Genomic DNA, 72,089 nt, shown 5'->3' on the forward strand with positions numbered 1-72,089 from the left:
GGGCTTCAATTTTCTAAATTTTAAACCTGACCCCTTATCGATATATTCGGTGTTATAGCTCATTTTGAGCATATTTCCTGATGCTTTTAGAGAGAGAGGGGGTCTTAGAGAGGGAAGTGCTTCCCATCAAATTACTCCATAAAACCTTGCCAAATCTTTGAAGATAATCAAGTGAGGGCACCTAAATCTTCATCCCAAGAGGTAAGACTTCATTACCTCAGCTCTTATTCCTATGCTTAGCAATAAGGGATCACTAGTGAAGTAATTTATGGGTATAAGAATGAATTTCTTGTATACATACCACACCATAGAATATTGGGAGGTAGTGAACTAAAAAGAAAGCAATTGGGGTATAAAATGATAGAAATTTCTCTCAAAAGGGCCTAAGATCACAATGTACCTTTAATGTTTGATAGTAGCTCAGAACAAGCTAGAATCTTAATCTCATCTCTAATTCTCGGTTTAATTTGTAGTTCTTACATAATAGATCGAAGTGCTAAAAGTTTCGGAATTTTGTAAGGAATAAGGAAAGCTTTATTGAGGTATGTATTGCTAAAACCCTGTCTTTTAGAAATTGAACTTCATCGTTGGTTATGTGAGTACGGTAAGATTAAATTGAATTGTTGTATTGATTGCTATTTCGCTTGACTTGGTGTTGCAACCTTATATGCGTGGAAATTATGTCTCAAATTGATCAACGTGCTATTCTTGATAATTTGAAAAGGTGCAAGAACTATGAATCATGTATCAAAATGCTTAGACCTTAGATTGAAATTGAAGTGCGTTGTTGTGCCATTTACATGAAGTCTCATCTACGCCTACAACCTTATTTGCTCTTGTGTGCCATACTCTCTTGAATTACAAACCTAATGCTGAAAATGGGAACAATGTGAAACGTGAATTGTGGAATGTGAAAATTGTGGCCCCAAGTGACGGTAAACTAATCCATGTGTAACCAAAGATTGGAGTGAGATGAATAATGGAAAATGGTAACGCTTTGGTAAGGTGGCTTAGCCGATCGGTCCGTGATGGGACGCCATGAGATATACACATGGCGGTTATGCATTAATGATTGAAATTGGAAAGTGTGAATAGAATATTAGTAACGTCTTTGGGAGACGGCCTAGCCGATCAGGTCGAGATTGGACTCCGCTCAAGATAGCGGTGGTAATGTGATTGATGTGGAAAAATATGAAATGCCCAACTAAAGGCTATGGAAACATGATGTGAAGGTTGTGTAATTCTTTCATGTTGATAATATTGTGATCGTTTAAAGCTTTGGGGTGATACCTGTGATTTCCTTATTTGTGTATGAAAGTTCTTTATAATTTGATGGTGTTTAGTTTTACATATTAGTACTATTCCATGGTACTAACGTCCCTTTTGCCGGGGGCGCAACATTTTTTTAAATGAATGCAGGTGGCTCCATAGCGGATAGTGCCGATCGTGTGTAGCGAAGCATCCCTCTTCTCAAGATCTTGGTGAGTCCCTTTCTCCTTGAAGGGGCTATACTGCATATCTTTGTATTGTGGACTTTCAATTTTGAGGTAAAGTCGGGGCCTTGTTGTCGGCGTTGTCAAACTCATCTTTTGTATCCTAGAGGCTCCGTAGACATATGTGTGGGTTATGTATGGGGGTTGGATGGGTGTACGAACCATGTTGTTATTCTAAACTTATGTTGCCTATAAATTGTAACTATATGGGGATCTAGGAAACTAACTCATCTACAGTTTAATGTGGTGTTTAAAATGAACTATCAATGTAGAATGTGTTGTCTTTCCCCGTCTAAATGGATAAACAAAAGTATGGTTTCTTTATTCATATCAAGGTGGATGGGAAGTGTATGATAAGGCTTGCTCAGTTGGGTTCATTCGATTGAGCGCCGGTCGCGCCTCCCGAGATTGGGGTTTGACAAAAGTCCATCATACAAAGTAATAGTTGGTCCACTCGGGTATCCCAACCCTCAATAGTCACTACACAAAACCGATACACGCGGTCCACAGCAAGAGCATCACTCACCGGAGTAGATACACGAATAGATGGAACAAGAGACTCACGAGGCATATCCAAATAACAAACAAAGTATGATGACACATATGAAAAAGTGGAACCAGGATCAAATAATACAGAGGCATCTCCGTGGCAGACTAAGATAATACTTGTAATCACAACATCTGAAGCAATAACATTTTGTATGGTTGGGAGGGCATAGAAATGGGCCTGACCACCACCTGATCAACCTCCCCCTCTAGGGCGGCCCCTAGCTGACTGACCTCCACCCCGAGATGACTGTGCGGGTGGGGAAGTAACTCGGGCTAAAGTCAAAGATTAACTCCTCTGCTGGGATGAACCTCCCGTAAGACGGGGATAGAACCTCTTGATATGACCCAAATCTCCACACTTGAAGCAACCTCTATCGGCAAATGGCAGTGGGGACTGAAGTGAGCCCCGTGTACCTGGATAACCACTAGAAGAACTAGGCATATATGAGCCTTGAAATGATAGTGCATGAGTCAAACTTTGAGCTAGAAGGGCACTAAGAGATGGGTGACCCTGATGTGAACTGTGAGAACCGTGGCCAGAAGATCCACCACAGTGGCCCAAACATGCTAGCTGAGCATGTCTAAATGGATGACCTTTCCCGTGCTGAAACTGACATGCCGAAGGAACACCGCCAAAACTACCAGATCCTTGAGGCCTCTTAGCCTCCCTCTCAACTCTCTCTTGGCGGCAAACCGAATCTATCTCTCGAGTAATGTAAACCACCTCCTTATAAGAAGCGCCATACACCCTCTCTCTAGTTATAAGAATCTGTAGCTGATAAGCGAGCCCATCTACGAATCTCCTGATCCTCTCCCTATCTATAGGAACCAACCAAACAACATAACTAGCTAACTACAAAAAACCTCATCTCATACTGCATCACAATCATATCATCCTAACGTAACTACTCGAACTGCCTGCACAGCTCCTCTCTGCGGGACTGCGGCGCATACTTCTCCAGAAAGAGAGCAGAGAACTGCTACCAGGTAAGGATCGCTACATCAACAGGCCTACACCTCTCATAAGCCTCCCATCAAGTAAAGGCAACTCCAAAAATCTGAAAAGTAGTAAATGAGACCCCACTAATCTTCAGAATACCTGTTGTACGTAAAATCCTCTAACACTTGTCCAAGAAACCTTGGGCATCTTCGCCTTCTATACCACTAAAAGTCAAAGATTGAAGTCTACCAAATCTCTCCAATCGACGCTGCTCGTCATCAGGCATAATTGGAACCATAAAATCCTGAGCAAGTTTAACCGGCTGGGCTGGTGGTGCCTCCGGTGTCTATAGTCCCTGAACAACCTGCTAGGCTATACGGGCGGCGGGAGTCTGAGTGCCTACCTTGACATGAGAAGTAGTTGTTGTGGTAGAAACTGCGATCGCCTGAGCACGTCTAGTGCACATCGTCAAGATCAGAGCCAAGGTCTCCTCAAGACCTGGAATAATAATAGACACAACTGGTGCCTGAGCTGGTACTGCTGGAGCATCCCCCACTGGAGCCTGATCATGAATTGGGGCAGCTGGTAGATTTGTAGGTGCTGCCCTAGCTACTGTACGGGCTACATCCCTGTCCTTATAACGGCCTCGACCACATCCTCGACCTCTAGTGGCCCCAGCTAGTGATACTGGTGGTTGTCCATCCTAAGCGGTAGCACGTGTCCTCACCATCTATGAGAGAATAAAATAACAAAAGTTTAGTTACCAAAATCAATAGATTCGCACGACAGGAATTCAAGAATGTGAAGTTTTTCCTAAAGGTTCTGCAGCCTCATGAGGATAAGTAAGACGTCTCCGTACCGATCCACGAGACTCTACTAAACCTGCTCATGACCCGTGAAACCTATGTAACCTAGGATCTGACCAACTTGTCACGATCCCAAACCGACCCGGTCGTGATGGAGCCTATCATGAAACTAGGCTAGCCAGCACCTTTCTAATTAAATCCACGTTTCATTTAAAAACTTAAGTAAACCTTTTTTCAGCTGAAATCCGATAAAGATATAAAGTTTAAACGAACAAAGCTGAAAAAATACAAGCCCAACCTCGGGTGTCACTAAGTCATGAGCAACGCTACAATAGGTCTAAAACAAGACAAGACCAAAACAGTATGGAAATAACAACAAGGTATTAATAGGAATATAGAGAAGGTGAAAGAGGAACTGCGTTCTCTAGGCAGCTACCTCACCATCTCCGTGAAGTCTGCGACTGGAATAGTCAACAACCGCTATCGTGCCCTGAGATACGTTGATCTGCACACAAGATGCATGGGGTAACATGAGTATACCAACTCAGTAAGTAACAAGTCCAAACTGTGGACTGACAGGTAGTGACGAACCAAACCTCAACAGGTATTATAATTAAACTGTACAAAAAAGTAGACATGCTTGCAGTTCAAGTAAAAACTCAACAGTAAATAAATACAGTATAAACAGGACAAAATATAAAGCTCAGGAAATCTCTATGTACCAATGCACAGATAGCATGATCAATGTTCCGTGTACCTCCTCTCACAAGTGCTCAACCACTTGGTACTGTATATGGCTATCCAGTCCTGGGAAGATCCAACCCGAAATATATACACATCGCTGACCGCAGTTAACCAATACCGAGGAAGGCCATTCCAGCCATATGGAGAAGATCTATCTCTGGGTATAAATACTTTGGATAATATCCATGTCCAAGGAAGATCCATCCCTCAATATCATCAATTGTGCTCCCTGGGGGTATGTTACAAACCTGGAGGGGCTCCTATAGCCCAAACGCTATAATAAGCAAACAAAGGCATAATCAATATCTCGTTGCGGCGTGCTGCCCGATCCCATACTATCACTCAATATCAGGCTCTCGGCCTCATTCAGTTGTCACTCTCCAGTCTCACACAGATGGGCTCCAATGTCATGATACTAGCCCAAACAATGATATGATGTGTCACATAATAATAATAATTGAGACGAAGGCATGATATAATATGCATGAACATGACTGAGTACAGAATATCAATGAAGCTAATGATATGACAACAAGAAATGATCTCTCGGGTCTCAATATTATTGGCGTGAAGCCTTAACATGATAATTTTCATGATTTACAGCTCATTAGCTTAATCACATAATTACAACACATATATCACTAAGCGGTGCCATGGAATGATCCATGCCGCAATTCTCACGGTGCATGCCTACACGCCTGTCAATTGTCATTTTCGTCACCTCAATAGCAATCATAGAACACATAGTCCGGGGTTTCGAACCCTCTGAACCAAGTTTGGAAGTGTTACATACCTCAAATCAAGTCGAACTCTAGCCCACGACGCCTTTGCCTCTCGATTGGGCCTCCAAATTCCCCAAATCTAACCAAAATCAGATTCATGCCATCAATAAATGCTAAAGGAACAAAGCCCACGTGAAAATAATCAAATTACATCAAAAATTACGAAATTGGCCAAACCCAACCCCCGGTCCCACATTTTGAAATTTGATAAAAATTACGTCACTAGAATCCTTATCCTCCCACAAGTCTATACATACCAAGACATCAAAATCAGACCTCAAATGGCCCCTCAAATCCACAATGGAATCTATCCAATACCAAGCCCTAATACTCCAATTTTAACCCTTAATTTCCAATAATTTCAAGCCTAATCAGTAAGATAATGCCGTAGAATCAAGTATTGGGTTCAAAAATCTTACCTCCAAGTGTTATCCCTTGAATCCCTCTTCAAATCCTCTCAAAAAGCTCTCAACCTGTCTCAAAAATGGTGGAAAAAGGCTGAAAATCACGAAGGAAAGCATATATAGTTTCTGCCCAGGTATTTCCACACCTGCGGACCAATTATTGCATCAGCGGTCCGCACATGTGGACAAATCTCCGCTTATACGGATTTTCACTTAAAAGCCCTTATCTGGAGATACGGTCAATCCACCGCAACTGCGCTTTAGATTCTGCTTCTGCGATGCCCAACTAAATCTATAGCCTTTCCTTGCTTCTGCGATCATCACACCTGTGGTCCCCTAACCGCAGGTGCGTTTATGATAGAACTAGCAGCTTCAGCTGCATTTCCAATTTCCAAACATTCCGATAACCATCCGAAATCATCCCAAAGCCCGTGGGACCTCATCCAAAAACACGAACAAGTCACATATCACTATTCAAACTTATTCCAACCTCCGGAACACTCAAAACAATATCGAAACACCAAATCACCCTCGGGTTCAAGCCTAAGAATTCTAAAACGTCCGAATTCCGCAACCGATCCAAAAACCTATCAAACCTCATCTGAATGACCTGAAATTTTGCACACATGCCAAAAATGACACAACAGACCTACTCCAATTCCGAGAATTCCATTCTAACCCCGATATCAAAATTTCCACTACCAATTGAAAAATGCCAAAACTCCAATTTTGCCAATTCAAGCCTAAATCTACCACAGACCTCCAAAATACATTCCGATCATGATCCTAAGTCCCAAATCACCGGACAAAGCTATCCAAACCATCAGAATTCACATCTAAGACCTTTTACACATAAGTCAATATCCGATTGACTTTTCCAACTTAAGCTTACTCAAACGAGACTAGTTGTCTCATTCCTCTATACACCTACTCCGAACCCAAACCAAACAATGCGATATGATGAAATATAGCTGAATAACACATAAAGAAGCATAAATTGGGGAAACAAAGAGGTCACTCATGAAACGACCGGCCGAGTCGTTACATCAAAATTTGGTCATAGTCATGTGGGATGGTAATAATTTATCTTTAAATAATTTCAGGGGGGTTATAAGACTCCCGCAATCTTAAGGTGTGTAGTTGAAAAAATGGGACAAGTTAAAAGGGATAATTATGTATTCTCCCTAAAGAATAAAGTTGAATCTCTTGAACCTTTGTCACGACCCAAAAATCACTGCTCGTGATGGCACCTAACTCGATCCATTAGGTAAGCCAATTAATAGAAAATATAATCCAACTGAGATTATAGGAAAATAATAGAGAAGAATTATCTGAACATTTACAAATTGACCCAAGAACTGGTAGTACGAACCATAAGCTTCTAATACTTGAAATTTACAAAGCTGGTAAAAATAATTACATGATCTGTTTGAAATTTACATAGCATATTAGCAAAACCTAAGCTACCAAAGACAAGTGGCAGCTATATCCGGAATACACGAACATCTTCAGAGTCAGCACCCGACTTCACCAGCAGCTCCACTCTAAATATCTGCACGCAATGTGCAGAAGTGTAGTATCAGTACAACCGACCCTATGTACTGGTAAGAATTTTGTCCAACCTCGTCTAAGTAGTGACGATGCTTTTTAGCTAAACGATACTTTTTGATAAAACCTGCACCATAAATCAGCAATAGAACTATACCACGATATAATAGAGAAGAATACATAAAATGGATATGCAAAACAATAACCTAGTGTTAGAAAAGATCACAATTGGCATATTCAAATACCTCGACCAATCCTTTCCTTAGAATGAAACCAATAAACCACAACAGTCACTTTATAACTTTCATAGCATGAGGAATGTACTGAGACATCAAGTCAATTACACGACAACACCCTTCGTGCTTTTATCTCATCCTCACCCAATATATGTATAATCGTACCAACCCATAACATGAATTAAAAATTAGGAAATATGCAAGTAGCAATAATGAATGTGGATATACATGTGGGCAATAGAAATAGACTAGGTAGAAGACATACAAGTAATGACAGCAATTAGGAAAATACAGAATATCAACTTTAGCTAACTAGTATGGTGGAGGCATAGGTACAAACATAACAAATAAGAAAGGAACACATTATAAGTTAACAAATAGAGTCATGAATGACTAGCATAGTGGAAGGCTTGTACTAAAGTACAACATAATAGATATGACATGAGTGTAATTATAAAGCAGGAAATAGGCATGATATTTGCAAGTTAAACAAGTAGAAGAAATGAGCAATTCAACAACAATTGAGATAGAAATAAATGACAGAACAATAGCAACAAGCCACATCAGATCTGTGATTACGACCATAACACCTCAAGGTAAAGACATGAACATATACACAGGAAAACAGATATCACAGCATAATGCATGTCCCTCATCCTAGCCTGTACGAAAACACTTATCATGCCATGATCTCATGATAATATAAAAGCATAATAGTATAAATAAAATGGCATGACATCACCCTTCATGTTTTACATTCTCATGACATGACACTGCATCACCCATCGTGCTTTAAACTCACATAACATGGCACGACATCACCCTTCGTGCTTTTACTCTCAATTATATGGCACGACATCACCCTTCATGTTTTTACTCTTAATAATATGGCACGATATCACTCTTCGTGCGTTTACTCTCAAATGATATGGCATGGCATCACCCTTCGTGCTTTATACTCTCCCTCATATGATAATGTATAAACAGTGGCACAGCATCACCCTTTGTGCTTTTACACTCTTCCTTACCAAGCACATGTGTATCAATGACAAACAGGGCAGGAAGCATAAATAATATCAAGGAGAGTGTTTAAACGAATATTCCAAACATATCTCAATCACAACTTTCCAATCCAACAATGATTCAATAAACCCTCAAGAACTGTACTATTCAAGTATTTCTAAAAATCTCATAAATGATCAACAACACAAGTATAGAATCTAGAATATCAAGAAGATCGGTTGTAGAAATGTATTAATGATTACGCATACAGATGACCAAATTAGACACATTAATGTATTCTCAGGATTCCATCAAATTTGATCAAGTTATATTAGGCTAAGTCTTGATTTCTAACATTTAATACTATGTTCTTAATATCCAGAAGTCAAGTGAGGCATGAAGCAAAAAGGTCACGTTATTCTACAAGACACAATTATAACACAATCTACACCCGAGCATGATTAACCCTGACACATACATATACGCTCGTCACCTCATATATGTATCACCCCTGCATATAGCAAACAATGCCAAATAGGAGGAAATATTCTCTCAACAAAGATAGACAAGACGCTTACCTTAATTCGGCTAACTCAACACTCAATTTAGCCTTTTTCCTTTAAGATTTTGCCTTCGCTCGGCTCAATCTCGCCAACGACGACTTGAATACATCACACAATGCAAGAAAAAATAATTTAAATTAATAAAACTGTGATTTTTATTAGATTTCTAAAAATTCAATAAAAGTCAAACCCCGGGCTCATACGTTCAAAATCTAGGTCCAAGGGTAGGTCTTGACTAACCATAGCCTCACGAGTCCAAATATATATTTTTTTTTAATTCGAGTCCTATTCGACTCTCAAATTCCAAATTTTTATTATTCAGAATTTTGACAAAATCCCCAAATTTTCCCTAGATGTTTCATGAATTTGATGTTAAATCTTATAAAAATCATGAAATATACTTGAGAATTGATTAGAGGTACTTACGTAATGATTTGGTATAAAAACCCCTTCACAAAATCGTCTCTCATCGAAGCAAGGGTTCAAAATATGTCAAAATAAAGCTAAGTCTTAGAATTCTCAGCATTTAACAGGATGTAGATGTCGCATTTGTGAAATGCGAACCCCACAAATGCGAACATCCTATCGCAAATGCGAACCAGAAGATTTCCTGTCAAGGTCGCATTTGCGATCCAATACTTCGCAAATGTGAAGACCAACATTTTGCAAAAGCGGCAGCGTTCTTCGCAAATGCGAATCTTCCCCAGCAGCCCATTTTTGCAATTGCGATGGCTGCTTCGCAATTGCGACTGTCGCATCTGCGACAAAAATGCACCAGTACCAGCAATCAAAGTTTATGAAAAAATATTCCGAAATCAATTCGAAACTCACCCGAGCCCCCGAGGTTCCAAACCAACCATACACCCAGGTCCAGAAACACAACACGAACTCACTCACGCGATCAAATAATCAAAATAACCTTTAAAACCACGAATCAGATGACAAAACGCATGAAGATCAAACTAAACATCAAGAACTTCTAGAATTGCAACCAAGTGTCCGAACCATAGCAAATTAACTCCAAATGGCGCCAAATTTTGCAGAAAAGTTCTATATGACAAAAAAATCTACGAGAATCTTCAAATCATGCATAACAACCTCGAAACTACTAATCACACCTCAAGTCAAAATCGATGAACTTTGAAACTTTAACTTCTATAATCGATGCCGAAACCTATTAAATAACGTCCAATTGACCTTAAATTTGGAACACAAGTTACATTTGTCATTACGGACCTACTCTAACTTTTGGAGTTGGAATCCGACCCTGATATCAAAAATTTCACTCCTGGTCAAACTTCCCAAAAATTCAACTTTTGCTATTTCAAGACTAATTCGACTACAGACCTCCAAATTACAATCTGAACGCGCTCCTAAGTCCAAAATCATCCAACGGAGCTAACATAACTCTATTCCAAGTTCAAAGGCTAAAAAGTCAATCTTGGTGAACTCTTCCAACTTATAGCTTAAATCTTGAAGGTCATTCTTCAATATCGTATGGATAAATTGAAAACCAACACCCACAATTTACGCAAGTCATAATACATGATGCGGAGATACTCGAGCCCTTAAAACATCAAGAAAAGTGCAAATACTCAAAACGACTAGTCGGATCGTTACCACCTTCTTTATATAATCATGAATTAGAGAATGTAATTGTTGGGAAATTGATTTTTCTTTTATGCAATTTTATTTTGTCTAATCTTTTTTATGTAATATAAGATGACTTTTAAGAAATACAACATTATATGCCTTTATTTATATTTTAATTGCGCTACAAAGTGAATCTAAATAAGGATTTATCAATTGGAGTCTAGCATAAAACACAGTCACAATTAAACCTAAAATTAACATAGTATATTAGATATTATTTTGGCCAAAACTCCTAGAATTAATCAGTCATTCGAGAGTAATACATCATGAGTAAACTACATAAAAACTTTGTATAAACCATAAGTTAATATAGGTAGACAGACGTACCTTTAAAGGTAAAACATGGGGTTTTCATATATAGGAAAATACAGTTCAACGGGTTTTTAGGAACACCAGATAGTTTAAGTAGGTAACTGACAAAAAAATGATAGTTAGGCGGGTTTTAGGCTGAGTTAAATAGCCACGTGTAGTGCCACATGACACATTTTTAAGGCAATTTGAAGCGTGTATTAGACGTACCTCTAAGAATGCAATGAGGGGGTTTAATATGAAGAAAAATATGGCTAAGGGGATTTTGGGGACACTGAATAGTTTAAATTGGAAACTGACAAAAATATGATAGTTTAGGGGGATTTTAAGGTATTAACTTTTTTTAATGCTAAAACTACACTTTGCAAGTGTGCTCTTAATTTTTCCAATAAAATTTTAAAATTTTCACCAAAACTTTCCCCCTTTATGAAAAGTGTACCCGGGAAATCAATTTCGAATTGCCTTTCTTCATTCATCTTCCGCTAAATGTCCATCAATTAGGTTATAAAAATAAAAGGAATATCCATCAATTAGGTAATAGGCTAGCCCTATTGAAAAGTATTTTGATACTTTCATCTTCCTTTCATTTTTCATTAGTGTTTCAATTTCTTTAATTCCTTGCTTTAGTTTTGTGGAAACCTCAAGAAATTTAGCTCCCAAAATTCTTACACACAGGGGCAGATTTTTACATTATGTTGCGGAGAAATCTGTCAAAGCAGGTCCCTATACTATACTGAAATGGGTCTTTGTATGTGCTTGTATCTATTTACTACTCTACTAAATTTCATCCCATTTTTGTGTTTTCCTTTCACTAGTCAATAAGCATTTAAGTAGTACATCAAATTATCGTATCTACTAGGGCACAATTAAAAATCTCCATTGTCGAATAACCCTAACTCTGACAATTATTCTACTTAAACCATTTTTGCTTCATTTATTGTGGCTCAAATGAATGGTGCAACTCAAAAATGATGAAAGCTCCAAGAGGTGATTACATTTACAGGGATGACTTGAGCGTGACCCAGCTAGCTATTTTCACAACCTTCGTGATTAAACTAAGGGATTCGTATAAATGACTTAGCTTCGTTCTTGGTAGTCTTCCTTTTCTTTATCACCGAGTTTAGATCTTATCGATGCTTTGTTTCTTTTGATGTTGATTCTCGCATACAATTTTAGTCTAATTCATGTTTTGTTCTATCTATATTATCGCTTACAATTTTAATCTATTATTTAGCCAAAAAATATTCTTAAGTATACTTCCAAAGCTATAACATTACTCTAACTATGTAGAGAAATTAATATGAAGCTTAGTCGCACGACAAGTGAATCCAATTCTTGCTAGCCGTGGATTTGACTAATTTCAACATTCTTTAAGTAAATTATTTTAGTTGAAATATCTCCTTTTGTAATGATTCGACCGGTCGTTTTGCCAGTTGTAGCACCATTCTCCCATTTACTGATTATTTTGTACTTTTTAGTTGTTATGTGACTTGTGGAGATAGTGAGTTCGTGTCCGGAGGGATTTCAGAATGAGTTGAGACATTTAGACTCAAGGTTGGTAGCTTAAGTTGAAAAAGTTGACCGGATATTGATTTATGTATAAACGACTCCGGATTGGAGTTTTGATGGTTCTATTAGCTCCGTTGGGCGATTTTGGACTTAGGAGCGTGTTCGGATTGTACTTTAGAGGTCCATATTGGAATTAGGCTTGAGATGACTAAAGTTGGAAATTTAAACTGAAAGTGGACATTGGGGTTACCGGGCCCAAAATTTAGGGAGTTGGAGTAGGTATGTGATGTCATTTGTAACTTGTGTGCAAAATTTGGAGTCAATCAGACGTGATTTGATAGATTTCGGCATCGCTTGTAGAAGTTGGAATTTATTAGTTTCAATACGCTTGAATTGGGGTGTGATTCACGTTTTTGCTGTTGTTTGAGGTGGTTTGAGGGATCGGCTAAGTTTTTATGATGTTTTGGGTCTTAATTGTATGTTTGGTTAAGGTCTCGGGGGCCTCAAGTGAGCTTTGGATGGTTAATGGATCGATTTTGGACTTGGAAGACTGCTGAAGAATTTTTGGCGTCATGTTCTAGTTTCCTTCGTCGCGTTCGTGAGGGGAGTTTCGCGTTTGCTAAGGGTAGCTGGTGGTAGGTGAGGATTTGTGCTTCGTATTTGCGAAGACGTAGCCGCATTCGCGAAGGTCTGGGTAGTGGGGCATCACGAACACCTGAAAGGAGTCGCGTTCATGAAGAGGAAGAAGAGGCAGCTGGGACCCCAAGCTTTTGGTCTACGTGATCGCGAAGTAGGGATTGCATTTGCGAAGCTATGGGTTAGTTACGAATCATGTCACGTGTTCACGTTATGCGTTTGCGCTGTAGATTTAACTGTGCAACATGAACGCGAGATGAAGGTCGCATTTGCAATGAAGAAGGTCATTGGGAGGATTTAAATGTTCAAAAATGAGGGTTTGAGTTCATAGCATAAAAATTTATTTGGGAGCTCGGTGGGAGGCGATTTTTTGAGAGATTTTCATGTGGGTGATTGGGGTAAGTGATTTCTACCTAGTTTTTTGTTAATTTTCATGATTATGCCTTTGATTTCATCATTAAATTTGTGATTTGGTGTGACAAATTGGGAAAAATGGAAAAAGGGTTTTAGGCTAAAATTTGAGGTTTTGATCGAGATTTTGGTATCAGGTTTGAGTAATTTTGGTATGGGTGGACTCGTGGTCAAGTGAGTATTTGGATTTTATGACTTTTACCCGATTCCGAGACGTCGTCCCGGGGGACAACTTTTGAGTTGACTTTTTACTGTTGATTTAGAGCTTAGTATTTTCGCATGGAATTGATTCCTTTAGCTCGTATTGATTGTATCGAATTATTTGTGTCTAGATTCGAGGAATTCAGAGGCCATTTTGCAAGGCAAGGGCGTGTTGGAGTAGAGATTTGCACGATCTGAGGTAAGTAACAATTTTAAACTTGGCCCCGAGAGTTCGAAACCCCGAATTATGTGTTATATGATTGGGTTAAGGTGACGCACATGGCAATTGCCGGGCGTGTGGGAGTGCACCATAAGAACTATGACATGGTAGATTCTGTGGAATTGTATAGTGGATTTATTATTGATATCCGTGTTTTCATCATGCGTTAAAGTAATGGAGCTACCAATCATACTAGAAATCATGTTTAGGCTATATGCTTATACTGTTGGGACTCATAGTGGTTGTTTCTTGTTGTTGATTACATTGAAATTTCATAATCAGTCATATTTAATCATTGCATATCATATCTCATTTTTGTTTCTATTTATTGATATATCATATCATTATTTTTGGGCTAGTTTCACGATATTTGTAAGCCCGAGAGAGTCACTGGAGAGATTTATTACTGAGTGAGACTAAGGGCCTGATTATAAGTGACATTTATAAGATCAGGTTGCATGCCGCAGTATGTTTTATTGATTTATGCCTGGATCTGGCTTATGATAGCACTTGGGATGAAGGATCCCCTCCGTAGTCTGTACACACGCCAGTGAGGATAGTTGATTTATATTGAGGGATGAATCTTCCCTGGACATGGATCTTGTCCGAATGATTTATACCTAGGGATGGATCTTCCCCATGGGCTAGATTGGCCCTAACCAGTTCTGAGTGACTGACTGTCAGTTGATGCATATATATTCGGGATGGATCTTCCTTGGGCTCGAATGGCCATATACTGTACTAAGTGATCGAGTATTGTAAAATTGTAAGTACACAAGGCTTTCAGCATGGTGGATCATATTCACCATGTACATTGGAATGTAGATGTAGAGAAGTTATATTTCCCATATCATTCAGAATTTATCTATCTCACTTGTATTGAGTTTATCTGTTGAACTTGAAAGCATGCCTACATATCTATACTGTTATTTCTATATTAAATTGTACATGCTAGGTTCGTCATTGCTTTCAGTCCAAAGGTTAGATTTGTTACATATTGAGTTGGTTGTACTCACACTATACCCTACCCTTTATGTGCATATACAGGTGCTTCTGGTCACGACGGTTGTTGAGTTGTGGAGTCCAAATTTTCGGAGATCATCGAGGTAGCTGCTTGGTGTCCACAAACCTTTACTCTCCCACCTTATCTTCATTTTATGTTTCAGCTTTATTTTCTAGACGTTGTAGTAGACTATATCCCTATGTAGATGCTCATGTACTCGGTGACGCCCCGGTTTTGGGAGAGATTTGTATTGAGTTGTATTTTCTTATTCTGTTTTTAAAAGTTTTGTTTCCTTAAATTTAACTACTTTCATATCTTTCAAAGCTTTAGAGTGTTGGGAATGTCTGAGTAGTCGGCTTACCTAGTTCTATGATAGGCGCCATCACGAAGGGTTAATTTTGGGTTATGACGTCTTTTTACAATTATGTTATTAGAAAATCCTTTTATAGCCTAAGTCTGAATCCAAGTGTAATTTTGGCACCTTTAATTTTAGTGGAGTCAAAACAGTTAGAACTTTTATTCAGTCTCTTTTTGGTAGAGATTTGCGTGTTATTGATGAATATGATTTTCTCTGAATGGCGAATAAATGAAAAAAATGATTATTGCCGAAGGATTGTCTTTCACTCAAGTGAAATTTTATTCATTTAGTAAAAATATAATTGGCAACATTTAATTGACTCCATCTCAGGAGCAGGGACCAGATATAGTTGAGTCATTGGGTCCAGCTCAGGCACCAGCTGTGCCAATCATGATTCTAGACTATCAGGAGGCTTTCGCTCAGATTTGGATTGTGTGCACCAGCCTTGCTCAGGCAATTTCTATTCTAGCTACAGCAGTCACTTCTCTGGCCGGGAGAGGTACTCAGTCTCCCGCCGCCCCTACTCCATAGCAGGTGATGCAAGGACTTCAGACACCAGGGGTACTACACGCCCAACCTATTGCAGCTGCTCAGGTCCAGGTGGTTCCCGTTATGACTGATGATGAGCAGAGGAGGCTAGAGAAATTTGGGAGGCTTTAGCCTTCATCATTTAGCTGGGATGAGTCAAAGGATTCCCAGGGCTTCTTGGATAAGTGCCAGCGGATTCTTCTCACGACAAGTATTTTGGTGACTAGTGAGGTCTCGTTCACTATTGTTCAGTTTTTTAGGGCTATCTTCAAATGGTGGGAGGCTTATGAGAGGCGCAGGCCATTCAGTGCAACACCACTTATGTAACGATCCAAATGATTATTTTGAGCATTTGCACTTCGATCGCCAGTTCTCGGGCATGAGTAGCCCCGTATGATGTATTATGACTTATGTAGATCGTCAGTTTTTATTTTCAGGATAATCGGAACAGATATGCAAGAATGAGTCCCAGCTTGAAGTTTTAAATTTGAAAGGTTTGACCAAGTCTTGACTTCTTGGTATTCGATATCCTATTTGGACTTTTATGAATTGGTTAGCTCTGTCGGGTGATTTTGGACTTAGGAGCACGTTCGGAATGTAATTTGGATGTCCGTGGTAGATTTAGGCTTGAATTGGCGAAATTGTAAATTTGGCATTTTTTGGTCGGCAGTGAAAATATTGATATCTGGATCGGAATGTGATTCCGAAAATTGAAGTAGGTCTATTATGTCATTTTTGATGTGTGTGCAAAATTTCAGGTCATTCGGATGAGATTTAATAGGTTTTTGGATCGGTTGTAGAATTTGAATGTTTTTGAAATCCTTAGGCTTGAATCCGAGTGTGATTTGGTGTTATGATTTCATTTTGAGTGTTCCGAGGATTGGTATGAGTTTGGATGATGAAATGTGAATTGTTCGTATTTTTGGTTGAGGTCCCGAAGGCCTCGGGATGAATTTGGAAGGTTTTCGAAATGATGGGAATTGGAATTGAGCAGCTTCAACTGTTGTTATCTGTCATAACCGCAATTTGGATTGGAGACAGCAGGTGTGAGCCGCATGAGCGTAAAGATGACCGCAGAAGCAGTGTTTGTCGCATAAGCGAAGATCTTGACCGCATCTGTGAGAACGCAGGTGCGAGATCTGGGATGCAGGTGCGGTGTCTGAATGGATAAGTGGATTCCGCAGGTGCTGAGTTTTGGGCGCAAAAGTGGCCCGCAGGTGCGAACTTTTGTCCGTAGATGCGAAAATCGCTGGGCAAAAAGTATATAAGTCTCCTTCGCTAAATTTAGCCCATTCCACCATTTTTCAAGTCGGGATTGAAGCTTTTGGACAGTTTAGAAGAGGAAATCAAGGGGATTCCTATTGTGGTTAGATTTTTGAACTTAAAACTCATATCTATGGTGAAGTTCAGTTGATTAAACATGGGAATTGAAGATATTAGGGGTGAAAAATTGGGAAATTTGGGCTTGAAATTGGAGAGTTAAAATTGGGGATTTGAGGGGCCATTTGAGGTCCGATTTTGATGTTTCTGGTAGGTATAACCTCGTGAGAGGATAGGGATTCTAGTGTTGTAATTTTTATCGGATTCCGTGATGTGGGCCCGGGGGCCAGGTTTCACCAATTTCAGGATTTTGAGTTTAATTTGATGACTTTCGTGTGGGCTTTGTCCCTTGGCTTGTATTGATATTATGATTTTGATTTTGGATAGATTTGGGACGATTTGTGGCCGAGTCGAGAGGCAAGGACATTACGGAGTAGATTTTCGTCCGGTTTGAGGTAAGTAATGATTGTAAATCTTATCCTAAGGGTATGAAATGCCGGATGTCACTTCGTTTCACTATATTGAGGTGATGCACACGCTAGATGACGAGCGTGGGAGCGTACACAATTGGGGATTGTGACACGGTTCGCCCCGTAGCGACTCTTAAGTTACGTATTTGACTGAAAACTATTTTGTACACTTGTGTTTTAGAAAATATCACGATGTTTCGGGCTGAATGCCATATTTGGGCCTCGTGCCGAGTTGTTTGGACCCTTAGGGGCTTTTCCTTTCTATTTCCTCACTGTTTTGACTTAAGATTTGTACTCGGTCCTGTTATGTTTTTATTTATTTCATAACTCAGTATTTATTACTCCTTAGATGCATAAAAATGACATTTTAAGGCTGAGCACCATGTTTTACTGATAGCCCGAGTGGCTTGTGAGATTGATGACTGAGAGAGGCTGAGGGCCTGATTGTGAGGTTGATGACTAAGAGAGGCCGAGGGCCTGGTTGTGAAGATTATATATTTATGGATCCGGAGCGATATATATATAAAGGATCGAGCTACATGCCGCATCGATCTATGGATCGAGTTGCACGCCACTGTGATATTAGGTCGGGCTGCACGCTGCAGAGATATAGCGTTTGGGCTGTAGGAGCCCCCTGGAGTCTGAACACCCCCAGTGAGTGTGGTTAACCATATATTTATGGATCGGGCTGCACGCCGCAATGGGCATTATAAGGTACCTATTGAGCGTGAGTGCTGAGTGTGAGCATTGATTGATGATTTACTATAAAACTGCATTGAACCTCTATTGGAACTGTTGGAAAGCATCTTCAAATGTTTTTTATCAAAACTGGATTTTTAAATGAGACAATTCGACTCATATTCTGATTAAAAGCATGGTGTGCTTACTGAGTTTTATCATGATGTGGATCTTATTTGTTTCTTACCGCTCAGTCTCTATTTACTTTTATTACTTACTGAGCTGACGTACTCACATTACTCCTTGCACCTTGTGTGCGGGTTCATGTATTTCTGAGCTCGGTGGCAGGTTCATCGGAGTTAGCAAGGTAGCTGCCTAGCGATAACAACCCTGCTTTTCTCCCTTAGTGTATTCTGTGATTTTTCCGACCATGTTGGTCTTGTGGTTGTCAGACAGTTATAGTAGATGTTCATGACTAGTGATACCCCGATGTTGGGCTTTTCTTTCAACATTATTGTTTTTGTTTTAAACATTTTATAAAGGTTATTTGTTAAATAGATTTGACCTTATTCTAAGAGTGATAATATTGATTAGTTTGGGGTTTGTGTCAGTTGGCCTAGTTCCTTGATAGGCGCCATCATGACTGGGTTGATTTTGGGTCGTGACAACTTACAAAGCAGGAGTTCTCTATTCTCTTCTTGGAGAAATTCATAGTGCAGTCTCGCAAAGAGGAGTTGCGCAGATAGTTTGAGCAGCTACATCGGGAGGGCATGCCTATGGCTCGGTATGAAATGAGGTTTTTAGAGTTGGCTCATCATGCAGTTTAGTTGGTTTCCACTGATAGAGAGAGGATTAGAAGGTTTATTGATGGACTCACGTATCAGATGTGGTTGCTTATGTCTAAGTAGAGGGTATCTGGGGCTACTTTCAACGAGTTGGTCGATATTGTTTGGCAGATAGAGACGGTCCGTAGTTAGTAACACAAAGAGAGGGAGGCCAAGGGGCCTCGTAGATCCAGTGGTTTCAGCGGTGTTGCTTTTGTGGGTCATTTCTCCCATAGTTGGGGACGTCTTTATAGGCATGCCCAAATGGCTCGTTTAGTTCACCATGGTGCATCATCCAGCCATGGTTCATATAGTGCTCATCAGGGTCAGTTATCCTTAGTGCCCTTCCAGCTCAAAGTTCGTCTTGTGCACCATCAGTTCAGGGTTCATTTGTACCAGGTCCTTCTGATAGTTATTGTGGTTCTCGGGGTCCGCCTTAATACTTAACACCATTCATAGGTAGGGTTTGTTTTGAGTGTGGAGATTTGGGTCACATAAAGAGACATTGTCCCCGCCTTTCGGGAGGTCCAGCTCAGTAGATGAGTCAGAATATGACTTCAGCACCAGTTACTTCACCACTCACCCATCTAGCTCAAGATGGGGCTTAGGTAGAGAGGGGTCACCCTAGAGGGGGAGGCCGATTAGGTGGCGGCCAGATATGCTCTCCCTGCTAGACTAGATGGCATTACTTCAGATAGGGTGATTACATGTATTGTCTCAGTATGTCATAGAGATGCTTATGTATTATTCGACCCTGGTTCCATTTATTCGTATGTATCACCGTATTTTGCTCGTTATCTGGATATGCCCCGTTATTTGAGTCCTTAGTTTCATCTATTCATGTTTCTACACTAGTGGGCAATACTATTGTTGTGGACCATGTGTAGTGACTATTGGAGGATTTGAGGCTAGAGTTGATCTCTTATTTCTTTGTATGGTTGATTTTGACGTGATCTTTGGTATGGATTGGTTGTCTCCTTGTCATGCTATTCTAGATTGTCATGCTAAGACTATGACATTGGTGATGTTGGGGTTGCCAAGCATTGAGTGGAGAGGTTTCCTAGACGATGTTCCCAGTAGAGTGATCTCATATATGAAGGCCAACAGATGGTTGGGAAGAGATGTCTTGTCTTATTTGGCCTTTGTGACGGATGTTGGTGTTGATACCCTACTATTGATTCTGTTCCGGTGGAATAAGAATTTCCGGATGTCTTTCCAACAGACCTGCTGAGCATGCCGTCCGATAAGGATAATGACTTTGGTATTGACTTGGTGCTAGGCACTCAACCCATTTCTATTCCTCCATATCGTATGGCACCAACTGAGTTGAAGGACTTGAAAGAGAAGTTTCAGGAACTTTTTGATTAGGGGTTTATTAGGCCTAGTGTGTCACCTTGCAGCACACCGGTGCCGTTTGTGAAGAAGAATGATGGTGCTTTTCGGATGTGCATCGATTATAGGCAGTTGAACAAAGTTACAATCAAGAACAAGTATCCTTTGCCGCGCATTGATGATCTATTTGACCAGCTTCTGGGAGCCAGAGTGTTTTCCAAGATTGACTTGCGTTCAGGCTATCATCAGTTGAACATTCGGGAGCCAAATATCCCGAAGACTACTTTCAGGGCTCGGTATGGTCATTATGATTTCCTTGTGATATCTTTTAGGCTTACCAATGCCCCATCAGCCTTCATGCATCTGATAAATAGTGTATTAAGCCTTATCTCAACTCATTCATCATAGTAGTCATTGATGATGTTATGCTCTACTCTCATAGCCAGGAGGAGCATGCCCATCATCTGAAGATTGTGTTGCAACGGTGGAGGGAAGAGAATCTTTATGCCAAGTTCTCCAAATGTGAGTTTTGGCTTATTTCAGTCGTGTTCTTGGGGCACATGGTGTCCAGTGAGGTGATTCAGGTGGATCACTGTTTGATAGAGACGGTTTAGAGTTGGCCTAGACTGTCCTCAACTATGGTGATTCGAAGCTTGCTTGGTTTGGCCAGATATTATCGTCACTTTGTGGATGGTTTCTCGTCTATTACATCTCCCTTGACCAAATTGACCCAGAAGCGTGTGCCTTTCAGGTGGTCAGATGAGTGTGAGGAGAGCTTTCAAAAGCTCAAGACTGCCTTGACCACAACTTATGTTCTAGTTTTGTCTTCATCTTCAAGCTCTTATACAGTATATTGTGATGCTTCTCGGATCGAAATTGGGTGTGTCTTGATGTAGGAGGGTAGAGTGATTGCTTATGCTACATGACAGTTGAAGCCTCATGAGAAGAACCACCCTGTTCATGATTTAGAGTTGGCTGCCATCGTTCATGCATTGAAGATTTGGAGGCACTATCTATACGGTGTGTCTTGTGAGGTATTTACAGATCATCAGAGTGTCCAATATTTTTTCAAACAGAAGGATCTAAATTTGAGGCAGCAGATATTGTTGGAGCTTCTAAATGACTATGATATTACTATTTTATATCATCCCGATAAGGCTAATGTAGTGGCCAATGCCTTGAGTAGGAAGGCAATGACTATGGGTAGCCTTGCGTTCATTATTGTTGGTGAGAGACCGCTTGCAATTGATGTTCAGGACTTGGCCAAAAAGTTCGTAAGATTAGATGTTTTGGAATTCAGTCGGGTTCTGACATGTGTGGTTTCTAGGTATTCCTTATTTGATCGCATCAGAGAGCGCCCGTATGACTATCCTCATTTGCTTGTCCTCAAGGACAAGGTTGAGCATGGTGATGCCAGATATATTATTATTGGGGATGATTGGGGTATTGAGGATCCAGGGCCGCATATGTGTGCCTAATGTAGATGGGTTACGTAAGTTGATTCTTGAGGAGGCCCACAGTTCGCGGTATTCCATTCATCCCAGTGCCGTAAAGATGTACCAAGACTTGAGGCAACGCTATTGGTGGAGGAGGATGAAGAAGGATATAGTGGAGTTTGTAGCTCGGTGCCTTAACTATCAGCAGGTAAAGAATGAGCATCAGAGACCGGGTGGATTGCTTCAGAGGCTAGAGATTCCAAAGTTGAAATAGAAACAGATCACCATGGTTTTTGTAGTTGGGCTCCCATAGGCTTCGAGGAAGTTTTATTCTATTTGGTTGACTGTGGATTGACTGACCAAGACCACGTACTTTATTCCAGTTAGTACTACTTATTCTTCAGAGCGGTAGAATGAGATTTACATCCTCACGATTGTTCGCCTTCACGGGGTGCCAGTGTCTATCATTCCATATCAGGGCATGCAGTTTACATCACAGTTTTAGAGAGTCGTGCAGCGAGAGTTGGACACCCATGTTTAGTTGAGTATGACATTTCATCCTCAAACGACCGGATAGTTCGAACACACCATTTAGATATTGGAGGATATGATACGTGCTTATGTCATTAATTTCGGGGGTTCTTGGGATCAGTTTGGGCCGCGCGCATAGTTTGCCCACAACAACAGCTACTAGTTAAGCATTCAGATAGCTCCGTATGAGGCTTTATTTGGGAGACAGTGTCGATCTACTATGGGTTGGTTTGAGCCGGGTGAGGCGAGGCTATTGGGTATTGACATGATTCAGGATGATTTGCAAAAGGTTAAATTGATTCAGGATTGGCTTCGCATGGCTCAGTCTAGACAAAAACGTTACGACGATAGGAAGGTTCGTGATGTTACTTTCATGTTTGAGGAAAAGGTACTGCTCAATGTTTCGCCCATGAAGGGTGTTATGAGTTTCGGGAAGAAGGGTAAGTTGAGCCCTCAGTATGTTGGGCCATTTGAGGTACTTCAGATGATTGGAGAGGTGGCTTACAAGCTTGCCTTGCCACCTAGTTTGTCGAGTGTGCATCCAGTATTTTATATTTCTATACTCTAGAAGTATGTCGGCGCTTCGTCTCATCTTTTAGATTTCGTCACGGTTTAGTTGGATGGTGATCTGACTTATGATGTGGATACAGTGGCCATTTTGGATTGACACGTTCGAAAGTTGAGGTCAAAGAACATAACTTCAGTGAAGGTGAAGTGGAAGGTCAACCATATAAGGAGGCTACTTGGAAGACCAAGCAGGAGATGCATAGCAAATATCCACACCTATTTGAGACTCCAGGTATGTTTCTAGACCCGTTCGAGGATGAACGTTTGTTTATGAGGGGGAGGATGTAATGACCCGGTCGATTGTTTTGAGAGTTATAGCCCGGTTCCTCTATTTCATAATGAATTGAGACAATTAGTCTCAAGGTTGGTAGCTTAAGTTGAAAAGGTTGGACCGATATTAAATTATGTGTAAATGACTTCGGATTAGAGTTTTGATGGTTCTGTTAGCTTCGTTTGATGATTTTGGACTTAGGAGCATGTACGGATTGTGATTTGGAGATCCGCAGTGGAATTAGGCTTGAGATGGCAAAAGTTAGAAATTTTTAAGCTTGACCGAGAGTGGACTTTGTGGTTACCGAGCTCGGATTGGAGTTATGGGAGTTGGAGCAGATACATGGTATTATTTGTGACTTGTGTGCAACATTTGGGGTCAATCGGACGTGATTTGATAGGTTTCAACATTGTTTATAGATGTTGGAATTTTTTAGTTTCAATAGGTTTGAATTGGGGTGTGATTCATGTTATTGTTGTTGTTTCAAGTGGTTTGAGGTCTTGACTATGTTCGTATTATGTTTTGGGGGCTTGATGGTATGTTTGATTGAGGTCCCGGGGGGCCTCAGGTGAGTTTCAGATGGTTAACCAATTAATTTTGGACTTGGAAGACTGCTGAAGAATTTCTGATGTCCAGTTCTGGTTTCCTTCTTTGCGTTCGCGAGGTGAGTTCCGTGTTCGAAAAGGCTAGATAGTTGCAGGTGAGGATTTGTTCTTCACATTCGCGAAGAAGGAGCTGCATTCGTGAAGGTCTGGGCAGTGGGTGCATTGGAAACGCGTGAAAGGGGTCGCGTACGCGTAGAGTTTTAAGAAGCATTTGGGACCCCAAACGTTTGGTTTACACGTTCGCAAAATAGGAATCGCATTCGCGAATGTTATGGGTAAAGTTAGGCACCACGTTTGCGAGTGGAGCATCACATTCGTGTAGAAGGCTTTGGGCTGCACACATTATTGTGCTACATGAACGTGAGATGAAGGTCGCGTTCGCGATGAAAAAGGTCACTGAGCAGATTTAAATGTTCAAAAATGAGGGTTTGAGTTCATAACATAAAAATTGATTTGGGATCTCAGAGAGAGGTAATTTTTGGAGAGATTTTCAAGTGGGTGATTGGGGTAAATGATTCCTACCTAGTTTTGGTTAAGTTCCATGATTATGCCTTTGATTGTTTCATTAAATTTTGGATTTGGGGTGTTGGAAAAAATGGAGAAGAGTTGTTAGGCTAAATTCAGAGGTTTTGATCGAGATTTTTGTACCGGATTAGACTAATTTTGGTGTAGGTAGACTCGTGGTCGAATGGGTGTTTGGATTTTGGTATCGAATTTGAGTAATTTTGGTATCGGATTTGAGTAATTTTAGTGATTGAGTATTCTAAGAGGTGAGTACATTCGGAGATCATCGAGGTAGGTGCTTGGCATCATAAGACCTTGACTCTCCTCCTTTATCTTCATTTTCTTTTTCAGTTTTGATTTTCTAGACATTGTATTAGACTATATCCCTATGTAGATGCTCATGTACTCCAGTGACGCCCTTGTTTCGGGAGAGATTTCGGGAGGGTTTTTTACTTATATTTAACTGCTTCCGTATCTTTTAAATCTTTAGAGTGTTGGGAATGTCTGAGTAGTCGGCTTGCCTAGTTTTATGATAGGCACCATCACGACGGGTTAGTTTTGGGTTGTGACACCTTTTTACAATTATGTTATTAGAAAATCCTTTTATAGCCTAAATCTAAATCTAAATCTTATTCTTGCACCTTTAATTTTAGTGGAGTCAAAATTGTTAGAAGTTTAATTTAGTCTCTTTTTTGGTAGAGTTTTGCGGTGTTGTTGCTGAATAAGTTTTTCTTTGAATAGCGTATCGATGAACAAAAGGATTATTGTTCAAGGATTATCTTTCATACAAGTGAAATATCATTCATTTAGTGAAAATATAAGGTAGAATGGCCTAAACGCCACCTATACTTATGCCACTTTATCAGGTCGGTCCCCAAACTTAACAATTTACCAATTGAACACTTACACTCCTTCAAATTGTGTATAATAAACACTTATGATAGGAGGCTACCGGTGTGTATAATACGATCTCCTTCACGTTGGCTGCCATGTCAAAAAATAACAATGTGGAGATTTCATATCACATGGTAGATTAAAAATAAAATTCAAACATCAATCCCTTAATCCCCTATCATATTGATATCTCTCTCTACACTATCGTTCTTCATCATGCCCATCTCGCTTCTCTATCTTCATGTTCTACCTCCTCTCCCCTTCCAATTCATCCCTTTTTATATCATAGAAATAAAATTAAAATGAATAAAGAAAATAAATTGAGTAAAATTATTTTTTTTCCAAATCGAGAAGTGGGAGAATAAGTTCGGTGGTCAATTTCCATGGCTGAAGGCATTAGGTGGTAGAGAAGAAGTTCAGTGGTCCATTTTTGTCCAGCTCAAAAATGGGGAAATAATTCATTGTTTTTCTTCTTCTTTTTTTACTGATTTAGAAAAAAATGTCTTGTTTGATTTTTGAAATTGGTGGTTAAATTTTCTCAAAAAGATCTAATCTTTGTAAAGTATTAATTGGTAAAAGTTGTTTAATTTGTGCTTCAAAATCCTTTATGGGTTAATTTTGAGGTGTGGTAAATTTTGACGATTTTTCGGTTGACCCCTTTTTTTTGGTTTGTTGGTATTTTTGATAGTTTGATGGGTTTCTCTTCTACAAAAAGGACATATAATTGAATTAAAAGTGGTCTGAATTGTTGGCGAGATGATTTTAAATTCATGACATAGTTTCAGATTCAAGGGAAGAAACAAACAATGAATATAGGGGAGGGGAGAAAGAATTGGATAGAAAATATTGAAGAGAGAGAGAGAGAGAAAAAGAATTGGACAGTAAATATTGAGGGGAGAGAGAGAAAAGTAATGAAGAAAAGCTCACTTTTGTTCAATAATGGAGGATGAACAATCGGGAAGAAGATGACAGCCAAAAAATAGTTGTTGGTGCCTTTTTAATAGGCCTCACGCTCCTTAAACGAGTGTAGCACACACACTTCAGTAAAAAATGCCACATAGGATGAGCGGGTATTAAAATACTCAGTGTTTAAGGGTAGGGGATTTGGTTGACAAACGTGTAAGTACGAAGGCATTAAAAAACTGGACAAGTACAGGGTCCTCCTAGGCTATTCTGCCAAAATATAATTGACATCATTTATGAATATACTTGTTATGTTCCCTTCCAATGCATGAGCTATATTATCACAACCCCAAAACGAACCCGATCGTGATGGCGCCTATTGTGAAACTAGGCCAGCCGACACAAACCCCCAAACTAACTAAACAGTTATAATAAGTCATTTAAAGTCATTAATAAGCTAAAATCCCAAAAATAGAGTAGAATAGAACAATGCGGAAACAAACACAGACCGACAGGGGTGTCACTAGTCATGATTATCTACAATATGTCTATGAGTATGAAAGACTATGTAGTCGGATACAAAGCTAATACAAAGTGAAATAAGGATAGGAAGGAGAGGCACTAGGCTGCGAACGTCGTGCACCTACCTAGTCAACTCTGAACAAGCCTGCTGGAAGGCAAATCAGCACTCGCTAGCGTGACCCAAGACTCCTGGATCTGGACACAGGGTGAAGGGACTAATGTGAGTACGCCAACTCAGTAAGTAATAAAATTAAGGCAACTTAGCGATAAGAAAACATGTAAAACACAGCATAATGCTACAACAAACAATATAAAACTAGAACAATGCAGTAAATCAGTAGAACTCATGAAAACTGGGAGGAAAAAAAGGATAGAAACATAAATCAGCCGCTCGGGTAAATTATCAACAGAACCAGCCCCTCGGGCTACCTCACAATCACTCGTATCATCCCCTCGATCAATAACATGAAACAACAACAACCCTCGGGCTATATCACATCTCACACTGGGCACCCGCACTCACTGGGGTGTGCAGACTCTGGAGGGGCTCCTACAGCCCAAGCGTTATATCAAGCCATCTTGCGGCATAATCAAGCTGGCCCTCGGCCTCATAACAAGCCACCTTGTGGCGTAAAAAATCAGGCCTTCGGCCTCATAATCATGAATCAGTACAACACTGTTGCGGCGTGCAGCCCGATTCCATAATATCCTCACCATACAGGCCCTCGGCCTCACTCAGTTAGAAATCTCTCAAGCCAGTCGGGCAACAGTAAAACATGATGCTCAACCCAAAATATCATTGAAAATGCCAAAGCGAAGTAAATATTGCTGAGCTGTGAAAAACAGTAGAATACAACATGACTGAGTACAAATATGAAGTCAAAATAGTGAGAAATAGTAGTAAAAATCCACATAAGGTCTATTGTAGACATGTGATTTTTGACCCTCCCCAAGATTTTTCATATTTTAGCGCGTAAATATTTAATTTAGGCATAATATAGATATTTTAAGTAATTTTGACTCTTTTTTACTTTATTTTATTACAAGAAAACAAAACAAAATCACAAAAATAGGTTCATTAATGTTTTGTAGTCATTTAAATCTTAAAAAAAATCCTAAAAAGTATATAAAAATAGTATCGTATTTTTATTTTAATATGGTATTTGAAAATTCCAAAATAGGTTTGTTTTAATGGTTAGCTTTATTTTACTAATTATTTGAATAGCAGGATTAATTAATAAATGAGCCCATATTTTTAATCTCGTTCGCAACGAAAGAATAGAACTTGGGCTCGAGCAACCCATTTTTAGGCCTAATTTTGGCCCTAGCCCATAATTGCAAAGCTTATAATTCCTAGGCTCATACCCCTTAACCTAAAACCCTACCAAAAACCTAGACTATAAAATAAAAAAGGAACGAAAAGAACGGGAAAGGCTGAAAAACAATAGAGCTGACGAGCAGCTGCGCAGGGAACGAACCCCACCCCCCTGTGTCGTATTCTTCACGACCCCCCACCCCCCTCGCGTCTATCTTCTTCAAACCACCCCCGTTCTGCCCCTTGTTCAACCTAACAAAAGAATTCTAACGCCCAACAGCTGAAAGAGAGAACGTTGATGACGCAGAACCATACAGACTCCCCGCTGCGCGTTATTGTCTTCAACCTTGCCTCCCCCCACCCATTTCAGATATGGTTTGCTTTCAACAGCAGTACAAAATGACCCCCACCCTGGACGTCATCGTCTTCAGCACAACCTTCAGCCCCCTCTAAAATCGGCAGCCACATACACGCACACCCAGATTAACAGAGAGCAAACAATGAGAGAGCGAGAAATTTCGTTTCAAAACAGGGAGTTCGATCGAGTTCGAGGTGTCGTTCACAGTGCGGTTCTTGATCCTGTTTGAGTCTGATTGGTTGTCTCGAGTTTTGGGTTGTAATATTCACTCGATTTCTGTCCTTGTATCACTGAAAATTTCATCAATTGAAAGTTTAAATTTTAGTTTCTATAGTTGTTGATGTTCTATTAATTGGAAAACAATTTTCGGCTCTTAAGCCTCATTTTGCTGCTGAAGTTTCATTAATTCGAGCCCATTTCGGAGCTCGTGGGCGAGATTTGTTTGGAGCTGATGAGTGCGAGATGCCGGTCGAGGTTTAAGTTCGTGATTCCCGACCGGACTTGCTGCTGCTTCTTAGGACAGATTTTGTGGATTGGAAATTCTATAGTCGGACATCTTGCCGTTGATTGTAGAGCAGTTGACGAGCTAAATTCGGTCGCAATGCATTCAGTGAGGAAGCTGTTGCTGCTTACGTCGGAACCAACAGGGACTCTTTGAAAGAATTGCCTTTCAGTCTTGCCAATAAGGTATTAGACTGCATAATGACTATAAATTCTTGGTTTGGCCTTTCAGTCCTGTCCTATTTCACTTATCTCCTTCCATCTCATGCTTGATTTTTAAATAATATGAATTGGTGATTATGTTTCTGGTACATTTCTTGATTATTAATGTTTGAATTATATGAGCAGAAACAAGTGAGATTCGGTATTTTAAGTTAGATTACCCACATAATTGGGCCCTGAGATTTGATTGTCGAAATTTGGTTTGAATTTTTGTTGCATTTGGGTTACTGTGGTAGTCATTTAAGATTGGGCTTTGGATTAATGTTGGGCCACTGGAATAAGCTTTGGAAGGTTTGTTTAATTTCAAGCAATAAGACCTTCTGTTAAGTATTAGAATATGACCAAGGCTTCAACGATGAATGATCTATTACTCTTCTAGTTTGTTTTAGGTGCGTTAATTAAATATATTATCATGGCTACGGGTTCGGTTCCCGTGGCGTAGCTGTGATTTGTAATTTTCAAACTCAGGTGCGCATTTATGTGATCCAAATCCAAATCTCAATGATGTTCAAATATGTCAAAGACCACGTGTGCATTTATGTGACGTGGTTTGAGACGTGTTTTAATAACGTCGAAATTTTCTCTAAAAATGAATAAAGTGGTTAAGGCTAAAATTGCACCATAGGCTAAACATGTATTAAAATCAAGTAAATAGGCCAATTATAACAGTTAAGCGATCGTGCTAGAACCACGGAACTCGGGAATTCCTAACACCTTCTCCCGGGTTAACAAAATTCCTTACCCGGATTTCTGGTTCGCGGACTGTTAAACAGAGTCAACCTTTTCTTCGATTCGGGATTTGAACCGGTGACTTGGGACACCATAAATCTACCAAGTGGCGACTCTGAATCTTTTGATAAATAAATCACGTTTCGATTGTCCTTTAATTGGAAAAACTCTCCTTATACTCTTTTCCGGGGGTGTAGGTGTAAAAAGGAGGTGTGACAGCTCTGGCGACTCTACTGGGGGATAGGTGAACCCAGAATCTCTGGTTCAGGGTTTAAAATTCGAGCTTAGATGAATTGTTGTATTTGGCTTTATTTGTTATCTGATTTTATTACATGTTTGGGCCTAATTTGCTAAGTGATATTTTTTACTGCTTTGATATTATCTGAACTGTACATAAACTGCTACGAAACCCTTATCTTCTCATCTTCGGGGATGTGCTCGTTGGTCGAGACTCCTTATTCTGTCAGTGTCATACCTTGAAATAGAATGAGGTTCGGACAAGTTGCAAAGCCGGATGATCTTTTGGTTACCGGTACGCAGCCCCCCCTCCCCCTGGCTCGAGTTGTCCGCTCGGGTAAGCCAGACCTAGAACAAATAAACCCAGGTTTTAAACCTAGTATAACAAAGCCTCATGCCGGATCCCTAGTAGGAGCGCTAATCTGCATCATGTGCATTTGACTTTGGAGACTCAACACAGGGGTTGGGTCTGTCTAGTATAGGTGTACCCGAAATAAAAGACCATCCTGATGCATCTTATGTGCTACATGTTGCATTTATTCAAGGGTAAAAGGGTCATTTGGCGGACCAATATTAGTTGAGGGCAAATGAAAAAAAATGAAAAAAGAGGAGAAAAAGAGAGGGTGAAGCGTGAAGATGAAATAAGTGGGGCCCAGTTATAATTTTCTTTTACACTTTTTCAAGCAAAAAAAAATTGAAAATGAAAAAGTTCAAAACAAAAAAGAGATTTTACACTTTTTCATCATTTTCCGTAAATCGGAAAATCAAAAAAAAGAAAAAGAAAAATCCAAAAAAAGTTACATGTCTCATCATTTTTTTTAAAAAAAAGACAAAAAATATGTTTTCTCTAAATTACTTGTTTTTTTAATTCTCACCTGTATCCAATCTGCCCGAACTACGCGAACCTGATTCTCGTCTCTCGGGGCGGGATACGTAGGCAACCCACATAGGGTCCGGTCTTCCTAGTAAATCTTAGGTTCTTGGCTTTGCGGGGTCTTAGCCAAATTTTGCACTTCTAGCCACCTTTTGGCCAAATAAGCCATTTTGCAAAAATAGCCTCAATCATGTCTTGCATGTGTCCAATAGGGAATGTTATGGTCTCACATAGTGTTGGTTTAAGTTTTCTCATACAGGTGTGGATCCATTCACCTGAGTTTGAGCATGACAGATACCCCAGGACCACTGCATTCAGAAGTTGCTCGAGGAGTCATTTTATATTTTTGAGTCAATTGTTCATGTTTTACTTTCTAGTCATGTATAGTAGTATTCGGTCTTTTAGGTGATGTTAGAGTTTGTAATAGTCTAGTTAAGTTTGCCTAGTCTTTTTTTATTGTATTCCTTATTTGGTATTTGGAAATGTGTTACAAGTAAAAAAAAAATTACGTTTTTATATTTTCGTTATAAGTTTTCTTTAGAATACTAATTCTATAAATGAAAAAAATTCCTTTGAGGTTGTTTTTCCTTTAGGCAATTAATAATAAAAATTGCTTTTATATTTCCTTTAGTATAAGAAAAATAAAACAACATACTTTATCTTTGGTTTATTTTCAGAGTTTCTCTTTTAGGCAATCAAAAAGGAAATCAAATTTTTTTTTTTATCTTTTTCATTGCATGTTTTGGAATCTTGCGTCAGGATATCAATTGAAAATTCAAAATAGTTTTCTGTGATTTATTCTTTAGATTTTCTTCATAAAAAATGAATAAATAAAGGGGTTTTCTCTTCTAGGATTTTCCTTAATAGAGTATTTGTTTCAAAAAAAAAGAAAGAAAAAAAAAACATGCTCATTAAGCTTGAGTTTAGAATAGGTTACAGAGCATACAGTCTAGAAAATTCAAAAAAAAAATTGCTTCTTCTATTTCTCTTTTCTCATCGGATTAGTAATCAAAGTAAAAAGGAAAAAAAAAGAAGAAAAAATGAAAAAGAAAACGTTAGTTTATGTGCTTTACTCTCGATCTTCCCAGAACTACGCAAAGATCTAATTCATGCGGGGTCATGATATGCAGGCAACCTACATAGGGTTCGATCGAATTATTTTTTTAATGTTAAAAGAAAGAAAAAAAAAAGAAAAAGGAAAAAAAAGAAGGAAAAAAAAGGTGAAATTGTGGGATGTGAGATATAAGAGAAAGAAAAGAGTGATGATGAAAAAAAAGAGAAATGAAGGAAAATGAGCGAGCTAAGAAGTGCGAGGAAAGAAAAGAAAAGAGATGATTCAAATGGACAAATTGGGATGATGCCAAGTGACCTTATGACCCTCGAAGTCATTCTAGAACCGATAACTATGACTTGGTGCATTGCACGCAATGTGATATTTTAGCTGTTTATGCTCTAACGCTAACGTGATGGCTTTATTTTGTTATATTCATAGCAGAAGGGTGGTTGGTTTGTGGTTTTAAAGTGGTAACTCTTCTCTACAACATAAAGTCAAAGGCAATGGCAGACAACAACAGAACTGAGTTGGTTGATACCGGCGCTCGAAAGCAGTTGGTTGAACAGGACAATGGGTTGGTTGAAGAGGTAAAGATGTTAAAACAACACATGGCTGACATGTATCAGGCTTGGATGACTAGGAAGGCTCCACCCCCGCCACCACCTAGCTTCCTAAATGCTACCCTTACCCAAACACCGGTCATAGTGCCAGATGATCCCCCATACTCTCTAGATCCACCCGCTTATCATGGCTTTCCCAACCACCCTAGTAGCTCCGTCACTCATCTTCCAATTACCTTTCCCAAAAATTGCCCTCCTGTCTTATCCACCATCCCCAACAATGAATATCCACTCAAAGTTCACGATGCCCAATATTAACCCTCAGAGGTTGCCCACAAGGTTCCTAACTCATACAAGTAGGGCCCGCGGGATGACCTTATGTTGAAAATGAAACGTTCACAGGAAGAAAAGGGCGAGATGGGATACCCAAGAGGCTGAAAGGTATAGAACAGTCTTTAAAGAACAAGTAAGGAACGGGAGACCAGGGTAGCATGTCTTACAAAGAATTATATATGTCCCCCGACGTTCATCTGCATGCGGGGTTTAAAGTGCCAAAGTTTAACTTGTATGATGGGTGTGGGGATCCGGTAGCCATTTGAGCGATTATTGCAATAAAATGAGAAGTGTTGGCGAGAAAGATGATTTGTTGATGGCGTACTTCAGTGAGAGCCTGACTGGGGTAGCTTTGGAATGGCATAATCATCAAGATATTGGTAAGTGGCCTACATTGGGTGACATGGATCGAGATTTTGTTCGATACTTTCAATACAGATCAGGTGTTACCCCAGACCGCTCCTCCCTATCTAAAATGGAAAAGAAGCCGGAGGAAAGCTTTAGGGAGTTTCGGCTCAGATGGATGGAGCAAGCTGCTCGAGTCAATACCCCGATCGGTGAAGAAGAAATGGTTGAGCTTTTCCTACAAGCCCAGGGGCCCACCTATTTCAGTCATTTGATCCCAGCCTTGGGAAAGCCTTTCAAAGATGTGTTAAAAATAGGGGAGCTAGTGGAAGAGGGAATCAAGTCAGGCAAAATTATGAGTTGTTCGAAAGACATTCAGAACACCCCAGTAAGCTTGGGTGAAAGAAAGAGAAACAGAAAAGATGATCCGATGGGCTTTCCCGATCAACACTTCCAGCCTCGACAGCGTCCCGGTGGATATCCTTGTGCACCAGATGATCCTCCCCAATGCCACTTCTCTCCACAAAACTCCCAAAATCGTACATCACTTTCCCAGTACCCAGCTCCACAAAATGCCTATCCACCCCCACGAGCCTACCGAAAACCCCCTGGATCAAGTTTCCGGCCCAATCAAGCACTTAAGAATAAGAGGTTACTGAAAAAAGAAAAGGCTTTCACCCTTATTGGAGAATCATATGCCAGTTTGTTCCCAAATTTGAAGCAATTGGACATGCTGAAGCCGATTCATATAAAAATGCCAAACCCTCTGTCAAAGAAGTTTGATTTTTGTCAAAGGTGCACATATTGCTCAGATGCCCTGGGCCATGACATAGAGAAGTGTTGGAATCTGAAGAAAGCAATTCAGAAGCTTATTGATACAGGTGACATTGTCGTGCAAAATCCAGATGCAGTAGACACTAGCCAAAGTCCATCGCCTGTTCGTAATGAGATGCATATGGTGAGTATGATTTGTTTTGAAAAGAAATATGAAAATTCTTCTAAGATCCTTGAAGGTCCACGCGCTGTAAAGTTTTTAGTGCTATTAGAGGTTGATCTTAAGAACGAGCCAGCAAAGGGAAAACAAAAGCAATTTGTTAAGAACAATGTGATGGAAGTTTGTGAAGGTCCTAGTAATGTTGATGCAGAATTCAGTGGCTAAGATGCCGATATTGGCAATTGGAAAGACGCTCCTGTCTTGGTTAGCTAGGGAGGAGTTTTGGTGGTTTATTTTGTTGTCATTTCTGTTGTCCGGGTTATTTCAGGGTTGTAATCCAGATATTGTCTTGTGACTCAAACCCTCCTATCCTTTTATTTTGCCTAGTTTGTTTAGTCATAGTAGCCCGTCTAGTGTTGTCTAGGTTTGTAACCCCAGTTTAGTTTGTTTGTTTTGTTTTCCAAACCCTTTCACCATCTGTCTAATGCAATTTTCCGTTTTCTATAATTTCTAGTCATTTTCATTTAGTTCTCTTTTCTTTTTATAGTTCTTTTCCTGATTGACTCTAGTGACATGACATGCATGCGCAATCTCAGCCTGGTTTTAAAAGTTAGTTTAGTCACGAAGCAATGAAAATAATGTTGAAGATGTAGGGACATTTGAGGGAAATAAGTGAAGGCATTTTGGGATCACTTCAAGCCCGAGTTGTGTGAAACTGGGGCAGATAGAACATAAAAATACACCATTAAAATGCATCATGCTGCATCGGGTGAAGATAACGGCAAGTTTGCCCCAAATTTGTAGGGGGTCGTTCGTGGTAATGAGAGTGAGAGTGTTGTCCAATGGGGCTTGGTAATTAACAGATGTAGAAGGCGAATGTGTGGATATGGTTATCAAATCTAGTGCAATCAAAAGATGTTACAAATGTTTTCCTTGGTTTGTTTAAATTGTGTAGTTTGCACTTAGCATGTTTTGGAGATTGGAATGACGAAGGCATTTTGTTCTGCTATCTAAACACTTTATCCTTTGTTACCCCTTTGAGCCTCATTTATTTTCTTTCATACCCCTCTTTCGGAATCAGTAGCAGAGAGTAGAAACACAAACGTGAAAGATAAGTAAAGGAAAAGGAGAAAAGAAAAGAACGAAAAGGGAGAGAAGAAAAAATGAAAGAGAAGAAAAAATGAAAGAGAAGAAAAAAAAAGAAGAAAAGAAAAAAAGAAGAAAAAACGTGGAAAAGAAGAAAGGAAAAAAAACAACAAATCAACAAAATGAGAAAAAGGAAGAAAGAAAAGAAAAGAAGAGAGAAAGAGAAAAGAAAAATCACAACAACAGAGCAATTCCTATGTCATGAACTACGTTCGACTTGATTCCTTTTAAGGATACGTATGCAGCCTCACGGTTCGGTCTCATCAAAATAAAAATCCAAAAGTCCCCAAGCAAGAAACTAGGGCAGAAATTGTGGTTGTTGTAAGGAATCTGGTTCTGAAAGTTGTAATTTTGAACCCATGATGAGTTGTTTTGAGCCTTTTGATACCCTTTCTTTCTAACCCCATCCAAAAGCCCACGTTACGGTCCAAAGAAAGACCTTCCGATCAGTCTTCGAGAGATGCCAAGTCAAGCAAGGAGAGGTAATTCATATCAGGGGCAACACTCTGGTCCAAGCAGAAAAACAATGAAAATGAGAGAGTCTTATTGGTGAAAACCCTCGCGGGCACCATAAGGCAACGGTAAGTGGAGAGAAAGAATAAAAAATGAGAGAGGCTTGATAGTGAAAACCCTTCGGGCACCACAGGTCGAATAAGGATTGTGAATCAGATTGGATAATCGGAGCATTGAAGCCTAGTTTCACGGTTTAGGGGTGTAACAAGAGTTTAACATCAGACTTGCTCAACAAAATAGGCCACAACTGCATGTCATGGTCATTAGAGTTGGTATCCACATCTGATAGGTTTCTACTTTGTAGTTTTCTTGTTAGGAATCATTTCTTTCCTTTGTCCTTTACTCTAATCCTTTTGTCTTGTTTACTTCCTCTTTCTGAGTCGGTTTGGTCAAAACAAGTAAGAAATGACTTCAAAATTTGCCGCCAGCTTTCCAATTGCACAAAACGGGATCTGGCCAACACATCAAAGTGTCATAAGTTAGGAAAGAACAACAAACCCACTGAGTTGGTAGCAATCAACATGTTTTGGGTTCCATAAGAAATACAAAGGTTTGGTATATTTCAACTCGTGAACAGTACAACAGATAGAGGATGTTGGGTGAACGGGTCAAAAGTATTCTCTGTGATGAGATCAACAAAAAAAGTTTTTAACGAGTGACAAACGAGGTCTTCAAAGTAGAAATCAAAGTTGTCATGGCAAGTGAAGGAGCAATAGACCTCAAGGCCAATGCCAGTGGGTTAAGTCAGGTAAGAACAACATGCACATTGAGTGGACGGTAATTGACGTGCTTTGGGATTCATGTGAAATACAAAGGTTTGGTACATATAAATTCAGGAACAATGCAACAAGATGGAAGGTGTTAGGTGAACGAATCAAAGGTATTTTCGGTGAAACACAAAGGTTAGTAAATGTCATTTCATTAGCAGTGCAACAGATAAAGGGAATTGGGTCTGAACGAAGAAGGGGTATTTTCTGTGATAAGGATGACAGAGAAAGTGGTTAGTCCATAAGCAAGCAAGGTCCTCGAGTGGAAATCAGTAATTATGGGAAGTGAAGGAGCAATCGCCCTCAAAGTCAAAGCCACAAACCAACCACCACATTTTAAACTGACAAATTTTTTCTTTGATTAAAACAGGGGCAGGAAATTTCAGTTGTTTTAGAGAAACCCTCCGTGGAGAAAGGCAGTCACCAAACAGGTTTGATTTTTGATTTTTATGACCCTCCTGGAAAATGGGACCTATTTTAAAGTTCAGAAATAACATAATCTAGCATAAATGTATCCCAAACGAATATAAGTTAGCTTAGAAGTTTACATGTTCGAGATAGGATTCAATTAGGAGTTTCCAGGACCCTCCTAAATAATGGGACTTAGCTCTAAGATTTCGATTAGATAACAACATTTAGAGTAAGCTCTGATGTAGGGTAGTATAATTCAGACATGAAAGTTGTCACCCTTAAGATAAAATTTGACCTTTGATTTTCAGGACCCTCCTGGATAATGGGGAGTAGTTTAAAGATTCTCTTAGATAGCAAGATTTAGCAGAAGTCACACCTGTAGAAGATATAACTTAGATTTAAAATTGTCGTTCAGTTAAGAGTTGTTAGGACCCCCTCTGCATAATGGGACATAGCTTTCAAATTCTTAGTAATATTTGGTAAAATGATTCAGTTTAACACTTACATATGTGCCCAGTTACCAAACTAGGGTAGAAAATTTTTCTTTGTTCTTGTCTATTTTGTTGAAATAAGGTACCCGCTTGGAGAACAGGGAGAAAACATTCAAGTTCAGCAGTCAGGACCCGCCTGGAGAGCAGGGAATACATTTCAAGTTGAAGTCAGGAGCCCGCCTAGAGAACAAGGGAGTATAATTTAAGTTTTAGCTTTCAAATTCTTTGTTTTGTCTATTTGAAGTCAGGAGCCCGCCTGGAGAGAAGGAAATACATTTCAAGTTGAAGTCAGGAGCCCGCCTGAAGAGCAGGGAATACTTTCAAGCGCAGCAGTCAGGAGCCCGCCTGGAGAACAAAGGAGTACAATTTAAGTTTTAGCTTTCAAACTCTTTGTTTTGTCTATGTTGAAGTCAGGAGCCCGTCTGGAGAGCAAGGAATACATTTCAAGTTGAAGTCAGGAGCCCGCCTAGAGAGCAGGGAATACTTTCAAGCGCAGCAGTTAGGAGCCCGCCTGGAGAACAAAGGAGTACAATTTAAGTTTAAGCTTTCAAACTCTTTGTTTTGTCTATGTTGAAGTCAGGAGCCCGCCTGAAGAGCAGGGAATACATTTCAAGTTGAAGTCAGGAGCCCGCCTGGAGAGCAGGGAATACTTTCAAGCGCAGCAGTCAGGAGCCCGCCTGGAGAACAAGGGAGTACAATTTAAATTTTAGCTTTCAAATTCTTTGTTTTGTCTATCTTGAAGTCAGGAGCCCGCCTGGAGAGCAGGGAATACATTTCAAGTTAGAAGTCAGGAGCCCGCCTGGAGAGCAGGGAATACATTTCAAGTCAGCAGTCAGGAGCCCGCCTGGAGAGCAGGTAATACATTTCAAGTTAGCAGTCAGGGAGCCCTGCCTGGAGAATAGGATTAGTTTTTACTTTAGACAAGCTTAGTTTATAGTTTTCCTAGTCTATTATTTAGTTTAATTTCATTACTGCATCAATAGTACAAGTGGTTTACAATTTTGCTAACAACCCACAAATCTTCCTAGTGCAAATTGGGGTAGAAAATTTCTTTGTTTTGCCTATTTTGTTGTAATCAGGCGCCCAACTGGAGAACAAGGGGAAACAACTCAAGTTTCTAGGGAAAGCAGGTTCGAAGGAAGACAACTCGAGTTTCAAGGGAAAGCAGTTTCGAAGGAAGACAGTTCAAGTTTCAGGGGAAAATGGTTCAAGGTGCAAAGGAAAACAGTGTCAAGTAATAAGAGAAGACGGTTCGAGTTCAACAGTCAAGCGTCCACCTGAAGAAAAGGAAAAACATCTCAGATTGCAATTCAAGCCAGCAACCAAAGAATCTCGCGGCAAGAATGCGAGTCAACAGTCCGAGGTGATCAATAAAAGTTAGTCACAATAAAGAAAAGAGTGAAAGGCAAGAAGTGAATCCAAATGCAGAAGTTGATGAAAGATGTGAACTGCTTAAGACGTGGTGGAAGTCACAAGCACTACATGTCCGGTCCTGACCCAAAAGCTGTAGAAGAACGAGCTAGCACCTGCAGCTAACAAGCGCCAAGGTTCAAATCTAAAGTCTGCATGAAGAACCATTCAAGACTCAAGATCAAGCTTCAGAAGACTTATAGATAGGAATCTTGTAACTCGTAGTTGATAGGCTTAGCTAGTCTTTTTCATGTTTTAATTTTGATGTAATAGTAGGGCTGTGGACTGGAACCTCGACGGAATGGCACCTCGACCGGCTCTCCACCTCGGTATACTCCATCATCTTACTCATCTCTGAACTACACGTGGCCTGATTCCTTTATAGCCAAGGATATGTAGGCAGCCCAGATACCAGGGCTCGGTCACATTCCCTTTCTCTCTCAGTTTTAGTCTCTCCAAATAAGGGTCGGGTCAAAAAACCTGTCTAGTCAGTCTTTGTCTGAAAACTCTATACGTTTCCAGTCAAAGAGGGGCAACTGTAGACATGTGATTTTTGACCCTCCCCAAGATTTTTCATATTTTAGCGCGTAAATATTTAATTTAGGCATAATATAGATATTTTAAGTAATTTTAACTCTTTTACTTTATTTTATTACAAGAAAACAAAAAAAAATACAAAGATAGGTTCACTAATGTTTTGTAGTCATTTTAATCTTAAAAACAAATCCTAATAAATAAATAAAAATAGTATCGTATTTTTATTTTAATATGATATTTGAAAATGGAAAAAATAAGTTTGTTTTAATGGTTAGTTTTATTTTAGTAATTATTTGAACAGCAAGATTAATTAATAAATGAGCCCGTATTTTTAATCTCGTTCGCAGCGAAAGAATAGAATTTGGGCTCGAGCAACCCATTTTTAGGCCTAATTTTGGATCTAGCCCATAATTACCAAGCCCATAATTCCAAGGCCCATACCCCTTAACCTAAAACCCTACCAAAAACCTAGACTATAAAATAAAAAAGGAACGAAAAGAACGGGGAAGGCTGAAAAATAAAAAAGCTGACGAGCAGCTGCGCAGGGAATGAACCCCACCCCCCTGTGTCGTCTTCTTCACGACCCCCACCCCCTCGCGTATATCTTTTTCAAACCACCCCCGTTCTGCCCCTTCTTAAACCTAACAAAAGAATTCTAACGCCCAAAAGCTGAAAGAGAGAACGTTGAAGACGCAGCACCATACAGACCCCCCCTGTGCGTCATCGTCTTCAACCTTGCCTCCCCCCACCCGTTTCTGATCTGGTTTTCTTTTAACAAAAGTACAAAGCGACCACCCACCCTGGCGTCATCGTCTTCAGCACAACCTTCAGCCCCCTCTAAAATCGGCAGCCACACACACGCACACCTAGATGAACAGAGAGCAAACGATGACAGAGCGAGAAATTTCGTTTCAAAATAGGGAGTTCGATCGAGTTCGAGGTGTCGTTCACAGTGCAGTTATTGATCCTGTTTGAGCCTGATTGTTTGTCTCGAGTTTTGGGTTGTAATATTCGCTTGATTTCTGTCCTTGTATCACTAAAAATTTCATCAATTGAAAGTTTGAATTTCTGTTTCTATAGTTGTTGAAGTTCTATTAATTGGAAAACAATTTTCGACTCTTAAGCCTCATTTTGCTGCTGAAGTTTCGTTAATTCAAGCCCATTTCGAAGCTCGTGGGCGAGATTTGTTTGGAGCTGACGAGCGCGAGATGCCGGTCGAGGTTTAAGTTCGTGATTCCCGACCGGACTTGCTGCTGCTTCTTAGGACAGATTTCGTAGATTGGAAATTTTGCAGTCGGATATCTTGCCGCTGATTGTAGAGCAGTTGACGAGCTAAATTCTGTCGCAATACATTCAGTGAGGAAGCCGTTGCTGCTTACGTCGGAACCAACAGGGAGCCTTTGAAAGAATTGCCTTTCAGTCTTACCAATAAGGTATTAGACTGCATAATGACTATAAATTCTTGGTTTGGTATTTCATGCTTAATCAAGTTTTTGAAAGTGTTTCTGCCTAGTTTGAGGTCGGACTCCTGTCCTATTTCACTTATCTCCTTCCATCTCATGCTTGATTTTTAGATAATATGAATTGGTGATTATGTTTCTGTTACATTGCTTGATTATTAATGTTTGAATTATATGAGCAGAAACAAGTGAGATTCGGTATTTTAAGTTAGATTACCCACATAATTGGGCCCTGAGATTTGATTGTCGAAATTTGGTTTGAATTTTTGTTGCATTTGGGTTACTGTGGTAGTCATTTAAGATTGGGCTTTGGATTAATGTTGGGCCAGTGGAATAAGCTTTGGAAGGTTTGTTTAATTTTAAGCAATAACGTAGGACCTTCAGTTAAGTATTAGAATATGACCAAGGCTTCAACGATGAATGATCTATTATGCCTTGAACTCTTGTAGTTTGCTTTAGGTGCGTTAATTAAATAAATTATTATGGCTACGAGTACGGTTCCCGTGGCATAGTTGTGATTTGTAATATTCAAACTCGGGTGCGCATTTATGTGACCCAAATCCAAATCTCAACGATGTTAAAATATGTCAAAGACCACGGGTACATTTATATGACGTAGTTTGAGACGTGTTTTAATAACGTCGCAATTTTCTCTAAAAATGAATAAAGCAGTTAAGGCTAAAATTGCACCATAGGCTAAACATGTATTAAAATCAAGTAAATAGGCCAATTATAACAGTTAAGCGACCGTGCTAGAACCACGGAACTCGGAAATGCCTAACACCTTCTCCCGGGTTAAAAGAATTCCTTACCCGGATTTCTGGTTTGCGGACTGTTAAACAGAATCAACCTTTTCCTCGATTCGGGATTTGAACCGGTGACTTGGGACACCATAAATCTCCCAAGTGGCGAATCTGAATCTTTTGATAAATAAATCCCGTTTCGATTGTCCTTTAATTGGAAAAACTCCCCTTATACCCTTTTCCGGGGGTGTAGGTGTAAAAAGGAGGTGTGACATCTATAACAGTTGGCACGAGACTCAAATATGACAATCAACCCAAAATACGATAATACTTTCCAAAACACAAGGATAACAAATAGTATTCAATCAAATACGCGGTTTAACAGTCATACAGGATGGACTAAGTCACAATCTCCAACGGTGCACGACCCCATACTCGTCATCTAGCATGTGTGTCACTTCAAAGTAGCACAACGATGTAAAATTCGGAGTTTCATACTGTCAGGACAACATTTACAATCATTACATACCTCTATCCGGTCCAAACTCTAGCCTACGAAGCCTTTTCCCCTCGAATCGGCCTTCGGATGCTCCAAATCTATCCAAAAATAGATTTATACCATCAAACTATGCTAAGGGAGCAAAGCCCACTCGAAAATAACCAATTTACATAAAACAAATCTCGAAATTGACCAAACCCGACCCCCGAGCCAACGTCTCTGATTTCGATAAAAATCATAAAACTAGAATCCTTACACTCTCATGAGTTCATACATATCAAATACATAAAAATCCAACCACAAATGACCCCTCAAATCCTTAAATCAAAGTCTCAAATTCCAAGCCCTAACTCTCCAATTTTAGGCTTTAGATTCCACAATTTTCATGTTTAATTAGGTAGAAATCACAATAGGATCGAGTATTAAGTTCATAAATCTTACCTCCAAGTGTTTCCCTTTGATTACCTCTTCAATCCTTCTCAAAAAGCTCCAGAATCGCTCAAATATAGTGAAATGTAGACCCAAAATCGCAGAAGTGGTCATTTAAACATTCTGCACAGCTATTTAAATCTCGTCTTCGCGAACACAGTCAACGCCTCGTGTTCGCGAAGCATAAAATTCCCTTGAGCACTTACTCGTTCATCGCGAACGCGATGCCCTGTACGCGAACCCGAAGCTCCAACTTTTCAATCCATCACGAACGTGACACCTAGCTCGCGAACGCGAAACACAAATGACCTGGACCCAGCTGCTCCCATTAACTCTATGCAAACGCGACAATACCATCCCGAACGCGATACACACTGACCCCAGCCCTCCGCAAATGCGGGACCCCTATCGCGAACATGAAGGCCAACCCTCCAGCCTCACATCCTACCCCTTCGCGAACGTGAAGACCAAACGTCTGCAACACCAACAGTTGATTTTCTGCAACTTTTTCCCAACATAAATTGATCCGTTCAACCGCCCGAAACTCACCCGAGGCCCTCGGGACGTCAACCAAACATGCCAACATATCCCATAACCTTATTCAGACTTGTTCCAACCTTCGGAACGCTCAAAACAATATCAAAACACCAAATTAACATCGGATTCAAACCTAAAAATTCCAAAACTTCCAAATTCCGCTTTCGATCAAAAAGTCTATCAAACCTCGTCCGAATGACCTGAAATTTTGCACACATGTCACAAATGACACAACAGACCTACTCTAACTTCCGGAATTCCATTTCGACTCATATATCAAAATCGCACCTATCAACCAGAAAATGTCATAATTCCAATTTCGCCAATTCAAGTCTAAATCTACTCCGGACATCCAAAATACATTTGGATCACACTCCTAAGTCCCAAATCACCTGACAAAGCTATCCAAACCATCGGAATTCACATCCGATCCCTTTTTCATATAAATCGATATCCGAATGACTTTTCCAACCTAAGCTTACTCAAAAGAGACTAAGTATCTCGTTCCTTTCCAAAACCTCTCCGAACCCAAACCAACCAACTAGATAACACATAATGCAGTTGAACAAGATAGTAAGAAGAAGAAATGGGGGAAACAGAGCGGTGACTCATCAAACGACTGGCCGGGTCGTTACATATATATAGTAGTTAAGGATTATCTTTATTGTTCTTATATGAATACTATATCAACCGTAGTGAGTAATGATAGATACCAATGTTTGATTGTTCATATTATTCATATATGTGGATGCTCCTTTTTCCACATGGCAAACATACATATATTGATTGTTCTTATTATTCACATATGTGGAGGCGCCTCTTTCCACACGGCAAACACACATATATTGATTGTTCTTATACTTCACATATGTGGAGGCGCCTCTTTCCACCGGGTAAATATATAGGAACTGATTATTCTCTAAGTGTTGCTTCTTAATTTACCTTATACATGTTATATCTTGAGATTGCATATTAATACGATATATCTCTCGTTTTAAGCTTCTAGCTGGTAATGTTTTTCCTTTCTTTAGTCTTGTTCAGTTTATTATTTGATTTCTTGGTTAGGATTATTTTCATTCATTAGCTCTTTGCTTAATTAATGATGTTACTGCCCAAGTGATCATAAATATTTTCTTTCATTAGCTCTTTTATGAAAATTCATATTTGCTACACTTGTTGTTATGAAACGAACTCTTGCTTACATTTAGTTATTTTCCATGAAGGAAGAAATGCACGACATGAAGGAAGAAGTGTAGGAACTAGAACAATTGCGGCATCTTGGTAATGTATTGGTGCAACCAACCTTGGACTGAACATTTAGGATATAGCAAGGTGTGTCGAATCTATCCTACCTTCTCCGGTTTATGAAAGTAGTGCATGAGCTACGAGAATCCACAATCTTCAACATTTCTTTAGTTAACTTATGGTCTGATTTGTGAAAAGGTAAATTTTAATTGTTTTGAAGTTATTCTCTGAGTATCTAGGGAGCAAACATATTAAGGTAACATAGAGTTGTATTACTAGTTGGGTTTGAAACTATAGATATTTGCACAATGGTTGAATAGTGTTAACTTCACAAGTATATGTTCTTCATTTGACCGATATGTTTAGGCTCTTTCGAGGCTCGAGTAGAAGAAAGATTACTTGAATAGAGGGTTGTCTCAAACCCATAAAAATCTGAATAATTGGGAAAAAGTACTGTATTCATACATATTTTCTGAAATTTGTTAATATGAGTTCTTCATATTCAATATGGTATTATTTTACAAACTTGTATGTAAGTTGTAGCTTTGAATTAACAAGCAACTTTATACCATATTGCATAAAAACTCTTTTCTAACCAGGATTAATCATCTGAATTTCCAGATGGGAGCCATATTGTTGATTCAGCGTATTACACAAAATATTAACCATATTAAAGATTTCAATATGATATTGTATGGTTATATTCTTTTTAATTGTTAATTTTGTTTTGACTGTCTAGGAAAATACGGGTGATGCAATTGAACTAGTGACCACAATTATGAAGTGAATGATGAAGACTTTTTGAATAATTGTGATGTGTATTATTCATGTTGTCATGATACTTCTGAATGGAAATTACAATTAATTTTCAATATTTTCATTATTTTAGTAAAAGAAAAAAAAGAAAAGGAAAATCTGTAAAAAAAATCACGCCTTCCTATCAGCTTCAAATATGAATAGTGCTACCACTAAGAGTAATTGAGAATTTGTTTCTCTATAGGAGTTTACAATTATCACTTGCATTCAGATTAAAACTTTTCTTCCTTCAAAAATTTGAACCCTTATGGGGAACTATCTGTAACATCTTGTAAATTCGGATTAGGTGTGGATGTGTTAAATGAGTAAAAATGTGATATTTTAGACATGTGAAGTCCAATTGGGATGAGTATGGGTGGAAATAGTTGTTATAGAATCAAGACGCAGAGTGAGGTGCATGCGATTCGATAAAATCGATCAAATTTATAGACGATTGTTTTCTCCGCCAAATTTCATGGAATGTTGCTAGTAGTTTGATAAAACTCAAAGCATGAAAGTTGTTTCCCTTTGAAATATATTTTCAATGATATTTTGTGCAGTCCAAACGGATCTCTGTGCAAAAGGTTATGCACATTTTACTAAACATTATGCAGTACGCGCGCCCAGTTGTTCTGTGCACAACAGCACACCTGTGGCATTGCCACTGCCCTTGCTGCGCGTCCAGGTGTGCAGTTGGGCCTTCAGCTCTATGGAAATGCACTCAAGGGGTCATTTTAAAAGTCCTACCTCCAACTCCACACCCCAAACACGTAAAATTGCTCTAGAAATGGACGCTCTCAAGAACCCAACTTCCTCCAAGGTCCTTCCATTATCGAAGGTAAGTTCTAATGGTGATTCTAATTTAATTTCACTTCTCTAACACCTTAGTAACATGGTTAAACCCTTCAAATCAATAGATATTTGATTGAGACATCATTGTTGTGAAAAGAAACCCTAGAACTCGATTCAGGAGGATTGATCGTCAAAAAGTAATATCTTCATCATCTAATTGATTATAGAATTGGACTAATGATTATAGACTCTAAGTTCATGAGATATGAGTTGATGGATTTGATAGAAAAGCATGAACGGTTATATGTTTGGGTTGGGTTGTTGATTGTTGATTATTGGTTAAGGGCGTTATTTATCTTCTGTGTGATGAAGAATTTATTGATTATAAAAAATTTAAGTTTTTAGAATTTATCTAGGAGCAAGAGAATGGGTTGTTGGGTGTAGAAACACCATTAATGAGGGTGATAAAGCTTTATGTCCATAAAGTGTTTGATAAAATGCCTAAGTGACCAAAACATGAGTATTATTGCTAATATGGAATCCCTTTGACTTGTATTGATCTAGATTAAAGTTGAAATGGTTGGCGAATGTTGTATTGTGCTCAAGAGAAGGAAGTTAAGGTATGTGATGCTAACTTTCTATGTTTGGGAGTGTTAATGATTCTCCCTACACTAAGATTTCTTTTACGTTACTAATTGCCTCAGAAATATAAGTTTTTTTTAATAGTTGCAGAACTTCTATTCTCCAGCTTCGTAAATCATTCATGACTTTCATATTTACGTTGTGAACTTAGTGCGTAATAAATATAGGCTTGTGTTTGATGCCTATAAGTCTCAGTCTAGGTTACTCAACATGTTATAAACAGTTGAAGTTTCAGTTCTCATAATTTGTTCATGAATACATGTCTCAATCTAGTTCTATTTAGCATTCCACCATCATATAACTCTGTATGGTTCATTATTTTAGTATCATGTATTACAATATAATGCTTAGTTCCTAATTTATATCGTTGAATGTTGAATACCTGTATTTAGGCATGAGGCCGCAATTTATACTTTATGCATCTTTGAGCCTGAAGCCATAGTTATGTATACGTATACTTGGGCCTGAGGCCGCAATTTGTGAACATATATATTTATATATATAGGGTCTGAGGCTGCAGTTTAATTATTCAGATAAACATGTGGTCCATTATTCAGAAGAGGGAGTATTTATATCCTTACTTCCTTATGCAGTTATGTAATGACCCGACCGGTCATTTTGTGTAATTGCTCCATATTTACCCTTTTGGTGCTTCACACGTGTATGTTTATGATTTTATGACTTGCGGGGTTGGTTAGCTTCATTCTGGAAACTTTCGGGAGTAGCGCCTCCTTTTTCTCGCGAAATCGGATTTCGACATTTTCTGGGACAACTCCTTTTCGTGAGAGTTGGGAATTGGATTTGAAAGAGTTGCCACCTAATGGATTAAGGTGCGTTAGGGCACATAGAGCAATTAACTCATATAACCAGTTTACATCACTAAAGATCGGGTAAGGACTCGAAACTACCTTGAGGGAAAGGTGTTAGGCACCCCTCGAGGTCCACAACAGTGGGTCCCGACTGAACATAAATTAAACAAATTAGTCTTAAAAGGGAAGAAAATAATTTGGACAGATACAATATTCAAATTATTTTTACATAGGAGTATAGTGGGTGGTCCTAAGTTTTTTAGCCTATAGAATCATTCCATGCAATGCTTTGTAACTCTCTCAAGTCGGGGTTTTCCTCATAGCATTAGTGCATGGGCTATTATTTCCTTTACTACCCATTTACTATCTTCAAGTTGTTACTTAAGCGCACTAATTGATTCTAAATTGTACCCTATGCGTGCACTACCCGTCCCTTACTTATGGTACTAGAGGTATTTAGGACCTCTATGTAAGGTGGTTCTAGACTGACCTATGTTGCTTAAAATGAGAAAAGCTAGGCGACAAACAAAAATTCATATAGGACTTTATGTAAAGAACAAATAGGGGCTCACATTGACCTCCACAAGTAGACAACAAATGCACGCAATTCAATCAGCAAATTTCGTTATTTTAGGATCCTATATGCAGGATATCTAGACGAGCAGAATAGAATATAAAGAAGCAGTTTATTAAGGCAAGCATCAGGACCTATTGGCGTGCCTACTGATTTTATGAAGCTTTGAATCTAGGCATTTTCAGGCGGTAAAATGGCAGAGTTTTAAACCTACATTCAATAGTGAGTCCTGTGGATACGATGCCTAAGTGATTTATAAGAGCGCTTGAATTCAGAATAGACTAACAGGATTGTATGGGCATCATTTCTACGAGTTTGTTAATGACAGACCTATAGACATGATTTCTAAGTGTAACACTAATTTTAACTCATAAAGTCAGTTTTATCCCTTTTAGATCCTATAGGCATGCTTTCTAATTTGCAGAATTGATTTAACTCCTATAGACATGATCTCTAAGTGTTGACTTGATTTAAACCTCTATAAGCATGGTTTCTAAGTTAAAAAACTGATTTCATCCTATAGGCATGACATCAATTAGTTTAAATCCTATTGACATGATTTCTAGGTTTTGAAACTTATCCCTTTTTATTCTTATAAGCATGGTATCTAAGTTGAAACTGATTTTTAATTCCTATAGGCATGGTATCTATTAATCATACGTGGGTAAAAACAAAATTAAACAAATTGCGAGGAAAGTTTGTTAATTCACACAAATTGAATCCTATATACGTGATCACTAATGCACGTTGAGATTGGAAATATGTGTAGATATTATGAACATGATTTCTAATGCAGAGTTAATAGAAGAATTATAAGAAGTATCTCTAGTATACCAAAAATGTGGAAATACAGAGTCACAAACAATCAGAAAAAAATCCTATAGGCAGGATCTCAACAAGTACGACATTCACATAATAAATTAACACAATAAACCTATAAGCAAGATTTCTACCCAAGTTTAACAAAAAAATAAGGAAAAACCCCCATTATTTTACTAATAATCTCCAAATCTGTTTATTACAGAGATTATTATAGTCGAGAATGAATAAATTTCATAACACTATCCATTACACTATAGGGAGCCTTAGCAGGACCAATATCAACCTCTGAACCAGGCCTTCAAGCATAACAACTTTGAAGCATAAAGGAGGATCCATCCATGTCACACATGATTATGTTCCTAGTGTGTCAAAGTTCTCAAGGGGATCAGGAACCCTGGGCAATGCTCCTACTAGGACCACACTCAAAGAAACAGTTCACAAAAGATTGGAAGACCACCCCCAATGTGTCAGAGATCGGAGGAGTCTCAAGGTCCTTGGGCAGTGCTCACACTAGGGGTGGTAGAAACCTAAATAACTAAGAGTAGATGTCTGAAAACCAGCACATAAAAGGTAAGGGGGACAAGTTTAGAAATCAGTACATACAGAATAGCAACAGAACTGCACCCAGGAACAAACAAAATTTATGTTCAACATGTAGTTCGAACAAGTTTGCATTTTTTGATTAGGTTAGATGCTAATATTAAACAACCATGACTTAAGCACAGAAACATTTAGTAAACAAACAGGACACATGAATTACCACACATTGATCACATGTTTCTAGCAAAGTTGATAACTTGAACTGAATTAGGAAGAGTTTCATATTATTGAAGATAGCTTAGCTTAACATCATCACTAAGTGGAATCAGGCAGTCACATAGCAAACAGAATCATGCTGCAATTTGAAATAGACTAATTGAATAAAGCATATAGAACAGAATGAAATACTAGGAGTTAAGACATACCAGTTGAGAATAAAGCAAATAGGGATGCAACAGTAGCCAAATTCCAGAGAGTTGGGCCTTGGTTTTCAGCCGACCAAAAGGTGCAGAAACCAGAATAGTTGAACAAAGAGAGAACTTCAGTTTTTAAGAAACAATAAGCTTTAAAGTTGTGAAGTTGTTTAGTGAAGAAGTTATTTCTCAATAGGTTCTAAAGCATGTCTGTGTTTAAAATCAGAGCAAGGGAATAGTTTTTACAACATACAATAGAGTAAAACAAATAAGGGATGAAAATTAATTACACACAAATAAGGTATGAAAATCAATTAATCAATCAATTAAGGTCAGCATGAATCAATTAAGAGAACATAATCAAATAAGTACCACTTAACTTAAGGAAAATCTCACACGAAATCAATCAGTAGCTAAGAGGTTAAATAAAGTAATAACTAATTCGGAAATCAATTAGGAGTTAGTAACACAATATCAGCCAGTAGTACGGGTACACAAATAAGGTAAGAACAAGTAAGAACTTAATAAGGAAATACGGTTACTAAATTCAAACCCTAATTTAGGCAAGTAAATCAATCACACTTTAATTAACAGAGCTAAGGTAAACGGGCAAGAACAGTAGAATAGAAGGCCAAATAATCGAACCCTAGGGACTACAAAGACAAATATATGGAGCTTAATTAAATTAAGTAAAAAAAAATCATTCGAAGAAGTAAACAAAAATTAGAGATGAAAAAACTTAACTATTTAAACATTTTTTGCAGAAATACATTAGAACCAAAACCCTAGCTTTTTAGGGTAAATGAAATCGGTCAAATTTAATAGTAAAAGCAAAAAAATTCAGGGGATAATACCAAACAAACACAAAATCGCTCCAGATCTAAAGAGATCTAAACGAATTCAACCAAAAATAGCAAGGTTCATGAAAATAGATAGAAGCGAAACAAATCTGGTTTGAACCAGAGATTTAGAACCATAAAAATACCAAAATATTCATGCTTATATATTTCAGAGTGAACATAGATATCATAGTCGAGAAAAGAGAGACTTTGAACCAGATTTGGTTCGGGTGTTTGAGATTCATATCGAGCAACATGAACATCATACAACCAGTAGAGAGATGAGGTCGGATAAGGCATGAAATCGAAGGAAAACCCCATGAATCAAGGGGGATTTGTGACGGCGGTCTAGGGTTAAAGAGGGTGAGAGAGAGAAGGTATCCAAAGGCGGCGGGTTGGGGGGAAACGAGGGTATGGTTTAGGATTAGTATAATTAAAAAAGGAAGGTCGATCCTGGATCGTTGATCTTCTGAGATCAACAGCCAGGATTAATTTTAGGCTAGGGCGGGTTATTAGTGGGTAGGGTAGTCAAGTTTGGGTATTGGGTTATAGGTTACGATAATTGGGCTGACTAGTTATTGGGCTGGGGTCCGAAAATTTAATTGAAAGATGAGCTATGATTTAAATACACATTTAATTTAATAAATAAATTTATAAATGATTAAAATTTTCATTTGTGCATAAAATTTATTTAAAATAATTACTTAGTATTATAAAAATATAGAAAATTATTTTCTGTATAGATAATATAATTATGAATATATATGGGCTATTATTGCAAAATGTGCAATTCTAGCCTTAAAATGCAAATGCATTTATAAAAAAATAAATTTAAAATATTTGAGCACTATATGGGCATATATGATAAATTTAGATGATTAAATCATCATAAAAATGATATGAGGGATAATTATTGGATATTTGTATATAAAAAATGCAGAAATAACTTGATATAAAGCTTTAAAAATTATAGAAAAACTATAGAAATACTTGTGCATGTTTGTAAATGCATGTGCACTATTTTTAAAAATATATATGCATATTTAAAATGTATGAGGGAAAAATTGGGTATCAATAGCTGCCCCTCTTTACCCGGGAAGGATGAAAGAGTTGTCGGGTAAAGAAATGATGACTAATTTTGACCGAATTGGGTGTTTTGAAAAATATAGGCCGCACCCTGGTCTTTGAGCTACCTACATATCCCTGGTTATACAGGAATCGGGCCATGTGTAGTTCTGGATCCGATGGTGGAATAAACCGTTGGAATAGTTGTAAGAACATACTGAATATTCTGGAAAGGGTTCCTTTTGGGAAGGATAGTATCAGATGGGTATATGCAGAGTTATGAATATGAGTATGAAGCATAACGGATGTATCACAGGGCAGGTATATGAACGGTCATGGGGTAAAGGCGAGTAATTGATGAGAATCGGTTATGTTTGAGATAACAACAAGATAAAAATGGTATGAGTGGAAACCGGAGCGAAGGTTGCTCTTGTTTGAAGAACGGTTACCTCCTGGATTTACTGTAAAACTTAAAACACGATTCATGCAAGTGTATAGATTAATACGGGAATTTAAACATGATGCAAATTCTCTTTTTGACCATGAAGGTTGCCTTTGGACGGAGAGGATGACGTCCTACGACCATGACGTCCTGGGCCATGAATCATGAGATAGGGGATTCGCAGGCCATGAAATGATGTTCGCGAGTCATGAAAATGGTGCCTCTGAACCATGACGCCTTTGAATAATGATGTGCAGTGTTGAGAGATCCTCACGCCATGACATGGTGTCTTCAGGTTATGAGGATGATGCATTCGGACTATGACTCCTTTGGACAAGTTGGCTATATATCAGCCCATGAAGTGCCGAGACATGATATCAGAGGTGATAACAAGACAAAGCCTATTCTTGCTTGGGGGCAGAGCTTGTCGACGCCCCCTTTTTCTAAGGCGAAATCGGGTTTTGCGACATTATGGACAAAAAAACTCTTATTCCCTTTTGAGGAATCGGGTTATGGAATTTGAAGAGTCGCCACCTAATGATTATAGTGCATTAGGACACTTTTAAAGAAAAGAAGAAGATTTTTGAAAGAGAAACCAGAGTTCGGGTAAGGGCTTGAGATTATCTCGAGGGGAAGGTGTTAGGCACCCTTAAAGATCCACTAGTGTAGTTCCCGGCCGTACTTAGTTGTGACTTTAAGAAGAGTAGAAGTAATAGACAATGTTTGCACATAAGGAATACAAATAAGTTGAAAGTTTTGAAAGAAAAGAGAGAGAAAAAAAGACATAAGTGGTTTTGGAAAGAAAAGATTGATTGAAGAAAACATTCCTTTTAAGAATACATCACATCGTATAAATAAAGAAAAAATGTCCTAGGTTTAAATACAATATGGATCACCTTGGTGCAATACCCATCAATCATTCTCACACGAGATATTAGCGCACCGGTCATCATATCCATATTTTACCCTTCCCACCCCGTTAAGGTATTAAACGCGATTAGTCTCGTTTACTTATTGCATGCTAATGCCCGTCCCAACCTATCAGTCCTGGGGTTTTAGGACTTCTAATCCTAAGGGGAGGAGGAAGGGAAGTATAGGCATATATGGAGTTGCAAAAGGATAAAATACTAGGGCGTCAATCGAAACAAATAGCAAATGAATAGGGAATGAAACAAATACACAAAAGGCTCATATAATCCCCATAAATCACATAGCAACTAGTTTAGCATGTCTTGCGTGTACTGATTTGGTCTTTAAAAAATTAAACACAGGACAGATTGGTTCAACACGTAGATTTGGATAAAATGTCTACATTAGGCAGCCCGGATCCAATTGTCAACAGTTGAGGTATTTTAAACAAGTTACCGATTAAGCACCTAATGCAGACGAGTTTAAGACAAAAGCTTGAAAATTGTAGGAATTCAGAGATGACTTGAAAAATCAGCAGAATTATTTAAGTAGAAGTACGGTGAAATTGTAAAGTAGAGTTTTCAGAAGTAAGAATGCTTTTAGAAGAAGAGTGAGTTTGAAACCTGTTTTGAAAGAGAGCTTCATGAGACAAATAAAAATTCAGGCAGAGATTTGAAAATGTTTCAAAAAAAAAATGCAAGTTTAGGAAAATTGCAGACAAGTTTGGACGAGCTTTGTTTGAAAACGCTGAAGCCAATGGCCTGGTTATCACTTACGCAGATTTAGGCGAGTCTGAAACCCTATAGGCAGGATATCTATACCTTGATTTTTAAGACTCGTTACTGTTTTTAAACGTTAAGGAAATAAGTATTTGATTACCCTACGGTTTGCCTAACGTTTCATGCATTCCCTATAGGTATGATTTCTATATGCAACATAGTTGAACAGTAGGTCGTATAGGCATGATTTCTATATGCAATTAGTAACATGGTTGAACATTAAATCCTATAAATATGATTTCTAAATGATTGAATGAAAAAGAATGCGAAACTTATAGACATGATCTCTATACGATTTAAAGCGTGAACCTATAGGCATGATATCTATGTGATTAAATAAAAGCATTGGTCCTATAGGCATGTTATCTACCCTTTAACAATAAAGTAAACTCCTCCCACACCCTTTACTAATATTTCCCCGAGTTCCTTTTACAATGTTATTACAAAATCAGGGGAAAGAAAGTAAACAAAAATACATCACAGCCTACAGCTAGATCCGAGCAGCCTAATTCAATCTTAATTTCCGATAACATGTGTTTCACCAAATTCGGATTCCAGATTCCAAGGCCTTCTCTTGTTCAGAGTGTTTCAAAGTTCCAGGGAGCCTCCAGGAGCCCCAGGCAATGCTTACACTCTGGACACAGTCATAACAGAATAGTGCAAGTGTGGAATTACCAGCCTTCAGACATCCAAGTTCAGAGAGAACTCCAGGGTCCCAAAGCATGGCTTACCAAAAAGGGGTAGAACTTAGGAAACTAGGAATGAGTACAAAGTGAGAGAAGAAACATAGCAGAGGGAGGTCATATCCAGCCATGGCATAAACAAATAAGAGCAGACTCTGGGGAGTCAAACTTAGGGTTTGAGTGGTGATTAGGACACTACCAGACCCAAGTTAAAGCTCAACACATAAAGGGGAGAGGGAATGGGAAAGCATTTGAGTAGAGACTCAGGAGAGTCTAGTTCTGGATCATGGACAGTAACATAAGATGCCGCCATGGTCCAGAACAGTACTAGCATGCAAAAGGGAATAGAGGGAAGGGATTTTCATACAAAAACAATACACTGACATTAAGGAAAATATAAGAAAGCATAGCAGACTGACGATGCAAGGACATAGAAGAAAGAATAGAACATGCCACAGTTACAGGACATAAGCACATAGTGAAGAATGTGTAGAAGAAGAGAAATGAACACACATAGTTGGAGAGGGTTATTTAACTAGAAATACATACCAGTTGCAATTCCAGCACAACAGAGAAACAACAGCAAGTAAACAGCCAGACAGTTAACAGGAGCAACTCGAAAACCTCAGCAAACACTTGGGAGTTCAGAGGAACTCCAGAATATTCAAACAGTCGGAGAGAATGGAGCAAAATGCTCAGTAGTAGTAGAGAAAGCAGTAGTAGAGGGAACTATTATTCAGTATTGAAAAAGAAATATTTATGATTTTCTGAGGTGTGAAGTGTATTGCCAAGATGCAGAAAGAACTATTCGAGGGAGAGCTGTCTAGAGTTGAAAAGGTTGTCCCTTTTTATAGTGCAAAAACGAGTAAACAAAAAGGCAAGGAAATAAACTTTTTCCCAATCAAACAGAATTTCCCTTAGTCAAAGGGATTTGATTTCAAACGGGAATGAGTAATTAAGGAAAGGAAAATAATAAAAACCTTTTCAGAGTAGCATAATAGGGGTAAGTTTATATAGTCTATTTAAGGCAAGGAACCCACAGTACACGGTTTTGAGAGAATAAGGAAAATACAGTAATCAAACAGCCAGAAATTTTAAAAGTCTTTGAATAAACTGAGTTAGAAAAAAGGGGAAGGGGTTAAGTTGTAAAAATCAGTAGCAAATCAATTGAGCCTTAGTAAAAGGAGATTGAAATCAATCACAAATTAATAGAATCAATCCAGAAGAGAAAACACCCTCGTATATAAACATACTAGTATCAAGCAAGAAAGAAAGATCGGCATAGACGAGTTCAAAACCCCGAACTAAAAGCAAATTTCAGCTCAATTTATAAGCTCAATACAAGTTTGAGAGCCTAGGGTTTCCAGAGTAGAACCCTAGAACCAAAAGCTTGCAAAAATCACAAACACAGGGCTTTAGTCCGAGTAGGACACAGAAAGGAGAAGGCAAGCCCTTACAATAAGCCTAGGGAACTCTTTCAGGGTTCCCTGAGGAAATACAAAACACACGTAGCAAGTTAGAAGCAGTAGAGTGACAAAATTGCAAAGGACAAGCCTAAGAGAAAGCTCAGAACTCAAGTGAAGTCAGAAGAGAAAAGAGATGCCATAGAACTTCAGTAAAAGAAGCAAGTTAGAAACCAAATGATTCCATTAAAGGCAAACAATCTTAGTAGGAGAATCAGTAATAGGACATGCAAGGTAAACATGTAAATCACACTTGTAGAAACCAGTAGAAGTAATAACGGAGTAAAGATAGAGATACATGTGTATTACCGGCAAATCATAAGAACAAACGAAAACACATAAGATATGTCACGGACACACAGATTCACAGAAAGGAAAAGAAGAAGAGTCGTTTTAGGATTTTTGAAAACCCTAATTTTGAACAGACTAATTTTGAGAAGGAAAATTGAGGGAAAGCATTAAAACATCGAGTATAACACAGATCTGTTACAGATCTAAGAAAACAAGGGAAGAAAAACCTCGAACAAGCTCTTTAGGGTTTCTCAGAAAATCTAGAAACGAGAAGGTCTGGAACGATCTGTTCCTGAACGAGTCTGGGCCATGCTAAGCCTTGTCAAAGCTCGAACATGCCGGAACGGAGCCGGAGAAACCAAAGGAACTCAGGTCGGCGGAGGACCTAAACAAGCCTGTTGAAGATCGAATCCTCGAAGAACCTTGAATAATCATGGTTTAGGAGTGAAGGGAAGAGAGCACAGGGCGTCCATGGCCTGAGAAGCCATGGACTCCGGTGAGAACTAGTCGGAGACGACGATAGAAGCGGCTAGGGTTTCGAGTGTTAGAGAGCATTTGAGAGGATGAGAGAATTCGGAGGCGGCTACTTTGGAGAAATGATTAGGGTTAGGGGCTGGGGTAGAATGAAAAAGGAAAGAAAGAACGAGGGCCTTTGATTAAAACAATCAACGGCCAGGATTTAAAGATGGGAAGCGGGCGGGTTAGATTAATTGGGTTTGGGTCGGGCTAAATGGGAATTGGGTCGTCTAATTGGGGATTGCAACTGGGTTTAAAATTGGGGTCAATTTGGGCTAGAATTGAAATAAAAGGGGCCAGCTTTTAAATAGCCATTTTCCCTTTTTAATTAATAAAATAGCTAAAAATGATTTAAAAATAAATTAAAAATACAGAACTAATTATTAATATATAAATATTAATCCAAAAATATCAGAAATGATTTTATAATTATAAAATGCAGTTAATTGTAACATAGGCTATAATTGCAATTATATAAAATTTAGCTTTAGGAATGCCAAATAAATTTGTAAAAATATGCAAAAATTCATATTAATTATATTTTGTTACAAATATGAGAGTGAAATATGTTATTTTCCAAAAAATGATAATTTGGGAATAATTTTGGATTTTTTGCTGTTTAAAATAGATAATAAATCAATTCTAAAAACCCTTTAAAATTGAGGAAAAATACCAAAACCTTTGGGCATATTTATATATGCATACATATAATAATTTGAAAGTATTTGAGTATATACAATAATATATAGGGAAAAATTGGGTATCAACAACTGCCCCTCTTTACCCGAGGAGGATGAAAGAGTTGTCGGGTAAAGATAAGGTGGCCAATTTTGACCGAAAATGGCGATTGTAAAAGAGCTTTGACCGTGCTCTAGTTTCTGAGCTGCCTACATATCCCTGGTTTTACAGGAATCCGGCCATACGTAGTTCAGGAACCATCGACGGAGTGTGTCGATGGAGATTCGAAAAGATGGATGCGATGGTCTAGTTTGAGAAAGGTTTTGAAGTCGAACAGGTTGTGGAGAACCGGAGCGGGATCGCTCCTGCTGAGACGGTCGTTTTGCTAGCCGGCATACCTACAAGTAAACAATATGGCGTATATTGTGCATAATTTAAATATGATGCAAGTTCCCGTTGGACCATGAATGCTGTCTTCGGACGGTTAAGATGGCGTCCTCGGACTATGGTGTCCTGGGCGATGAAGAGCATAAAAATAAAGATTCGCAGGCCATGAAATGGTGTTCTCGGGCTATGCATATGGTGCCTCCAAACTATGACGCCTTTGAATAAGTTGGCGATCTTTCAGCCCATGAAAAGGTGGCAATCTTTCAGCCAAATGAATGCAAAGGGTGGCGATCTTTCAGCCAAAGAGAAAATTTAAATGCAGGTGGTGATATTTCAGCCAAAACGAGAATTTAAATGCGGGTGGCGATATTTTAGCCTAGTGAATGCAAAGGGTGGCAATCTTTCAGCCAAAGTGTGAATTTAAAATTCAGGTGGCGATATTTCAGCCGATGCAGGTGGAGATAGAGCTTAGTCTCGGAAGGCAGGTAAGTAGCCTTATGCAGGATGGAGATAGAGCTTAACCTCGAAAGGCAGAAGATAGCCTTATGCAAAAATGCAGATGGAGGTAGAGTTTAACCTCGAAAGGAAGAAGATAGCCTTATGCAGGATGGAGGTAGAGCTAAACCTTGAAAGGCAGAAAAGTAGCCTTATGCAAAATGCAGATGGAGGTAGAGCTTAACCTCGAAAGGCAGAAGATAGCCTTATGCAGGATGGAGGTAGAGCTTAACCTCGGAAGGCAGAAAAGTAGCCTTATGCAAAATGCAGATGTAGACAGTGCTTAGTCTCGAAAGGCAGATAAGTAGCCTTATGCAGGATGGAGATAAAGCTTAACCTCGAAAGGCAGAAGATAGCCTTATGCAAAAACACAGATGGAGACAGAGCTTAGTCTCGAAAGGAAGATAAGTAGCCTTATGCAGGATGGAGGTAGAGCTTAACCTTGAAAGGCAGAAAAGTAGCCTTATGCAAAATGCAGATGGAGGTAGAGCTTAACCTCGAAATGTAGAAAGCCTTATGCAGGATGGAGGTAGATCTTAACCTCGGAAGGCAGAAAAGTAGCCTTATGCAAAAAGCAGATGGAGACAGTACTTAGTCTCGAAAGGCAGATAAGTAGCCTTTTGCAGGATGGAGGTAGAGCTTAACCTCGTAAGGCAGAAGATAGCGTTATGCAAAAATGTAGATGGAGACAGTGCTTAATCTCGAAAGGAAAATAAGTAGCCTTATGCAGGATGGAGGTAGAGCTTAACCTCGAAAGGCATAAGATAGCCTTATGCAAAATGCAGATGGAGGTAGAGCTTAACCTCGAAAGGCAGAAGATAGCCTTATGCAGGATGGAGGTAGAGCTTAACCTCGGAAGGCAGAAAAGTAGCCTTATGCAAAATGCAGATGTAGACAGTGCTTAGTCTCGAAAGGCAGATAAGTAGCCTTATGCAGGTGATGACGGAGGTAGAGCTTAACCTCGGAAGGCGGAAAGTAGCCTTATGCAGTGTAGGAATGTAAAGGAGCAAATAGTAGTAATTTTCTTAGCTGATAGGCGGTTGCGATATCATGACTGCTAGGGAATGCTGGGTGTAGATAGTAGACCTTTGTGAGTTGAGTGATTGTTTCGAGGGTTTCGACTTTGAAGAGTGAATGCGTTTTGCATTGCGATCTAAGTTCCTGCATCCAAAGAAAAATTGTGAGTTCTGTAGAGGGGGAAGGTTAGTTCGTATCCCTTGGCTCCTGACATTACGTATCATTGGGGTAGCATTGCTAAACGACGGTGATGCAAATGATGTTTATGCATGATTCAGTAAATGTAATGTAAGTATATATGTTTTGAAAAAAAATGATTTTATTTTGGATGAACCAACAACTGCAACGTGGTTCAAGACACGACAACCCTACTTGCTCCGAAATTTTGAGGGTCCTCCTCAAAATTCTGCCCCAGTTCACTGGGCTGTCGCTGCTGACGGCTGTGCTGAATAACTGAAAGCGGATCGATTCCAGAATTTTGAGGGTCCTCCTCAAAATTCTGCCCCAGTTTACTGGGTTGATGTTGATGCGAAAGCCGACAAACTGACTTCGGAATTTTGAGGATCCTCCTCAAAATTCTGCCCCAGTTCCAATAGCGGGGAAAGTGTAATTTTTATTAAAATGTGACCGAACCCATAGGGCTGCCTACGTATCCCCTCTTAAACGGGAATCAGGTCAGGCATAGTTCAAATTACATCATAAAGAAAAGCATACGATCAAATGTAGTATCTCTTTACTGCGTCTGAGTTGATCGGCTTCGGCCAGACTTCTCCGTCCATTTCTGCAAGAATAAGGGCTCCTCCGGTTAGAATTCAGTGAACCATGTATGGACCCTGCCAATTGGGAGAGAATTTCCCTTTGGCTTCGTCTTGATGTGGAAATATCTTCTTCAACACCAGCTGTCCTGGTGTAAACTTCCTTGGTTTAACTCTCTTGTTGAAGGCTCTGGACATTCTATTCTGGTATAACTGATAGTGACAAACTGCATTCATCCTCTTTCCATCTATGAGGGTTAACTGCTCGTAGCGACCTTTTACCCATTCTGTGTCATCTAATTCGACTTCTTGTATGATCCTTAATGATGGAATTTCTACCTTAGCGGGAATGACCGCCTCTATACCATAAACCAGCATGTAGGGAGTTGCCCCGGTTGATGTGCGGACTGTGGTACGCTAACCCAATAAGGCGAATGGCAACTTCTCATGCCATTGTTTGTGCCTCTCGATCATCTTCCTTAGTATCTTCTTGATGTTTTTGTTGGCCGCTTCTACGGCTCCATTCATCTGCGGTCTATAAGCCGTAGAGTTCTTGTGTCTGATCTTGAAAGTCTCACACATTGTTTTCATCAGGTCGCTGTTAAGATTGGAACCGTTGTCGGTGATGATTGACTCTGGAATTTCAAACCGACAAACAATACGGTCGCGGACGAAATCTGCTACCACCTTCTTGGTAACTGCTTTGTATGATGCTGCTTCAACCCATTTAGTTAAATAATCAATTGCTACCAAGATGAACCTGTGCCCGTTTAACGCGACAGGCTCGATTGGACCGATAACATCCATTCCCCAAGTGGCGAACGACCATGATGAGCTTGTTGCATTAAGCTTGTTTGGAGGCACTTTTATCATATCTGCATGTATCTGACAGCGATGTCACTTTTGGACATACTGGATGCAGTCAGTTTCCATAGTCATCCAGAAATATCCTGCTCGGAGTATCTTCTTTGCTAAAACAAAACCATTCATGTACGGTCCGCAGGTCCCTGAATGTACTTCCTCCCATAACTTGGTTGCTTCCCTTGCATCGACACACCTTAGTAAACCCAAATCAGGAGTCTTCCTATACAGGATTCCTCCTCTGTGAAAGAAATTATTGGATAGTCTCTGAAGTGTGAGTTTCTGGGTAGCATTGGCAAGCTCTGGATATTCTCCTGTGGTCAAATACTCTTTGATGTCGTGGAACCATGGTTTCTCGTCGGCTTCTTCCTCAACATGAGCACAATAAGCTGGTTGGTCATGAATATTGACCTAGATGGGGTCAATGAAATTTGTATCTGGATGCTGAATCATAGATGAAAAGTGGGAAGTGCATCGGCGAACTCATTCTGTACCCTGGGAACATGCTGGAATTCAGTCTTTCTGAACCTCTTTCTCAATTCCTGTATGTGATGCAGATAAGGGAGTATCTTAGGATTCTTGGTTGCCCATTCTTCTCGAACCTGATGTATGAGTAGGTCCGAGTCTCCGATTACTAGTAACTCCTGAATGTTCATTCAATGGCCAGTTTAATCCCTAGAATGTAGGATTCATATTCGACCATGTTGTTGGTGCATGGGAACCTGAGCTTGGCGGATACCGGGTAATGCTGACCATTTTCTGTTACCAGGACGGCTCCTATGCAAACTCCTTTGAAATTTGCAGCTCCGTCGAAAAACAACCTCCAACCATCATAGGATTCTGCAATATCTTCTCCTATGAAAGATACCTCTTCATCGGGAAAATACGTTTTTAAGGGCTTGTATTCTCCGTCTACGGGATTCTCGGCGAGATGGTCCGCCAAGGCTTGCCCTTTGATTGCTTTATAGGTTACGTAAACAATGTCGAATTCACTTAGAAGGATCTGCCACTTGGCCAGCTTGCCAGTGGGTATGGGCTTCTGGAAGATATACTTCAGAGGTTCCATTCTGGATGCGAGATAAGTAGTGTAAGCACATAAGTAATGCCTCAACTTCTGCGTGACCCAAGTCAGAGCACAACAAGTGCGTTCTAAAAGAGAATACCGGACCTCGTACGGTGTGAACTTCTTACTGAGATAGTAGATGGCTTTCTCCTTTCTCCCTGTTTTATCATGTTGTCCTAAATACAACTGAATGCTCTATCCGATACCGCAAGGTAAAGCAATAGGGGTCTTCCTGGCTCAGGTGGAACCAAGTCCGGCGGCATTGATAGGTATTCCTTGATTCTGTCAAAAGCTTTCTGACAGTCATCAGTCCATTTGGTAGCAGCGTCCTTCTTCAACATTTTGAAGATAGGTTCACAAATGACCGTGGATTGAGCTATGAACCGGCTGATATAGTTGAGTCTTCCCAGGAAACTCATCACGTCCTTCTTGTTCTTTGGTGGCGGCAATTCTTGGATAGCTTTGACCTTTGATGGATCCAATTCTATTCCTCGATGACTCAAGATGAAACCCAATAATTTTCCAGCAGGAACCCCGAATGCACACTTGGCAGGATTCAGTTTCAGATTGTACCTCCTCAGTCTGTTGAAGAACTTTCTTAGATCTGCCATGTGATCCCTGACTTTCTTGGATTTAATGATGACGTCATTCACATATACCTCAATCTCCTTGTGTATCATGTCATGAAAGATGGTAGTCATGGCTCTCATGTAGGTGGCACCAACGTTCTTCAAACCGAATGGCATCATTTTGTAACAGTACATTCCCCACGGCATGATGAAAGTCATTTTCTCTGCATCTTCTTCATCCATCCATATCTGATGATACCCAGCAAAATAATCAACGAATGACTGCAGCTCATGCTTGGCGCAGTTGTCGATCAAGATGTGTATATTCCGCAAAGGAAAGTCATCTTTGGGACTAGCCCGGTTGAGATCCCGGTAGTCGACACAGACTATAACCTTCCCATCCTTCTTCGATACCGGCACGATGTTGGCTAACCATGTCGGATATTCTACCACCCTGAGAACCCTGTCTTTGACTTGCTTAGTTAACCTCTTCTTTAATCTTCAAACTCATGTTTGGCTTGAACTTCCTGAGCTTCTGCTTTACCGGCGGACATGTAGGATCTGTTGGCAACTTGTGAGCTACAATGGATGTGCTGAGACCAGTCATATCATCATATGACCAGGCGAAGATGTCCTCATACTCTTTTAAGAACTTTGTGTATTCTTTCTTTTCTGACGGCGACAAGTGCACGCTGATGCGTGTTTTCTTGACATTCTCAGTATCACCCAAATTAACGACCTCGGTCTCATCTAGATTAGACTTAGGCCTATTCTCAAAGTTTTCGACCTATCTGACAACCTCTTCTAGTATATCATCCTCTTCTGAATCTATATCCGTTTGTTGCATTAATTCGTTGCAAGTCACAGTTGTTGGTTCATCATCAAGATATGTAAGAGTAACGCTGTGTAAAATAAAGTAAATGATAGAGAAAAGTAATAAGAGTGCAATATATAATGAATTTGAAATGCTTTGATTGAAATTCATAATAGTTCGAGACATCAGAGCTCTTTTGGAAAGTAAAGACAATGCAGAAAGGAAAAGCAACTAAGAAAATAAAGATGCGATGCATGATGCTCGTTCAGCCTTGCTACCCCGAAGTTGTCCGAGCACTGGTGGTCTTGACCGACCAATTGGTAAGGCGTTCCCCTCAGTTCACAGCTTGAATGGAAGGGACTTCCTCCCCTTCCTTCTCGAAGATAACACAACAATCCATATCATCTTCCAGAAACATGTTCTTTATTGCTGCTAGTGCCTCGTCTTACTCTGATCCGTACAAAGTGTCGGCTGGCTGAAAAGTCTGCTCCAACTGAGGTATAGGGTGCTCCAGCGGATAGTATGGTCCGCACCATGGAGGTGACCAGTGGTTGAACTCCTCCCAAGTGTACTCATACCCTAGGCCAAAAGTGGTACCGTGCTTCTTCAGCTTGATAGGTTTGGTGATACCCTGTAGGTTCTTGCCAAGTCCTTTTCCGAGTTCATACCCGCTCCAATTCAGGATGCTTTCGATCTTGTTATCCCACCACTTGTCTTTGTCTACAGCATTGACCCGCTCGATGTGGTGGTACGTTTATCCTCCTATCCTTCTTTTGCCTCCGATCATCGGAATGGTTTGGCGACTGTATATAGGGTTGCTACCGTTGCCATGAATGATAACTTCCTGATGATTCCATTCAAATTTTACAGCTTGATGCAAAGTTGATGCTACAAACCCAGCGACATGGATCCAGGGTCGTCCTAGCAACAAATTGTAGGATGTTGGTACGTCAATGACTTGGAACTCGACATCAAACCAGGTGGGTCCCATCTGTAGGCATAGGCTAATTTCTCCAATGGTGGACCTCTGAAATCCATCAAAATCTTTGACACTGGGCCCCGTCTTTGACCTCGTACAATCCCTTACCCAATGTCCTGAGAGTTATCAATGGACAAATATTGAGGCTGGATCCCCCGTCGACTAAAATCCTGGTGATAAAGTGATCCTCGCATTGCGCAGTGATGTGCAATGCTTTGTTATGACCAAGCCCTTCTGGTGGTAATTCGTCCTCGTGGAAGGTGATCTTGTGGCTTTCCAGTACCTGCCCCACCATGTTTGCCATTTCGCCTCCTGTTATGTTGCTGGGAACATAAGCTTCACTCCGTATTTTCATTAAGGCGTTTTTATGTGCCTTAGAGCTTTGCAGAAGAGCCAGAATAGAAATCTGTGCTGGCGTTTTGTTCAATTGCTCGACGACTGAGTACTCTTTGGCCTGTACCTTCCTCCAAAGGTCATTAGGTCCGGTTTCAACAACCCGCCTGGAGGCTTGCTTGCTGGACTCAGCCAAGTGCTCCGGGGTGTATACCCTGCTTGTCCTAGTCATGCCCTATACGGCAATTGCTTCCCCGGTATATGTCTTTCCTTTCCTTCTAGACTCAGCGGTGTAATCCCAAGGTATAGCATTTGTCTTGAACGGGGTCACGTCTGTCATGGAGACCGGAATAGGCACCTTGGGAGGTAACACAGTAACTTCGACAGGTGTAGGCGCCTTTGGAATTCCGAACTTAACCTCAATTGGTTTTGGCGCCTTTGCGGAAAGGGCTTCAAACTCGAGCGGTACGGACATATTTACCACATCGCCCTTAGAGGGTTGAATCTGAATAACAATGGGATTGAGAGTAACTGCTGGCTTCTTAGGTTCGTCTCCTTCAACTATCAAACCGATTGACCCCTTGGGGTCCCAATCATATTCAATCTCAATCATATGGATGCCTCCACCCTTGTGGTCAGGCAGGGGTTGTTGCGGACATTAGGAGCGGGCTCCTTTGCTATAATGATCTTATTGTCAATCAGGTTCTGAATCTTGTCTTTCAACGAGCGACACTCGTCGATGGTATGGCCCTTCATCCCGGAATGGTATGCGCAAGTCTTGTTTGGGTTGATCCATTGGGAAGGATTTTCTGGAGTTACGGCCGGAATAGGGGTAACGTAACCGGCTGCTTTGAGTTTTTAATATAATTGGTCAATTGGCTCGGCTATGGCGGTATATTGTCTGGGAGGTTTACGGTCGAAGTTTACTCTAGGTCGGGGAAAGTTTGGGCGGGTAGGAGGTGATGGGTAGTGAGAAGGTTGGGAGTTGTATGCTTGGTATACGGGTGCGGGTTGAGAATATCTGGGTGAAGTGGGTTGATGCGTAGGTGGTGGAGGTGATTGGTAAGTTGGTGGTGGAATTTGGTAAGTGGGTGATGGTGCTTGGTAGTTTAGGGTAGGTTGATATGTGAGTGAAGGTGAGGGATAGGTTTGGTACTTTATAGGGGATTTGTTCCTTTGCACAACCATTATGGAATTTACATCCTTTTTCTTCGACAAGCCACCAGACTGTAAAGCCTTGTTGGTAGCTTGCAATGCCTCGAGGTTAGTGACCATACCGTTTTTGATGCCTTCTTCAATTTTTTCTCCCAACTTGATGATGTCGGAGAACTTTTGGCCCTCTATTAGCATCAGCCTCTCGTAGTATTGCGGATCCTGAGCACGAACGAAAAACCTGTTCATTTGTTCTTTCTCCAAGGCCGGTCTGACCTTAGAAGCTTCTGACCTCCAACGAGTAACATATTCGTGAAAGGTCTCTGTGGGCTTCTTCTTGAGATTCTGGATATAGAACACATCTGGTGCGTTCTCAGTGTTGAACCTAAACCGGTCCATAAAGTTAGACGCCATGTTCACCCAACTAGTCCATTTCTTTGCATCCAGGATAATATACCATGATAAAGCATTACCCTTCAAACTCCTCATGAACAGCTTCATGCGGATTTTCTTGTCCCTTCCAACTCCTACCAACTTGTCACAATACATTCTCAAGTGGACCCTGGGATCACCTGTACCATTGAACATCTCGAACTTGGGGGGTTTGTACCCCTCTGGGAGCTCAATATCTGGCTGAACACAAAGATCTTCGTAATTCAACCCTTCGACACCTTTGTTACCTTCGAAACCTTGAACCCGGCTAGTCAACTTCTTGATCTCAGCGACCAAATTTCGAATGAGGGAACTCTTGTCATCTGACTCGGCTGCACTTGTGATTGGCTGACTGTAGTGCGGTCTAGTGTCCACAAAGATAGGAGTGTTATAGTCTTTTGTGGTTCAGGAATGAGCAGTGGAGTATTATGAGTGGGTTGCATCGGAGGTTGTGGCTGTTTTGTGGAGGTGCGGGGTTCTTGTGTTAACATCAGGAGCGGCAAGAGTGATTGACAGGCTTGCCAGGTTTCTAACTTGATCCAATTCCTCTCGGAATCTTAGCAAAGTTTGCTCCAGATGAGCAGCAGTCTCCTTGGTGATTGCAGCATTCTGAGAAGTTTCCTCAAGTTCCTTTCTAGCGCTTGCATCTCCCATTTTGCCTTTGTTCCTGTTTCTGGTAGGACTCGGAGGAGGAGGAGGTGGAGGACCCTTGGATCTTGTTGAGTATACTGATGGTGCCAGAATGCACAAACTAACCTTTGGGGAGGGGAATAAAAAATAAAAAAAACAAAAGGTAAGAAGTTAGTGCGGGTTATGAGAAGAAAATGTTGCAATATTTAAACACATTGTGCAAGAATATAAATCGCGTCCTAATTTGGGTGCCTCGTTGTGCCTGAGGTAGGCCTAGCGACAAATTAACTTGGAGAACTTATAATTCTAAATGCCTCATTTTATTGATAAAAATAAGACGAATCCCAAAACGACACTAAAATAGCGGAAAGTAAAAATGTCACTAATGGCTATTGGCCTTATTACATTAAAAGCGAAAAGAAAGACTCCTAACTACTTGGCCCCAGAAGGACCTTCTTCAGGTTGAATGTTCCCGTTGATCAAGTCCTCCAGCTCGCGCAGATTTTCCAGTAAAAATGCTATCGCCAGACGTTCTCCTTTGCCTTCCTCAACATTTTGACAGTCGATGACTCTTTTCCTCACTTTCCCTTCCAATTCCAGCAAGCTGTACTCCAGGTATTCTATCTTCTCACTAGCCTGGGTGACTCTCTCCTTCCACTCGTTGATTTGGTTGCTCGACGGGAGGTTTCTCCACCAAGTCTGCAAGAGTGAAGGCATGTTTAACATACCGAAGTCAGGAACTTTGTCATTCATTTTCTGCAAAATAAAAGGGTTAAGACCTCACCCCCACCGAACTCGACTATTTAATACCAATAATCAGCATAAAAAACATTTAGTTCTCCAAATAAATGCACAGAACATGTAGGTGTCCATTTGGGTTTCAGGGAAACCCGATGGACTTTGGACAAGGCTATCTTAATGAGTCATTATGCGGACAACATAACTGACTCGGCTAGGTTTGACCATGATGCATGCACAGTTAAACAGAGTAAGGTTTCTTTTTTTTGAAGTGCTAGACAAGGTACCCTTGAGCGGACAACTCAAGAGGGAAAGACGCGGAACTGTCGATTACACCGTTGATCGACTGGCTTTACCGCAAATATGCCTTTGCCACATTTAGGGGGTTTATAATATCGAAAGGGCGCAACCACTCATTATAAGCGTTGCTATAGGATTTGTTTTGGCACGAGTGGAATATGATGTTGAGGAATGCAGTTATAATAATGAGACAAATTGCATGTATTTTCACGTTCATAAAGTAAAGATTACAATAAATGCTCTGAAATTACAACAGAATTGAAATAATAAGGCAGTAAAAGAAGAAATTAAAAGGAAAGAAAAACATGAAGAACCAAGTTAGTATTTTGATGAAATAATTAAAGACAGAAGGTAAATGCAATTAAGGAAGCAATAAAGTCACAAAAGCATGTAATAGTAAAAGCCTTAAAGGTTTCCCCAGCAGAGTCGCCATGCTGTCGACGCCCCCTTTTTCTAAGGCAATTTCGGGTTTTGCGACATTATGGACAAAACAACTATTATTCCCTTTTGAGGAATTGGGTTATGGAATTTGAAGAGTCGCCACCTAATGATTATAGTGCATTAAGACACTTTTAAAGAAAAGAATAAGATTTTTGAAAGAGAAACCAGAGTTTAGGTAAGGGCTTGAGATTATCTCGAGGGGAAGGTGTTAGGCACCCTTAAAGATCCACTAGTGTGGTTCCCGGCCATACTTAGTTGTGACTTTAAGAAGAGTAGAAGTAATAGACAATGTTTGCACATAAGGAATACAAATAAGTTGAAAGTTTTGAAAGAAAAGAGAGAGAAAAAAGACATAAGTGGTTTTGGAAAGAAAAGATTGATTGAAGAAAACATTCCTTTTAAGAATACATCACATCGCATAAATAAAGAAAAAAGGTCCTAGGTTTAAATACAATATGGATCACCTTGGTACAATACCCAGCAATCATTCTCACACGAGATATTAGCGCACCGGTCATCATATCCATATTCTATCCTTCCCACCCCATTAAGGTATTAAACGCGATTAGTCTCGTTTACTTATTGCATGCTAATACCCGTCCCAACCTATCAGTCCTGGGGTTTTAGGACTTCTAATCCTAAGGGGAGGAGGAAGGGAAGTATAGGCATATATGGAGTTGCAAAAGGATAAAATACTAGGGAGTCAATCAAAACAAATAGCAAATTAATAGGGAATGAAACAAACACACAAAAGGCTCATATAATCCCCATAAATCACATAGCAACTAGTTGACCATGTCTTGCGTGTACTGATTAAGTCTTTAAAAAATTAAACAACGGACAGATTGGTTTAACACGTAGATTTGGATAAAAAGTCTACATTAGGCAGCCCAAATCCAATTGTCAGCAGTTGAGGTATTTTAAACAAGTTACCGATTAAGCACCTAATGCAGAAGAGTTTAAGATAGAAGCTTGAAAATTGTAGGAATTTAGAGATGACTTGAAAAATCAGTAGAATTGTTTAAGTAGAAGTACGGTGAAATTGTAAAGTAAAGTTTTCAGAAGTAAGAATGCTTTTAAAAGAAGAGTGAGTTTGAAACCTGTTTTGAAAGAGAGCTTCATGAGACGAATAAAAATTCAGGCAGAGAGTTGAAAATGTTTCAAAAAAAGTAAAAAGAAAATGCAAGTTTAGGAAAATTGGTGACAAGTGTGGACGAGCTTTGTTTGAAAACGCTGAAGCCAATGGCCTGGTTATCACTTACGCAGATTTAAGCGAGTTTGAAACCCTATAGGCAGGATATCTATACCTTGATTTTTAAGACTCGTTATTGTTTTTAAACGTTAAGGAAATGAGTATTTGATTACCCTACGGTTTGCCTAACGTTTCATGCATTCCCTATAGGCATGATTTCTATATGCAATTAGTTGATTAGTAGGTCATATAGGCATGATTTCTATATGCAATTAGTAACATGGTTGAACATTAAATCCTATAAATATGATTTCTAAATGATTGAATGAAAAAGAATGCGAAACTTATAGACATGATCTCTATACGATTTAAAGCGTGAACCTATAGGCATGATATCTAAGTGATTAAATAACAGCATTGGTCCTATAGGCATGGTATCTACCCTTTAGCAATAAAGTAAACTCCTCCCACACCCTTTACTAATATTTCCCCGAGTTCCTATTACAAAGTTATTACAAAATCAGGGGAAACAAAGTAAACAAAAATACATCACAGCCTACAACTAGATCCGAGCAGCCTAATTCAATCTTAATATCCGATAACATGTGTTTCACCAAATTCGGATTCCAGATTCCAAGGCCTTCTCTTGTTTAGAGTGTTTCAAAGTTCCAGGGAGCCTCTAGGAGCCCCAGGCAATGCTTACACTCTGGACACAGTCATAACAGAATAGTGCAAGTGTGGAATTACCAGCCTTCAAGCATCCAAGTTCAGAGAGAACTCCAGGGTCCCAAAGTATGGCTTACCAAAAGGGGGTAGAACTTAGGAAACTAGGAATGAGTGCAAAGTGAGAGAAGAAACATAGCAGAGGGAGGTCATATCCAGCCATGGCATAGGCTGGCACACCTCTGGCCCCCTGCTTAGGTTAAACAAATAAGAGCGGACTCTGGGGAGTCAAACTTAGGGTTTGAGTGGTGATTAGGACACTACCAGACCCAAGTTAAAGTTCAATGCATAAAGGGGAGAGGGAATGGGAAAGCATTTGAGTAGAGACTCATGAGAGTCTAGTTCTGGATCATAGACAGTAACATAAGATGCTGCCATGGTCCAGAACAGTACTAGCATGAAAAAGGGAATAGAGGGAAGGGATTTTCATACAAAAAACAATATACTGACATTAAGGAAAATATAAGAAAGCATAGCAGACTGACGATGCAAGGACATAGAAGAAAGAATAGAACATGCCACAGTTATAGGATATAAGCACATAGTGAAGAATGTGTAGAAGAAGAGAAATGAACACACATAGTTGGAGAGGGTTATTTAACTAGAAACACATACCAGTTGCAATTCCAGCACAACAGAGAAACAACTGCAAGTAAACAGCCAGACAGTTAACAGGAGCAACTCGAAAACCTCAGCAAGCACTTGGGAGTTCAGAGGAACTCCAGAATATTCAAACGGTAGGAGAGAATGGAGCAGAATGCTCAGTAGTAGTAGAGAAAGAAGTAGTAGAGGGAATTGTTATTCAGTATTGAAAAAGAAATATTTATGATTTTCTGAGGTGTGAAGTGTATTGCCAAGATGCAGAAAGAACTGTTCGAGAGAGAGCTGTCTAGAGTTGAAAAGGTTGTCCTTTTTTATAGCGCAAAAACGAGTAAACAAAAAGGCAAGGAAATAAACTTTTTGCCAATCAAACAGAATCTCCCTTAGTCAAAGGGATTTGATTTCAAACGGGAATGAGTAATTAAGGAAAGGAAAATAATGAAAACCTTTTCAGAGTAGCATAATAGGGGTAAGTTCATATAGTCTATTTAAGGCAAGGAACCCACAGTACACGGTTTTGAGAGAATAAGGAAAATACAGTAATCAAACAGCCAGAAATTTTAAAAGTCTTTGAGTGAACTTAGTTAGAAAAAAGGGGAAGGGGTTAAGTTGTAAAAATCAGTACCAAATCAATCGAGCCTTAATAAAAGGAGATTGAAATCAATCACAAATTAATAGAATCCAGAAGAGAAAAGACCCTCGTATATAAACATGCTAGTATCAAGCAAGAAAGAAAGATCGGCATAGACTAGTTCAAACCCCGAGCTAAAAGCAAATTTCAGCTCAATTTATAAACTCAATACGAGTTTGAGAGTCTAGGGTTTCCAGAGTAGAACCCTAGAACCAAAAGCTTGCAAAAATCACAAACACAGGGCTTTAGTCCGAGTAGGACACAGAAAGGAGAAGGCAAGCCCTTACAATAAGCCTAGGGAACTCTTTCAGGGTTCCCTGAGGAAATACAAAACACACGTAGCAAGTTAGAAGCAGTAGAGTGACAAAATTGCAAAGGACAAGCCTAAGAGAAAGCTCAGAACTCAAGTGAAGTCAGAAGAGAAAAGAGATGCCATAGAACATCAGTAAAAGAAGCAAGTTAGAAACCAAATGAATCCATTAAAGGCAAACAATCTTAGTAGGAGAATCAGTAATAGGACATG

The 72,089-nt window shown here is 39.6% G+C and overlaps 2 long non-coding RNA genes across 3 annotated transcripts; both read left to right on the top strand.

The window, feature by feature from the left end:
• The first annotated feature begins 28,088 nt into the window (after positions 1–28,088).
• LOC142170773 (uncharacterized) lies at positions 28,089–31,504 on the top strand. The gene is made up of 2 exons (XR_012700304.1): positions 28,089–29,112; positions 31,235–31,504. It is a non-coding gene; the product is annotated as an uncharacterized LOC142170773 (long non-coding RNA).
• An 8,494-nt stretch (positions 31,505–39,998) lies between these two features.
• LOC107791813 (uncharacterized) lies at positions 39,999–45,751 on the top strand. 2 transcript variants are annotated; one of them, XR_001649335.2, is made up of 3 exons: positions 39,999–40,922; positions 44,381–44,600; positions 45,142–45,751. It is a non-coding gene; the product is annotated as an uncharacterized LOC107791813 (long non-coding RNA). The 2 variants fall into 2 exon arrangements; XR_001649334.2 differs by lacking the exon at positions 45,142–45,751 and having other exon boundaries at positions 44,381–44,901.
• Positions 45,752–72,089: the final 26,338 nt, after the last annotated feature.

The sequence above is a fragment of the Nicotiana tabacum genome, chromosome 16, assembly GCF_000715075.1.
Source record: "Nicotiana tabacum cultivar K326 chromosome 16, ASM71507v2, whole genome shotgun sequence".
Lineage (NCBI taxonomy): Eukaryota > Viridiplantae > Streptophyta > Magnoliopsida > Solanales > Solanaceae > Nicotiana > Nicotiana tabacum.